General features: G+C 43.2%; 1 protein-coding gene across 1 annotated transcript; it reads left to right on the plus strand.

Moving 5' to 3' along the window:
* Positions 1-9,409: 9,409 nt before the first annotated feature.
* On the plus strand, positions 9,410-26,447 carry lrrn3b (leucine rich repeat neuronal 3b). The gene is made up of 2 exons (XM_076721873.1): positions 9,410-9,784; positions 22,690-26,447. Exon 2 carries the CDS (start codon positions 23,136-23,138, stop codon positions 25,260-25,262), a length of 2,127 nt encoding a protein of 708 aa, XP_076577988.1. The 5' UTR covers positions 9,410-9,784; positions 22,690-23,135; the 3' UTR covers positions 25,263-26,447.
* Positions 26,448-72,089: the final 45,642 nt, after the last annotated feature.

Consider the following 72,089-nt stretch of genomic DNA (forward strand, 5'->3'; position numbering starts at 1 on the left):
TGACTCGACAAATTCATGGCGCACAGAGCTGCATGCCCTTCAACTGACGGGTAAGATTCGGTTTATGTAAACAACAAGCGAATTATGCATTCAGCCATCAAGGTGGATGTGAGCAGCATCTGCCCACCGCGCCGTGCAGGCAGCTCTCTTATTCGAGGAGCGCTCACAGAAGAGCCAACCTGTGGGGAGAAGTGCGGCGGTGCCATCCCTGAGCTGTTTCTCCTCAAAAAACATCCTGCATGCCTGCCTGGGTCCCCCTGCCTTCCTTCCCCTCTCTCGCTTTCTCCCTTTCTGCAGCTCCCTCACTTCACAAAACTCCCCAATGAAGGGACTTGTCATCTGTACACCTCCTCTGTGTCATGTTTTTCCACCCCCCCCCCCCTTCTCTGTAACTTTCGCTTGCTCTGCCTCATCTTCCCTGGAGCCAGTCCATAGTGACAGTGCTGCCTCTTCCTCTGGATGCTGTTGGGTTGACAGGGAGAGAAGAGGCCCAGAAAGCACAGAGAGACCTGCTTGAACTCTCTCCAAGACAGACAAGGAGGGAAAATACAGAAAAACATATGCATAGTGATGGAGGAAGGGGTGCGGAGAGACAGAAGGGAAGGGAAGTTAAAAGAATTAGAGGTGGGGGTGGAGGAAAAGAGGAAAAGAGACAGGTTAGTCGCAGAGAGACAAAGTGGGAGAAAAAGGGGAGATATATAGTAAGATATAGAGAAAAGACGAGTGATTAAGAAAAGAGATAAAAAGAAGGAAGCAGAGTGTGCAGTCAGGGCTGTGGGGATATGAAACATCCTCAGGCGATATTCCTGAGCCTCAGCTCTCTCACGGTGAAAAGACAAAAAATTAGCTTTTATGCCGTAAACTTTGCCGCGTTGTAGACGGGGCTTAGGACTAAGTGCAGCGCGGTGAGGATGATGAGGAATACAAATGTTAACTCTCCTTTGCCTGCAAAGCACGGAGACGATGGTAGGGCATTAAGTTGTTACTTGTGAGGTGTGATCTTTCTGACAAGGGCATAGGAGCAACCACCGCAGGCTGCCAGAGAGGAGGAGCAGAATGAACTCCAGGCCGAGCTGACCTGCTGACACAGACTCCGTCATTTAATACATCATGTTTCTTTCTTTCTTTTTTTAAAATTTTTTGCTTCTTAACATTAAATACAGAGGAGAGATTTTTTTCCTGGCTTTTGCCTTTATTGGATGTTGCAGCTGAAGAGAGACAGGAGGAGAGAGAGGGGATGACATGGAGCAAAGGGCCCCCTGTTGGAATCGAAACTTGTTTCCAATCACAGCTTTGCATCTATAACCAGGCACAAAAGGCCTGTAAAGCTTTGGAGTTCTTCATTGAGAGTGCTACTATTTAAAGTTTGGAGGGTGACATCTACTTTTTTTTTTTTCAATCTCTAAAACCAAATTCAGAAGAGCGAAAGTATGTTTATCTGCTCTGACACAAGCTGTACTCATTAGCATGGCTGGCTAATTAGTAATAAGCAAGTCATTAACTAACTAACACACTTAAGGCCCTGTTGTCAGCTAGCACCTTAGGATGCCACATTATCAGATTTTGGTTCCATTGGCAGCTCCTGTATGCTATTAGATCTGCGGAAGCTCACAGTCTTGCAGTTACTCGAGATAATGTTAGCTTCACATTTGCCAAGCACATTGGCTAGTCCTCGTCCCAGAAGCCTTTTTCTTTCACTTGTGGGTTATGTCACAATATGTAGCTTTACCCTCCGCTGTTTAGCATGATATCATGTGTGATAAGATAAAGCGAAGGGTCAATTATTCAAAAACTGGACCAAATAAATGAGCATTTGAAGAAGTTAACTTCAGTTTAAAAATCCTCTGCATATTGATCACCACAAGTACTCTTTTTTAATCTAACCACGCTTGGAGATCATGCTTTAGGCTATAAAGTGTGTGTGTGTGTGTGTGTGTGTGTGTGTGTGTGTGTGCGTGTGCGTGTAGGAGGTTTAGAGAGGTGTGTGGGCGCAACTGAGGCATTTTGACTGCTTCAGAAGAACAAAGTCTGCAGAGCTAACATGACACGTCGCTCACTCTCTCCCTCATTCCTCTGCGCCCTGTCACTCTCTCTTCTTCTGTCATCATTATGAAGTAAATTGGTCTGCCGCACAACAGTCTTTTAATGTGAAGTAGGTCATCACATACTGTGGCATAATGACTCACTCATGATCCTGCATGCTGACTCCAAGCATTTGTCCATTTTATCATTAGAGATGCCTATTTGCATGTACTACAAGCATGATGCAAATTAATAGAAGAGTGAGCGATGTTTTCCTGCTTCATCGCGACGGGAGGTAACGTAAATAGGCCTGTTTTCGAGCATATAAATCTGATTACGTAATGTGTTCATTTACATAGGAGAAGATATTTTTATGATTTCAAACATGAGACAGAATATACACAACGTCATATATAGCACGCTGTTTTTAACCCATTCAGGGACGTTACGATAAGTATAATCATGAGGAAGAAAACATCCTCAGTTGTTGATACAGGGCACTACAGCAGGTTTAATTCAAACAGATGCACCATGTAAAGAAGAAAAAGAACAACAAAACAGGGCCTGGGTGTATTTCTTTTTTCCTTTTATTCTTGGCACACACGGAGCAAATATCAAGAGAGTAAAGAGAATAATTAGAATTTTGAGACCTGAGTGTTGGAGTCTGCTGACGTCCAGGTTTGTCATTTCTTCGGGGCTTTAACCAAAGCACAGACTGCCTGTTCTGTCTTAGACAGATAGATGCTGTGAGCCCAAACCTGCAGTGTGAATCTCAACTATTATTTAAAGAAGCACCCATGAGGGCTAATGGTTGACGTCACTCCTATTGTTGCGGGTGTGATTAGCTCGAAATAGATTTGGAATCAGAGCTAAGAATGGCATCTTCAAGGTAATATGATTGGTGATCCAGGCCTCCAGCGCTGGAGAACATTGATAAATTACAACTGAGTGGTGCGAGATTACTATTTAGATTTCCATTTTACCTACAGTACTTTCTGCTACTGATTGAAATAAGTCAGTGGATTTTACATTTGCACTTCTTAACAACTGTTTTTCTAAGGAAAAAAATAACTCAGGATGCTCAGGAAATGGTTTGCTCAAAACACAAAAGAAAACCGAGGTAGAGAGCATGAGCAGAAATAGTCCCAATGATTAAAAAGACAAAGGAAATAGTGTCACTGACATGAAGTCAAACCTCAAAATACAAGCTGTCACAGTGCTCCCCACACAGGTGATCTCTGTCGGGTTCAGTGCAAATATGACAAAACGCTGCCTGCTCACAGCACCGAAAATTTGAATAGCATTTGAATAGACTACTCAAGCATAATTTACTGCACATAGATTTACACAATGCTGCAAAATGTTCATTTACACTCATCTTTCTTGTTTCTCCCAGTGGTGGAAAGTTACCAAGTACAAATAAAATCTTAAATACAATCTTAATGCCACTTCACACCTCTGCTCCACCATATTTCAGGAGCTTTCTGCACTTTACTCTTTTAACTTTATCTGCTGCTGCTGCTGCAATTACTACTTACTTTTCAGACTAAGCTTTTATATTAACAAGCTTTAAAGCTCTACGAGGCTGCACAGTGGTGCTTTGACATCTGCACCCTAACACTCTCACAATTACATGCTGATGTTAACCAGGCTTAATTTTCACCATCTTAGTTAGCATGCTAACATTTGCTAATTAGCACTTAACACAAAGTACAGCTGAGGCTGATGGGAATGGCATTAGTGTTGAAGGTGTGACCAAAGCATGGATCACCAGAGTATGATTTAAGAGATAGGATTCCTGTCACTCAGAGATGCATGTGCCCCTTCAAACTGTTGATTTTCTTTGCAGAAGACTGTGACTGGTGTTATCCAGAAGAGACAAGCACTTGCGTTCGGCTAGTTTTATTATTATTATTTCCACCCACACAGCTGTTGTATGTGGATTGAAAATACAGTTGCGGTTATACTTGTATTTAGTGTGGTCATGGTACATCCCTGGCCACTTCCTGAGATTGTTTGGCCTACAGGACCACAATCTAAATGCCCCTTGAGTGCATTCACACCTGTAATTCACCTGTACAGGCGGTCAAGTACCAAAAACATTTTTTTCATACTGCTCTACTCAAGTTCAGGATCTGAGTACCTCTTGGTTCCTCCGAGAAGCAGCACGCTCCTTGAATTCTCTGCCAATCATTTGACTTTAAAGGAAAAAATGAGCGATGTGTCTCTTGAGCCTGGTCTCATTCTTAGTGCGTTAAATACCAACGCTTTGCCACACCCCTCTGCGTCTCATACAGATGCACAAGATGACCTTGAGCCTCTGTACGAGACGCACCAAGCTTTCAGCTAACTCCACTGTAAACCCATCCACAGCAATATTAGACCCTCAGAGCATGCTAATGTTGTATAAACAGCAAGAAAGTCAGCAGACGGAGGAGGGTGGGGTGGATGGAGCGGTTAAACAAGCACTTGACTGTCACCCGGAAGACCGTGGGTTTGTGTCCTGTGAGAGACCAAAAGTGAACCATCTTTTCCTTTACCTAAGGGGGTTGTTTATTTGCTGAAATAAGATTCCGAGTTTCCAGAAAACTGAAAATTCGAAGACTCCATTTTAGATGAAATTGCTTGATTTATAAACAGTTCATTTTTTGCAGCGTGCAATCCAGCGGTATTTTTCATACGGCAGCAGTCTGAGGAAAGACATTAAAGCCTTGGGGTGGTTTTGTGCGGGATATGGATTGTTTGAATAACAGTGTGCAGCATAGACAGTGGTCTCTTTGTATACGGCTTTTCTCTAGAGACGATTATTCCTCTGGAGATCTCCCCATAGACTGTCTTCAGTGCAGAATGGAAGTCTAAGGTTTTTAACAAAACATATAAAACAAAGACAGCGAACATAGCAGGAACTACATACAGACATGCAAATGTGTGACGCTCAGACGGTGCCGAAGAAGAGTCACAGACAGAATATATGGCTTTCTGTGCAAAAAAACAATTCAGGTGCTATAAATACTTTGCCTTTATCTTCGATTTTATGCACAATATTTATCAAGAGCAAAGTTACAATCGATTGAATGAAACTTCAAATTCAATACAAGTGCCATGACTGCTGGTAGTACACAGAACGAGTTTACAGATCTCCGCCGCCTCAGCGCAGACCAGATCATTTTCTTTATGTCACTTGTAAAAGACCCATTTATAACTGTGAAATTCAGTCAATAAATTCTACTGCCCTCTGCGGCCTTTTCTCCCTCTGCGGAACACATCACAAAATGTCACCATGAAACGCCTTCAGAATATTCCTCAAACTCCACAATAAACAAGAATGAGCGTGAACATAACTCACACTGTAAACACCTCGGGCTTTTTCACAGGAAGCTCCCCTCCCCAAAATAATGTTTCATTGCATTAAATTTGATGCATATTTTTCACGGAGGGGTGATATTCTTCTTCCTCTTCTTTTTTTCTTTTTGTCTAAAAAAATCCTGACTCCTCCTTGACTCTGCCAAGCTGTGCTGGAGGGGTTTTATGATGCACTGAGTGCACCCTTGACTGGTTTCATGAGGTGTGAAGTCACCGCGGTCAACTTATAAAGTAAAGGTTCAATGGTATGGAGGCCTGAAGGCAAAAATGCACAATCAGCTCTGGGTAAAGTGCCATCATTGCCCCATTCATTCAAAAAAGTTGGCTGTTCTTTATCAGAATGGAAAAGTTTTGGATTTTTGAGGCTATTCTTTGAAATAGTAATAATGATCATTGTCGAACATGAGAGTTTCCAGGAACAATAAGCAAGACTTCAAATACACACAGCCCATTTTTCAAGCATCTCAGGAGCTGCTGTATGTCAGGATTCACCGTGTAGAAGGTTAAATACGCAGACAGCCCGTGTACAGAAGTGTTTTTCCATGTCTCTGCCAGTAACTATGTTCCACACTTGAATAAAATGAAGCAATATCCACGTGTGCACAAGGTGGAGAAATACTGCATGTGCAGATTTATCAATTGACTTTGATGCGGTGAAATACGAGCAGGTTTAAAACACAACACAACCGAAAATTAATTATCCAACTACAGAACTCTCTGTTTGATGGGGGGGTCAAGTTCTCAGAGATGGCAGCCTGCTGCATACAAAGTATCTGTAGTCTGAAATCTTTGGCTGCAGAACTGTTGTTAATGGATTCTCTGTTTGTAGCCATTTCGCCCAATAATGAATCAAAGAATCAACTGATGCAACAGAGGCAAAAATCTTGAAAATCCTCTCACCTCTCACCCTGCATATGTCAATCTAAAAGCTCTAAAAACAAACCTATATTCATTGTGCTCTTTTTAAGAGGTAATTCACAAATAAGAGGCGCTTCAGTCTGCGCACTCAATAGTGTGTCACTTGGTGAAAGCTTCCCCACCGTGGAGCCTCATTGCCTCATGAGATACAACTAGTGCCTACTGTAACATTCAATTACTATGGCATACACACACACACACACACACACAAGCATGTGTTAATGCACATTATAAATAGAAATTAATACCACATTTCATAACCACAACCACGGCTGGAAAATGTTGCAACGTCTTGTTAAAAAACTCAGTTTTGTCACCAAACAGCTTGAACAGTAATCTGCTGCTTGTAGTCATCTTGCTGCCACACCACCACCTTCTCCTACTCTTCCTGATGAGAAAAACATCATCATATACGGTACCTGTATGAGTAAGCTGAATTATACAACTTTGATACACATCGTAGAAAGGTTGGGGGGTGAGGGGTACAATGCCAACATTTTCCTCTGGCGACTGGGTTGTGCTGTACCTGTGCTGAAATAAAATTTTTTCTGCTATCATTAAACAAAGCTGGGGCGTCCTGAAAGGGCATTTGTCCCATTATCACAGGTGGAGGGTGGTTTGCAAGTTCACAGACACACAAATCTTAAGTAGCATTGTGAAAAATGCAGAATAAGCAAAGGAAAGAGAAAATCTGGAAAGTGTTTGAAAAATTGCATAATTATTAAAGTTGGGGTGAGCAGCACCTGGGGCATGGCAAACTCTGTATCCAATTAAACAGTCTTAATAATCTAATGGCATGCTATTTATTCATAAAGGTCATCCATTTTTGAGTAAACTTTGAAATTATTTCTTTGCAATTTACATGAAATTTGAATAATAATATTCAAAAGGGAACAAATGGGGGATATTGACCAAACAAAGCTCCCAAAAGTCTCTGAGGGTTTACAGAAGCGTGAAAGACGCCAACGAGATAAGAGAGCACCGTCATGTATTAAGTTGGACCCCATGTAATCAGACACAGGTGGAGTTAAAACATCCTCCAGTCGTACAGTCTGGATCAGAACCCTTTGGGCTGACAGATGAGGTACGTCTCTGTCTCCGAGGCTGCGGATAACCCTGCCCGACCTCCAGGAACATCAGTTTGTAGAACATTGTGTTAGAAATCCTCCTGGGATCTGAGTCGGGAGCTCTGGAGCTAATAGGTACAGATATCCATTTTCTTCCCTGCCTGCGCCTTCCTCCTCATTCCCCTGCACTGCAAAAAATGTCCATCTCAAACGTACTTGCACACAGAAAGTGGCAGCTGCTGGCCGTGCCGCCGCAGTTTGCCATGAATTTAAGTCCAGCTACTGCAGCCAGAGACGCAGCAGCACTACACTTGTGCTGATGCTATTAGTAAATGTGCCAAGAAGTGGTGGCAAATCAAAATATAATATTCAATTACTTTATTTCCCATTTCTCATTTAACTGGTAAAATATGACAGGTCAAACTGCAATATAAGAGGAAATTCCCAGAACATCCTCACCAGAAAAACACCAGTGTCTGGCATCTGCGCAAGGAGGTTATTATGACCAAGTGGTTTTGGCGCCGAAACCTGAGCAAACTCCTGAACACAGCTTTAATGATGTGAGGACGAAGGTCTGGTACACCTATGGGTTGTACTCTGCGATGGTGATAATAAGGTTGCACTGTAGCCACCACTTTAGCATGTTTGCACGCTAGTTTGGAAGCCAATCCTGGTTCAAAATGTAATTTACATAAGCAAGAACAGATTTTGGACATCTTGTGCCAGCAGCTACACTATACACTTTGTATATTCATAGTTTCTGGATTTTTCAATGACAGAGAGGGAGTAGATGTAATTGTTTAGGATTTTTAATGAGCTTTTCTGTGGAAAAACATATCATATTATGTATTTTAAAGAGGCATATTTTGCCATGGTCATTATTATTATTATTATTATTATTATTATTATTATTATTATTATGGAGAAGATGATGTTGCTGCTCAGAAATCAACAGATTGAGCTCCTCTGGCGCTACGTTTTAATACTGCTGTTTACCGCTTTTTCATCCTTCCACCAGACAAATCATAAAGACCCAGTGGTGTCATCATCAAAATGACTTCTATCACTTTCATGCTAAACTGCATTAGCACTTGAGAAATTATTCTGAACACCACAGTTCTCTAAATACACAAAAGCCTTTATGAGGGACTGGTAATTATAGCTCAGTGAGGTGGAATGTTTGAGTATACCTACTCCAATACTGTGCTGACAGACAATATCAGGGACTTTGGGGAGCTCTCCAAGGAAATATTGTACACTACTTTCAACAAATAATAGAAATACATACTGCACAGTGCATAAAATAGTTCAAATTAGCTCCACCCTGACCAGGTACCACATTAACATGCTACTTACACTAAGAATAATCTAACATTTAAGATGCACGACACACATCAGGATATAACACTTGCTTACTTTTGATAGTACATCCTGCATGTTGCTCAATACTTGCATGACTCTTAGTGGTATGCAAACATTTGTACAGTGTGGCCTTGCTGCTGTTAAGTGAAAGATCTGAGTACTTTTCCCACAGCTGGTCCTCGACCTCCTGATTAGATCTTTGTTCCTGAATGTTTTCTTACATCATGTCGTGCTGTGTGCCTCCCAGAGCACACCAATCAATACCAAACATGCCTGACGATGATGCTGTCAGGTCTGCAGCGTGAGCAGCACCTGACACGTCTTTACAGTGCAGATAAGCTTCATCCAACTATTATCTTGAATCACCATCGTTTTGATATTAGTGGAGCGCTGGAAATTAGCAGGAAGCATATTTTTAAAGAAACGCTTCAATAGCGCCTGTCTCTCCCACTTTAATGTTTGTTTTTCTTGTTCAACACTTTTTAGGACTCATGACTTGTTAATACGGCTATTTTTTGCAGCGTGCTTCACCTCCAACAGAAGACACAGATGAGAACAGGCTTCTGGGATATGACTGACGGCGCCTCTCAGCCAACCAGAGCAGGGATGCTGCGAGCACCTCGCCTGCTTCTCTGACGCTATTGGCTGTTCTCTGGAGAGTCGGGGTTTGTTCTGATATTAATGACTGCTGAGGAGACGGCGGCGCATCTATGTGGTCCGCCTGACACTTGATCGAGGGGAGAGATGCGCCCTCAACAGCCGCTGTGAAGACGGGAAGGGAAGGGCACAGGGAACGCGTGAATCTCTCTCCACACGCTCTCCAACCTGCTTTTGGACTTCGTTTTTTTTGCTCTCCCCCACGCAGAAGCCGTGTGCTTCGCTGTGGAAGAGAGGCTAGAACTGATTTCTCATCAGCTGCGTAAAGAGAAGAAGACCACACATTGTTGGCTGGCTTTATGTTGCGCGCTGGGGCTCTCTCGTCATTGGAGCGGCGCACTTGATGGGAATATAGAAAACACATACTGCTTCGAGGGCTATCATGGTTAAATCGGGTAAGTTTACACTGTTTACTTCTGAAATATGTCTGTCATTTCATCCGTATCGCATGGTTGCGTCTGTGCAACGCATTTTCCAAGTTAATGAAAAACGGCTGAATTCATTGATCCGGGGATGTTTTTCAGAAGATGTAGTCTTAGAATTGAAATAACGCATCCTTTCGCCTCCGAGATACAATCACTCATGCGTGGTTGCAGAAATCAGGGGAAATATTGCAGAATAATTAAGCTTATGACTGGCCTCGAACCCTCACTTGACGCGGAGACGCGCTTTTGCGCAACTATGCAGGATGCGCCTCAACTAGCCCGGATTTATGATGGACTCAGTTTAGGCTGAAAAGCCAAATTAGTTCGGGAAATTCAAGGCGGACTTGCGCGCGCGCGCGTGTGTGTGCGGGGCTGTCCGTGTGCGTTAGTGCGTTTGGAGTGATGGATTGGCAGTTTCATGTCCCCGGGTCCTGCTTAGTGAGCGCACACCAGACACGTCTCGAAGAAATCCACAGAATGGTGGCCAACCCCCCCCCCCCCCCCCTCACTCTCTCCTTCAAACCTTCCTGTTGCAAACAGACAAGTCGTTGCCGACACATGCCACGAAAGTATGTTACACCGCACTCGGGCTTTCTTCTTTCTTAAACACGTAACACACTCTCTCTCTCAGACACACACACACACACACACACACACACACACACACACACACTCCAGCGGTGATCAGAAAGAATTCTTTGCCCTCAGAACCATCTCCGCACGTTGCACCCAGGGCTTTTGCGGAATGAACAAAGCCACAGAGAGTCATCTTGGAGCGCATTCGCCATCATCACTTTACCTGCTTGTGCCCGCACACCCACACGTCCAGGGATCCGGTTTGCGGGAGAGAGAGGGAATCACTAATCCCTTAACTGCATTGGGGCGTCTCTCTACCCTCTCTCTCTCTAACCCCCCCCCTTTTATCTCCCTCTCCTCTGTCCAAAATGTGTGCCATCCAGCAGATGTATTACTCATGAATATTTCAAAGGCAGATAAACAGATAATGGCGATAATGATAAATGTGATTTTCACCAAGAGGGCTGCAGAACGTGATTGCTGTAATCCTCTGTGCAGACGTGTTCTGTGGATGCATGAGTGTGTGTCCGTGTGCTTGTTCCCGGTGATGGATACAATAGATTTTGGCCTCCACAGTGCGAATGACTCACCCAAAGCAGCTGCTCACTATGAAACACACAGTCAAATGCCACATGAGAGCCATCATGCCCTCCCATCAGACACCACACCATGCTGAGAAAACCTCTGCCTACACACTATGCATTGTTCCCACTTCGAATGATTTGACTGCCTGCCGATCGAGCCAAGGCTGTTTGTAGCTTACATTATAATATTCAGCCAGCAGCTTTCCACCAGTGAGCACATATTAAATGGACAGTTTTCCTGCTAAGCATCGAACGGTGGCAGTTGTGATTGCCAAGTCAAGCAAAATGCAGTCCCAAACTGTTTTTGAGGTTCTATATTAAGTGCATGCCGTATCATAACATCGTAGCAACATTGCAGTTTCTCCCCCATGCTGATAAAACCAGTAAAGCAAAGCAATAATGGTTTGCCTTATTAATTTTGGCACATTTGTTCAAAACAAATCAATATAACATGTCCACACTAAGTCATACGCTTAAAGTGAGTGGCTTTGCGAATTGTCTATTGATCTACGTGTGAAACGGTGAAAAGCAGTGTGGAGGGGATGGTGGGCTGGAGGGGAGGCATTGTGCCTGCAGTGGCCTTGTGGAGGCTTGGAGCGCATGATCGGCAGCACTGTGTGGGTGTTCCATATTAATTTCTCTATAGGCAGAGGGCAGCAGGTTCCTGCGAGGTGAGAGGATGTGTGGGTGCTAAATGCTACTAGAGTCAAAGTAAAGTTCAGGAAGCCCGCTGCTATAATGCCATCAAAATCACATTTATTTCAAGATTTTTTTTCCCATAATGATGGTAACAAGATGCCTCAGGATCTACCAGGGCTCCTGAGTGGAATGCATGTAAACATGTTCACAAGACGGCTGCAGGGGATCAGCTTGTGCAGCCAAGCATAGGCTCTCTGATAGCATCATGTTCCCAAACAAACACAGGCACCCATTAAAATGGAATAAGCACAGCCAGAGGGCAAAGGGAACGGGGGGGATGAGAGTGATGTGCACGTTGGTCTTAGATCTAGAGGACGGACTGTCGCAGACCCAAATTATATGAAAAAAAGGGAAACAAAAGGATCAAAGTGTGGCTTGATGACAGCATCCATGACATTTTGGTGTTCTCAGTCCATATCAAAGGTCAGAATGGGATGCGACACTTCCTTTGTACCCAGTGACATTTACTTTTACATCCGCACTTTAGGTATTTAGTTAGCACACGTTTCTAGATTGTGTGGGTACAGTGTTTTAGGAGCGCTGGACCCACACAGCTTTAACAGAAGGGGTGCTAAAAAATGATCACGTAGAATAGATAAATGTCAGGTAGACTAATGCTGATATACACACGCACACGCACAAAAAAAATCAAAAGCTATTAAGCACTAATTAGTCTGCTATTGTGCAGATTCATATCAGAGCTGGACATGATAGGGACATATGCCCATATTGCAGTTTCAAACATGAGGAGAGAAGAAGGAGGACATCTAAGGACCACTGCTGTGCCGTCCATCTGTTCTGGATTCAGATTGATACGTATAGGCCCTCAGTGCACTAATGAAAAGCTCGGTTGATGTTGTATCATGAGACCAAATCAAGTGCTCATGTATGAGCGAAGCTGCAGTGAGACATGCACGCATGTTAACGGGGACGGAAGCCTATACAGACACACGTTTTGCAGAAATATGCACCTAAATACACATACGCAAAGCACTCAGTCTCCAAATCAGCCAGCCAGTGTGCTGCTAAACCTTTGAATGAACACAAAGCCATCGTGCCTTTGAAAGCGCCGTATCTTTCATCTGTTTCAGCTCGGGAAGAGTAGCAGAGAATGAAAACAGAGGGAGAAAGTCCATATCAAACCCCATGAAATCATAATAAAGAGGTCCAAGCCAGCGATAAATGCATTTCAGTGGCATATAATGATTGATTCCGCCTGCCGTAGGAACTTATTCCCTGCAGGCTTGTGGCCCCTTGACCAGCCATATATTATTCATATAAATATAGATAGCTGCGCATCTTAGAGGCAGCACACATGCCACATTTGCACCTGCAGATTCAATTTGGCTCTGACTTTGAGGGATATGCCGCTGGCTCCATCCCCCCCCACACACACACACCTCCCTCTTTCATTCTGGCTAGCAGCAATACATGGAGCATTATGCAGATTTTTTGTCAAGAGTGAGTGCGATTATGTTGGGGGAGAAATGAGTGTTGGAATGTTCGCTACGCCTTTGACCTTATCAGCGGCAACCTTAAGCTGGATACCTTGGTGTAATTTTAATAGATGCAGCACAATTCGAATTAGACAAGGGGACCTAGCTGTGCTCTTTCACTGTGTGGTGCGTTATGCATGCATTATGCGAGGGAGCTTGAGCACGTTTGTTTTTTATGTTCTCTGTGAGGACGCTGTCGGGCCGAGTGGCGTGTGCATGCTCACGTCTGCAAATGCGCGCGTCTTTTTTCTGTATATGTGCGTTCCTGTCTGCTGTGTGTGTGCATGAGTGCAGGTGGGCGTGATACAGCGGTCAATAGTGTAGCGTGTGTGTTCTCCCTCACTCGGCCCAAGGGCCAGGGTCCAGATCAGGGTTTAAAAACCAGAGCCGGGGGTCCTGTGGTTAATTTGGAGCATTGATTTTATATTAACAGCTGACTTGCTGCTGATTCGCGGCCATTCATGGTTTGCATCTGCTCCCACATGCGCATACATACGAACATACAGGACGCTTCATTATGCATACACAAGGCATAGAGGGTTCCCTTTAATGAACTCTCCCTTACCTTAGAGAAAGTATAATAGTAAATCAATGAGGTGAAGGGCAGAGGGAGGGACAGTAAAGCCTTCCAGAGGCACCCACCCTCCGAGGGGCTTACCCAGAATATCTATCAGAGGTGGATTGGTTGCGTCACGGCTGCCCTACATGTCCACTGTGGGTCCAGTGTCCACCGCAGGCATATCAAGAAGCTTTACTCAATTTCCTTCCCTTGCTTTCATGTTTCAAAAAATAATTCATCCTGGAAAGAGAAACACTTGCTACAAAGACTATTCTATTTTCATTTAGTGTCACTGTCCTATGAAAAGCAAGATTTCTTTTTATGAGCTACAAATGTCCTATTTTTAGTTTTGTGACAGTAATTTTTTTTTCAGATAAATTTTAATGGTTGTAATTTATTCATTTATTTCTCAAGTCATGAGGAAATACTTAATGCTTCAGTTTGTCTGACAAAAGCAAGAAAATTGTAGATGATTTTGTTTGGACAGCGGCGATAGGTCACACCTATGATTTAATAATTATAAAGTGACCGCCTGCAATATGAATAAAATAGAATAAGCTAGTGTATGACTGATTGGTGATTCTACAGGAGCTATCTTAATACATGGAATGTTTGCATTTACTTCAACTGTGAATGAAAATCGATTTATAGCTATTTCCATTCACAAACGATGCCAGAGATGCAAACTGGTCCAGCAGGGAATAGAGCAGACAGGTGAAGATGGCGGAGTGAAGAGAAGAACTGCACCTAAACTGCAAGTGAGGACCACTGCACGTGTCAGGTGGACATTGACTCACCGGGTGGAATGCAATCGGCTCTGTCAGCAGCGATGCAACAGGAACGGGGCCAAACTGCATCCTGAAGGGGTTACCAAAAAGCCAAGCTGCATGGGCCAAAAGAAAGCTATACAGGCAGGGACATGGGTAATTAGAAAATAGCAGCCACTGAGAGAGACAGTCAGACGGTATGCAGATAGACTAGATTTGGCACAGCAGGGGTGACAAGTATTGAGAAGGCAATTAGGCTGACAGCAAACGAGCAATGAGACAGTACCCAGAAAGAAAGACGGGTGCCTGAACATGCAGGGAGACTAAATTAAATGCCTGCTTTCTCTGTAGTCCATTGCATGGGCGGATCGTGATGCAAAGGGGCAAGATGAGGACAAATGTTGGCGATACGGTAAAGTTGGGCAATGAATCAAATTTTACTTTCAATTGTGCTTCCAATGATGATGGAAACCAGATAATCCGGATAAAGCGATTATTGTGCAGCATTCTGTTTTGTAATAATGCTCTCATTTTGTCTTGTGTTATGAATCCAGTGCACCCCTTTAGCCAAAGCCTGTGGCATGTTTAGTTCAGCTCACTGTGGACAAGTGAGCCAGACAAGCCAGCCGCTGCTTGGATTTTATATAAAATAGGTATTTATATTATTATTATCATAAGTTTAAATCCACTGTGAAAAGAGATTTTTTTGAAAGAGCAACACAACAACGTTAAATAATTGTGATCTCCATATTGACCAAAAATAATTATGATTAGGATTTTTCGCCAGACTCGAGCAGCACCACTGTAATGTTTTGAAGAGCGGAGACAAACGCGAGATGAAAAGCCCAAGGTTTATAAAGAGATGTCGGGTTTTCAATATCTGGACAAGAAATGATTGAGAGTAGAAAGGGTGTGAGGGGGCGACTTGAAGAAGAAAGCCTTGTGAGGCTTATTACCAGTGGATCAAAATTCCCAGTGAACCATTTCTACAACACACGGGCTATTCTCCTGAAAGACGAGGCAAATCGACTGCGCCCTACTTTCCACTTACGTCTGACCTTTATGTCTTCCACCCAGTTTTACCACAGCGAGCGTAATGTCTACCTCTCAGCAGATGCAATACTACCTTGTTACTACTCAAACCGTGCAGGCCTCATAATCATCTCCCCGAGGGCCAATATGCTCCCCACAAAAACTTACATTTAGACTTAATCTACGGTTCAGGTCTCACAAGTGCTCTCCTTTATGCTTGTCATACTCCTCACAGAACTTGTGTTTTGTGTAATAAATGATATTATATTTTGCACAAACTGGAGGTCAACCTTTCGCCACACAGGGCATCGATGAGCACCCAACCTGCGACACAGCAATCATCTTTACGCCCCCGCTCCGCTCAACCCCGTCCAAGCCCTGTGGAGCGAGGGGGAGGATTTATAACTCATTTCAATAAACAGCACAAAACAAACAGTTCTGCCCGGCTGTTTGGCTGCCCGGCCGACTTGAGTCAGGCTTGCCTGAATTAGCACCGCAGAGCCACTAGGACCAATGCTTTCTGCCCCTACTATGCACACTCATTAATTTAAAGTGGTCATATCTCACTGGTCTCTAATCAAGCTGTATTTGTGCCATTACTGTCCGGACCAGCCACAGTGTTAGTATAATAGAGGTTGCCCGGTGGGAAAGTAAGTATGAGGTGTTGCCAAGATCTGAATGGAAAAGCTTTTCACCTTGACAGTGGATGAACCTCTTAAAATGTATCCCCGTCCCGCTTCGGGTGTATCACAATTTGCCTGCTGCCGTTTGCACATGGCAGCAAATGATGTCCAAATAGTACATTTTGGACACATAAGTCATGAAATCCTCTCAGCACATGAGTGCCTGTGGAAAATTAATATTACTTCTTCTTCTTAAGAAAAAGAAGTAGAGAATGCTAGTTTGTACCTGATAACAAGATCAAGCCAACCTAAATGTGAGGCATTTTAATGAGGAGAGATTCCAAGTTTTTCAGTAATGTCAAATGTCATGCTAATTAAGAATGAAATCTGAGACTAACGAGGACTAGGTATGGTGTTTGTGACAGTGATACAATGACACTGTCATCTCTCAACAGCTTCTCAGTTGGAATGTTTTGATGGATAAAGTCGCTCCGAACCTTTAATGATGATGCGGCAACGCTTCCTTAAAAATGATTATAAAAAATTTCCAATTGAACCAACATGAAAATTTGCATGACCCAACTTACAGATATATTTTTAAAGTGGCTATGATCATTATTTTTAACATAACAGTTGATCAATAATGTGAAATTTGAAGATAACTATTAGACCAAAGCTGGCATATCGGCATAAAAATCTAGTAACGATCTGGTTATCATTATAATTATGATGATAATGACCTGAGTAGGTGCCTTTAACTTGTCTTTCAGCTCATAGCGTTGTGACAGGTGGCTGTTTTCAGTGAAAAAGCTCTGAAAACCCACTGTACACTACATACTCAGCAGAAAACAGCAGACGGAAAGCTTGTGACTAGGTGGTGAACAAAGTGAAGGGTAAAGCAGCTAAAGAGTTAAAGATTTTTCCCACAGGAGTTAATGGAGACCAAACCAGAGCTGACCGAAAGTGAATATAGGACTCAGTGGCCAGAAACACGACTCCAAATACGTGATACTGTTTCTCCATATCTGCTGGATGTGTAAAAAGGTGGATGCTGTATGCTAGCAAGTTCTTCATATCAACTTAAAAGGTGTCGGAGTTGTGATCACACTCTGTTCCTGTGCCCCCCAAGTCACCAAAAAAATCAGTTACTGATGATTTAACCATTAAAGTTTTGAGAAACTGATGGTGGTAAACAAAGGTTGCTGTATTTCACGGTGTTAAGGCAGTCCTGAAACAAACCAGATACCAGCAGCTTGTTTGCTGTAATGTTCACAGTCAGGATTAACACTGGTGAAAGTGAAAAGCCCACAGGCTAGACTGTCAGCCTGCCACTGTAATGGAGGGGCTTTGGAGACCATGGCTTGAATGATTGCCCCCCTCCCCGCCACCCCCAACCTTCCTCTGACACCCGGGAACTCGTGTTAGCTCCGTGAGTGAACACCTTAGCCTGACCTACAAAAGACTTCCCTTGGCTCCTCAAGCAAATGCGAAAGCTTAGGCTTAATGCGTTAGTGTAGTTAGACATTAGGTTACAGGAGATCCCATTTCAAGCCCTCTAGGTTAAATTACCCGCTGTTGATTATGTATCTCTCTACTCAATATTTCCAAAGGCCTTTCCAGGCACAGATTACAAGCATCTGTCTTTGAATTCTATTAGCCACAGCCATATTAACCACATTTCTCTTCGTCCAACAGTTGCAAGTTATTACCACTTAATGCCAAACACACCATACCATTCGTTTTGCTTGGAAGTCCTTGTTTTCTCCCAGTCTTTAGCTGGATTTTAGGCCAATTCCTCTGCTTCATGGTCTCGCTAACGTAATATTTCTTGCAATGACAGCATTCCTGGGGTCACCAGAGGTTAATGCACCACTTCTAATACTACGACAAGTTCCTCCCCTGGCAAGTCATTTTGTCCTCCAGATCTCGTCTCTCCTCTTTCCCTTCCCTCTCGCTTCCACCTCAATTACTGGCAACTGAGCAGCGGATTGTGGGAAATTAGCTCTACATCGTAGCAGTAGGTGTGTGGGGGGCTGCGGCTGGGTAGCTTGAGTAGACCTCTTGCTAATAGGTTAGTACAAGCAGTGTGGACTCCATAGTCTCAGCAGTCACGGTGCAAGGCTCCAACAATATAGACTTCAATGGGCTTCACATAATGCAGTCACACAATACCAATTTACCTGTTCAACTGCCTGTGAATGATTGGGAGAGTTCACTTCAGATGATGCACTGGAGTACAGTGTTTCAACTTTCGAACAAAGTGTAATGAAATGCAGGATCTGTAGCCCAATTTTCTCTCACCAAACAAGTGTTCTTAATGGAGTCTGTGTTGTTGAAAGCTTTTCAGTTTTGCTGATGTGTTAACACATCTTGATTAAGCACAAAGAGCGCTGAGGATGCTCCATCATCTTGTCATTTACATTCAGCTAATCTGAAAGCGGGCACTGTCAAAACATTTCCTTAGTTTCATTACAGCCATCTTGCCTCAATTGTCTTTATACCAAACTGTTTTATGATGTAACTAAGTCACTGACTCAACACTGCTCTGCTCAGGCGGCGAGCACGCCTGGAGACTCCTGTACGTTCGCCGCATCAGACACATTGCTACACAAGTTGTCACCTCCTGTCCAGTCAGCTTCTTCTTACAAATGCTTGCCTTCAGCAGCCCTTCACTGGGACATCAGCTGACATCCAGGAGACAATGTAAATCAAACCTGATTTGTCTGCTTTTAAAACTTGGTTTATGTGATAATGAAAGGCATGCAATATTTAATCTGGTGTTGCTCCCAGAGTCAAATAAATACAGCGACAAGGGCCATGAATTAGGAAGCAGAATTAATCATAATTATGATTTAAAAATTTCAAATGTATTGGATGAGTTTAACTCATTGTCACTGCTTACAGCTTTATGGTCAAGTGTAATGGTCAATGTGCCCTTGACTGGAGAAACAGAAGAAAAGGGAGTCATTTTTGATAATTATTCAATGTATTATTATTCAAGACATCACATTCTGAACACATTATAAATGACCTAATTGGTTTGCTTAAGCAAAGTTTTAACTCTGTATGCGATGTGATATTGTTTTCCAGTGGTATTAAAAAAGTAGAGAGTGTTAGCATCTGCTAACATAGCCTTAAGCTGTTTGCCTCAAGCAGAGATGAGGCGTGGGCCACAGAGGTCTGTTAGGTTGGGGTCCGGAATAAATTTGATGGCGATCATGATGTTGATTTTATAAACAAATGATTTATCAATAATTATGATGATGTAAATAATCTGTGCCAATACTAACATCCCAAACACTGGCAGCAACTGTAATTTTGCTGGGACAGTGAAGTGACAGCATTTTCAATATAATGCACACACTACTGGCCACAACCAGGCCTAAAATCAAGATTTTCATGAACCAAGTGTTGGATTACCATTAACATAATTTTATCCTCATTAATTAGCAGGGAAATATGTTGCATTGCTGGCCACACCATCTTGCAAATTGTCCGGTAAAGCCCTCTTAATCCCATCCTAGATTTTCACCAGTGGGACAACAGACGTTAACATTAAACTAAAGACAATAATGAATTCTCTGTCTCAGTCTGTTTCTTTCTACTTTTCCCACCAACAGCAATGTCCTCCTTGATGAAGTAATGCCTGATTTAATTTGTTGTGAAAATAGGGCAGCACTATTTCTTCCTCCATGCCAACACGTCCCATTCATAGACCTTATTGTTGAGCGTTAAGAGAAAATATCGATCACAGGATGGGAGCAGTAGCCCAAAAATGTCCCTGCTGACACAATTAACATCATTGGTAAAACAAATAATAACAATAAAGCCATGCAATAACAGTTAACCTGTGATCGCATTACACTGCTGGCAATTGTGATCACTAAAGAGAAAAGCCAGAGCAAGCAGAGGTGAGACCCAAGCGCTTTAGGCTGAATCACAGAGTCTGGCCTGTGCTTCCAGGGCGCGGATCAACTGCATAGCCCACAATGAAGAGCCAGTGCTGAGGGAGAGACTAAACCCTGTTTATCAGAATGCTCTGGATGTTGCAGCTTATTAAAGTGCCAGGTGCTTTTGAAAAATAATACCCCCCCCCCCCCCCCCCCCTCACTTTCTTTCCAATAGCTCCATGTCTACCTCCCTCCCCCCCTCCGAACCAGACTCCAGCCAGTGCTGGAGCAGAGGTTGAGGAATGAACCCTTGGCTTGGCTTCGCCAGCGGGGCAAACTGCAGCATTTCTGCTGCCTTCAGAAGTTTTTATTTATTTATTATTTATATCTCCCCCCTCCGTACACACACACACACACACACACACACACCCCTCCCCTGTGGCCACTGAGGTTGAAACAGTGAGGGTGATGAAATGAAACAATTTCTCTCTTTCCTTGTTCTCACTTTCCAGATGCCGTCACACTTCTTCTCTTGATTCTTTCCATTTCATCCCCTGTCTCTCTTGACTTTTCCCATGATGTGGTGCGTGCTCTTATATGTCTAAACTATCACAAGAACTATCAAACCCATCTGTCCAGTAAGAGGAAGTGACACACGACAAATTACATGGTACCGCACACTTCAGCTGTAGAGTTTCAGCCATTGCAGCAGACGATGGAGGGCACAGATAACACGGTGGTAATAGAGGATGCGCCATAGTTCTGTTTGTAACCTGCGGTGTGTGATTTTCATTTTTTCATGCTTGTGGGAAGATATTTACGGATGATTCAATCAATACTTGTTACTGTAAATACTGAAAGAAGCATATCGCCGCTGCTGCACTACGGGTGGCAGATAATCAAAGGTCACTGTCGATTGTGTAATGTTTATTTGAGCTTTTAGGGTTAAATGTGCCCCATTTCACAACTGGACTAATAGATGAACAATAAAATGTGACTAATTTTCCCAGAAAATCACGCTCAGCACTATTGTCTTCACTGATCGACACTGAAACAAACCTAGAAACTTGTGATGTCCCAGAAATATGACTTATGTGCTAACAAACACTAGTTGCATCTTAAATCTATAGTTTTGTTCTATATATATATATTAAAACCTTGACCTTTACTCCATTTAGACAAGGATCATATGCAGAATCACCCTATATTTACTTTTTTTGAGCACTGTATTTACCCTCCATGTGGGAAACGTATACATTAATACCATAGCTTCAGAAAGCATTGCAATAGAATGAAAAAGTCAATGGCACGTACACGGCTGTCTGATGAAAATCCTGCAATTACAGATGTGATAATTACCGCGGCACACCTGTGAGCGATGATTCAAGTGTCTACTCTCTGCTCAATAAGCAGCAGTTGTACAAAACATTAAGATCAGACTGTGTATCTGTTACAGTCAACTCTGCACAGCCCTGCTGATGCACTGGATATATTTTTTACATAATGTGTGACTTTAATATGAATGAGCAAAATGTGAATATTTCACTATGAAGCATGTCGGAAATGTACTTAACCTCTTAGATTTAAAGTTTGTTGTAATGATGTCTTTTCATTAATAAAGTCATTTATTTCCAAAATTATAAATGAGAGCATGAGAGAGAGAGAGAGAGAGAGAGAGAGAGAGAGAGAGAGAGAGAGAGAGAGGAGGGCTGGAGTGAATGTGCTGTGCTCAGCTGTACAATGAAATAAGGTTTTACCTATTTTAAATAGTTAAAAATACAAAATCAATATGTGGCGGTCAGTGTTGATATTGTGGCAGGCCACCACAAATAAATCAATGTATGGGAAGCAGTGCATTTCAGAAAACCATAGATAAGACCTGTCGTACTCTCTTGTTGAGCTTTCATTATTATTATTTGTAAGCATGTGTATCTGCGACCATAGAATCCTAATTATGTACTTTGTCCCTTTAGGCCCCTGAGTGTTTGTACTGTACACCTCAACACAGCTGTTTACAGTGTGTGGCCGATGATGAACTGCATGACCTGTATTTTCCAGTAATGTTAAGTCCTATTAGTGTGCAGATTTAGATTTGTTGATTGCAAAGATTAATTATGCCAATGCATTAATGCAATTTAATTTCGATGGCTGTCAGTTGCTGCATATTTGAACAAACTGGTGCAAACCGGATCTGTGTAAATGCTTAGTTTGCATGTACGACCGAACTGTCTCGCCATGGTGCGTGTTGTTGGCTGCCCGTTTACTTGTTGCTATAGTGACTGACATATTCCAGTGTCTTGAAGGAGCTTGCCCTAAAGGCCAGTGCTTAAGCCCTAGGATGTCTGTCATTTCAGGATATTAATAAAGCCTTCTCTTTAACCAATAATAGACTCACATTGCTAACATCAGGATTGAATGCCATATAGTGGGGGCACATTGGTAAGTCCCCAGAATGAAATCTAGAAGGTCAAGCAGATGTAAATCCATGGTTCTCAGTCTTGAAGGGAGCATGTATAAATGTCAACATGCATCAGCATGCCTATAACAAATGTCAATATGATCAAATCCTTTTCTTATGATTTTCCTTGACCACCTCCATTATCATGTAATACTCACACTGCTCCTCTCTGTCTTGTTTGTCTTTCACAGGTAGGAATGGACTGGGCTGTGGACTCTGGAAGCTAGTCACGAACATCAATGAGGACATGCATTTTTAAACAGCAGACTTTCCATGGATACCTATAAATGCGCTCACCATAAGTCCTTTGAGGTATAATATCAGTCCATCATTTTTTTTTCTCTCCCCCCTCCCCCCACTCCCACCTTCTCTGGTCTGCCTGACTCCAGCCTCGGCCCCGAACTCTGACACCAGCAGGCAACACTGAGTGATTGGTTGTTACATCCAAGGGCGCCTATCACAGCAAGACAAAAAAAAAAACCCCAGGGAGCCCTGCTGCAGTTGGTGGTGGTGGTGGCAGGGGCGGTGAGTCAATCGCCTCAGCAGCTGCAGCAAATGATTCATTATTTGTGAAGTTAACAGCTCAGACCACTTAATCTACAAGGACCAATTTCTTACTGGAGGGAATCGGTCCAATATGAAGGACGTGTCATTTGTGGATCTTTTTGTTGGCTTGGCCATGGCCTCTTTTGTTGTGGCTACAGAGGAGAGGCCTGATTGCCCAAAGCTGTGTGTATGTGAGATTAGACCCTGGTTTTCTCCCAGTTCGGTGTACATGGAGGCGCAGACAGTTGACTGTAATGACTTGGGACTCTTTAGCCTGCCAGAGAAATTACCAGTGGGCACACAAGTACTATTACTGCAAACAAACAATGTTGCAAAGATTGACCAACCCTTGGATTACCTGGCCAACATCACAGAGATTGATTTATCGCAAAACAACTTATCCTCCATCAGTGACGTCCATCTGGGTAATCTTCCTCAGCTGCTGTCCCTTCATTTGGAGGAAAACTGGATACGAGACTTGCCTGAACGATGTCTTGCTGATATGGCTAACCTTCAGGAGCTCTACATGAATCACAACCTCATCTCCTCCATATCCCCAATGGCTTTCCAGGGTCTCATCAACCTTTTGCGGCTCCACCTCAATTCTAACAAGCTGAAGGTCATTAAAAGAGAGTGGTTCGAACCCATGCCAAATCTGGAGATTCTGATGATTGGTGAGAACCCCATTCTTTCTATTGATGATATGAACTTTAAACCTCTCAGTAACCTCCGCAGTCTTGTTCTCACCAGAATGAACTTGTCTCAGCTTCCTGATGATGCATTGGCCGGTCTTGATAACTTAGAGAGCATCTCTTTCTATGATAATATTTTCCCTGAGGTGCCTCATTCCGCCCTGAAAAGTGCAAAAAATCTTAAGTTTTTGGATCTAAATAAAAACCCAATCGCAAGGATACAGAGAGGGGACTTTGTGGATATGCTCCATCTGAAAGAACTGGGGATTAACAGCATGCCAGAGCTAGTTTCCATCGACAGCTTTGCCCTCAATAACCTCCCTGAGCTGACCAAAATAGAAGCCACCAACAATCCTAAACTCTCCTATATCCATCCTAATGCTTTCTACAAACTACCACGTCTAGAAACCCTAATGCTAAATGGCAATGCGCTCAGTGCCCTCCACAGGATTACTGTCGAGTCCCTCCCAAATCTCAGAGAGGTTAGCATGCACAGCAATCCCATCCGCTGTGACTGCGTAGTCCGCTGGATGAACATGAACAAGACCAACATTCGCTTCATGGAGCCTGATTCATTGTACTGTGTGGAGCCTCCTGAGTATGAGGGCCAGCATGTCCGACAGGTGCACTTCAGGGAGATGATGGAGATTTGTCTGCCACTCATCTCCCCCGAAAGCATGCCTGGGCATATTAAAGTGCAGAATGGGAGCTCCGTGTCACTCCATTGTCGGGCCTTTGCTGAACCGGAGCCAGACATTTACTGGATCACCCCATCTGGTACCAGGGTCCTGCCTAACACCGTGTCCGACAAGTTCTACATGCACCCAGAGGGAACTTTTGATATCTATGACATAACAGAGAATGAAGCTGGTCTTTACACTTGTGTTGCCCATAATCTGGTTGGAGCTGATCTTAAATCTGTTTCAGTAGAGGTGAATGGATATTTTCCCCAATCTGTAAATGGGTCTCTGAATGTCAGAATCAAATCCGTGGAGACAAACTCCATCATGGTTTCATGGAAGGCTGGCCCTGGTGCCCTGGCACCCAATATTAAATGGTACACGGTGTCAGGTGCCAACCATCCCACCACTGCGTTTACCACCAGGGTTCCCTCTGACATCCAGGTCTACAACCTCACCCATCTCAGCCCCGCCACTCACTACAAAGTATGCGTGGATGTGCGCAGCATCCACTACAACCACGACACCAAATGTGTCAATGTCACCACAAAGGGATTAGAGCTGGCAGCCAAGGACACAGAAAAATGGGACGCAGCAGTAATCACCGTCTTTGGTGTGCTCTTGGCTGTGATTTCAGTGGCATGCCTGCTTATTTATGTGTCTCTGAGGAACCACCACCTTTATGGGGATATAAGGAAATGCGACTCCAAAGCTTCGCTGACACCAGTGGAAGCTACCGGTATGCACTCTCCTTTCTTTACAAAGCTGTGGGTTTCGGGTAAGGGGCTGCCAAGTGGAGTGGAAGTCAAAGCCACAGTCATAAATGTATCTGACAATGCCTTTTAAGAAGCGCAGCTTTGTAGAGCACCACACACCAACTACACTGAATGGACAAGGCCATGGGCAGGGGTGGACGAATCTGTAGTACTGTTTCAAAGGCATACCCATTGCTGGTCCCCCGGTTCAGCTACACTGACAAAATTATTATTGGACTGGGATGGAACACTTTATAATAGACTACATGCTCTCCCAGTTTCAACCCTAGCTGAAGTGGTGGCTTTGTAACCGTCCCATCAAACCAAGCTAACATCAACAGGAAGGGGCATTTACTGCTAAAAGATATATTTCAGTACCATTCATACAAAAATGCAGGCAAAGAAAAGGAAGTGAAGATGATGATGGTCAACTCTCTTGTAATTGACTGTTAAATGTGTTCAGAGTCGTGGAACTGTCCGTGTGGTCCCAAGCAATACCGTCTGTGCTTTGTAAAACCTCCATAGACGAGTTAGAGATACAGTAATAACACCTGTCTATATTGGGAAGGGAGATTTAGTAGAGTAGACAAATAACAGTGACTATGGTGTAAGCCTTTTGATGAAATATACCCCCCCTTTTTCTATTTAAAAATGGATTCTTGATTTTTCATGGAAATATTGTTATATATTCTGTTATGTTGATGTAATGACAAATCCTCTGTATCTGACCAGTTTGAATGGGTTTTAAATTAAGGCAAGGAGCAGAAAACGTTTGATTACAACGTCACATTAAGCTTAATGAAATTCAGCTTCAAAACGAATATCTAGAGAGGACATTTGCCAAATGGCTGTTTATGCTGTGTAGTTCTCATTGCAATGGTGACTAGGAAACAAATGCGTTGGACTAAAACAAACAGAGCAGGTTGATTAAAACTGAGGCGATCGATGCGTTGTCTCCTCATGAAGCGGTCTGTTATGCCCTGGTAAGTGCCTACAACAAGAACTACATGAGGTGAACAGAGAAGAAACTGAAGAAACACGGCCATGTCATCATTGCAGAATCACAAGCTATTCTCCAGTACTTTTAGTGGAAATACTTTCTCAGTATTTTTAGCATACATATTTTAAGAAAACATTTTGTTGTTGCTTTGGGTGTAAAGTTAAAAAGCCATTTTTATATTAACTGTACTATATGTGATCAATGGGCACAACAGACTAATTAAGAAAAGTGCTAAGAAAAAAATAAATGTCATTGTTTCTTTTACAAACAACCGCCTGCTTTTCTCCTCTGCTTTCGTCTCATATTTGTCACCACACAGCTGCTTTAGTTCAAACCAAAACTCATTTATAATTACTTTTTTTTTTTTCAATCCAGCCGTGGGGTCCGTGTGAAATGTGCAATGGCTTTTTATCTGTGACATTTCAACCGCAGGCATGTAAAACAAAATATTGATAACGGCAAAGTGCTACAAGAACAGAAAACTGTCTTTTGAGGCAGACCACGGGGGAAAAAGTCTGGAGACTTCAGCCGAATGGTTGAATGGTCGTCCTGACCCTGGGAAGAAGAAAAAAAAACAGCAACAAAAGAGCAGAACTCATTAGCTGCCTCATTAAGAACATGTTCGTCCTTCAGCTGGTCTGAATATGGTCACTGTGCTACAGCTACAGCTGCTTCTTAGACAGGGACACAGTGTCCCTCCGACAGAGAGATAAAGTACAGTGCTGGAAAGTTGACGCAGGGTGGGACAGAGCCGAGTCTGAGCTTTAAGACTCGCATTTTATTTGTCTCACTGAATTATCCAGTACACAGAACATTTCACATGAGAAAGCAAAGCATGATGAATGGCTGTCAGAGGCAGAGTGACATGGTGGATTTATCAAAAAGGGCCTCACGCTCATACATCAGGCCAGCCTTCAGCACCATGGACAGAGGCTTTTAGAGCCAAGCTATCTGTCAAAGACAAAGGGAGTTAAAATACGACGCGGTGTGCTCCTCAGGTAACGCTCAGGTCAGACCGAGTCTGTCACTTCGCAAATACAGAAGCCAGGAAGCCTGGCGGAGCTGAAAACCCACATATGCTCGTACAGGATTACATACATAGCTACAAGCACATAGAAATTCAAGGTCACTCACTGACACAAAGAGACTAATTTATAGAAAAAGACAAAGACATTTGAACACAGATATATATACAAAGACACACCCACACACACACACACACACACACACACACACACACACACACACACACACACACACGCTCAAGCACTCGATCAAGCAGCCTGTCATACCGAGAGGTGCCGCAGCTCGGAGAAATGCAACATGACAGCCAAAGAAGAAGCCACTAAACGAGTTCACAGACCGAACGTGTTCTTTGAGATTAAAGCAGATCTTGGATATTAGCCATATTGTTCCTCATATTTTTTTCACAACTCGTGATTTGATTACATACTTGAGTGAATAAGCTGAATGTTATCTGGAAACTCATCTCTCCTGCTGTCTGTCCCAATCTCATGCATTTCCACGATCTCTTTCTTTCCTCTCTCTCCTGCCTCGCCGTTAGCACTCTCCCTCCACCGGCAGGCATTTGAGTCCGGGAAATAGTCTTTTTTCTTTGTCTGAGTCTGTACATTCAAAGCAACCTATATTAGAAAAAAAAAAAACCCTCTGTATTTAGCTTAAATCCCACATGAAAAGAGCCAGTGAGCTGTCACCATTTAATCTGCAGCGAGGAAGGAGAAATTATGTTTCTCGCTGAATCTTCACATATTTCAAATATTAAAAGCACCTTGTTCTATTCAAAAAAGCCATCTGCTCTGAGGCAGATATTAAAGCGTGTTCTGTGAAGGCTTACAGATGGGTGTTCCTACCAGTTACATATTCATTTTAATTTCGCGAGGATCATTGTCAGCCACCCTGAGATTCGATGCCGCCATCCGCCAGTGGGAGGTGCAAGTTCAAGAGTGTATTTATTTATTTCATTTTGAGCAAAAAGGCAATCATTAAGTCAGTGGTTGGCAGGTTATTTTCCTTTTACGTTATTAGGTGAAAATAAATGAAAAAAGTATTTGAGGAAATGTGAATGTGTGAGCCTTTTTAATGTTGTACTATTACTCAGTTGATGTAGACCTGCTGTTATAACAGTGTGCAAATGGGCACGCTCAACAATGACTAATTCGCCTGAGCATGTAGGAAGGTGCCATTTAAACACTTTGTATTTCATAGTGCTCCAACAATGATGAGTCTTATTCAGACAACAGCCCGATTTTATAATAAATGTTCTTTCTCCTTTTTCGAAGCTGCAATTAAATATTTCATTTTGGCTCTGTCTGATTTAAAAAAAAAAAAAAAAAAAAAAAAAGTCTCATACAGCACTGCAAGGGCTGCAGAAAGCAAACAATGTTCAAGCTGCCACAGGCACTTTTATGTGTTTGAATTATCAGCTTATTAAAGTTACAAACTTCCACGTAGGTCAGCCGGAGTAGCTACAGGCAGCCGCATTCCAGTGAAAAGTGAAATGTCAACATGCATTTTACAATCCTGCTGCTAGCGCTGTGTTTAATGCCATTGCTTCTAGCTTTTAAGAAGCCTTTGTAGCCAGCTATCAGAGGATCAACCGTATGACCTATGGATTGCAATTACACAGCACTGACTGTTTTCATGACAGAACAAAAATGGATTTGCTTCCTGGAGTCACATGAAGTACTTCAGAATAAATGTTACATATCATCATGATGGTGAACCTTCAGTAATTAAACTCTTTGGCTGCAGCAGTGCGGGTTGTTTTTGTGTCTCATCACCTTTTGATGTGTTTACACCGGAGCTGATGTTACTCCAGATGACGGGGTGAATTTTTCATACGCAACACGTATCATCAGTGAGCCAGAATTCGCCCGGTGCATCGCTATTCTGAACATGCATTGCTGTGTATTTCCTGAAAAGTAGAGACAGAGTGCCACAGCAGATTTGATACGGCTCGTCAAAGAGCGACCAGTCAAAAGCCATTTGTGTGTGTGCATATCTGCTCTGTCTGGCCTCTTCCTGTCACCATTTCCATAACTATCACTCCCTAGGCGTCTCCAACATGCAGCTACAGAAAATGTTTTTTTCCCCCAGTCTCTGCAGTGCACAGTCATAATCACATGCACAGGCATGCGCATACAGGCAGATCCATTAACATACTCGGAAAGTACCAAAAACACAGCTGCTATTAGTCACTTCCATTTTGAATTAACCCTGTGTGCAGCCAATTGAGTGTTGGAGGTGAGAGTTGCTTTCACATTTAAATACTTGCACTGATTCACAACCTGCATGACATCACTGAATATTTCACATATAAAACGGAGAGCAAGCGAGCAAAACTTTGCTTGTATAGCACATTCCATTCCAGATGGATGCGCAATGTGCTGCACAGAGCGTGAGCTACCATGGAAGCTGCAACTATGTGAATAGTAAAGCTTTCAGTAAACACTATTAAAAGAAACACATTAATAATTAAAACCATGAAGAGAGCATGTCAGAGAGATATTGGTAAGCCAGACCACGCAGGCCCTTAAAGGAAGTCTATTGATTCAGACGGCCCCGCAAATTAGAGGGTTCTCATAGTAAGTAACCCTGCGTATAGATAAATACGGGGTCTTGTGTAGGGCACAGTGAAAACCACATCACAGAGAGCTTTTCCACTAATTGGAAGACCCATTCTCAAATAGATGATTGGTTTCCTGTGCTGCTGATTGATTGCTGCCTCCCTTTGTCTCACTGCTGTTTCCTCTATGAAGTGCAGCCTGCGCCTGGGTCAGATCGATGTGTGGACTAATGAGTTACTCACATGCATATGCTCACATTAATGACGGATCGGTACTGGGGGGAAAAAACAGGGGGAGTGGGAGCATGCGCCTAACGAGGACACATGGAAGGAACACCCTTTTCTTAGTAGGCTTTATAGCGCTGTCGACCTCATGACGCTGATGCACCATCAGAATCATTAGCGGTCAATATTCACAGCAGTCCGCGTTAATCATCACTGAATGTTTAAAGTCTTGTTGTGAAGCGGTGAAGGAGCCACCCACGGTTGTAGTCCCTGCCTAAGCACCACCTTTTTACCGCAGGCCTGCTCCCTCAGATCCATCTGGAAAAAAAGACCTGCAGCAGACTGCATCAGCCAGATGGAGGGTTTGAAGAAGAGTTAGGTGGTTACAGCTGAGCTTTGAGCGAAAGCAGACCAGTCTTCAGCACTTCTCTGATGGAGATAATGCATGCCTGTACGTGTGCATAAAGGCTTAATTTACTCACTGGTAATTAGGCACTGGCCAAATTGATAGAGCATCTGTGCCAACTGTCACAATTTTCCATGTGGCCAGGGGAGCGATTGAGAGGAGGAGATGGAAGATGGCGAGGAATTATACAACCTTAAATTCAATTAGTTTAAGTTTTGTGTGAAAGAGTGTAGAAACATGCGGAAAAAAAGCTTTCAGACATTAAAAACAAACTTTTTTTTTTTTTTTTGATGTCAATTCAGTCGCATTTTCCTTTGACTTGTTTTTATGTTTGCTTCTTACCAAAACTTTACTCTTTGCAACAATTACAGTGCCATAAAACGGCAGATTTTCACAGAGCCGAAAACAAAATGGAGCAATTTGGTTGCAATAACAATAACAGGCAAAAGCAGCATGATGGGGAAAAACATCAATGATGCTCGAATGCAGTAAAAAAAACATAAAAACACATTTTTGTTTTTAGATTGCTGGCACATCAGAATGAGTTTCTGTTGACTAGTAAGCTAGATGACAATGAACTCAAAAGTAAGGGGAGAAATTAAGATATAATGGGGGGAAAAAATGTTCTTGTGTGCACTTTTATTGTTTGTGTGTGATAAAATCTTTTGTTTGGGCCCCAGACTGCAAACATGGCTTCACTCATCCAAAGTGACACTATGTTAGTCAGCGAAAAGGATCCAGCTCATTCTCATCCATCTAAGATCGTTCTTCTTAAAAGGTATCATGGATTAATGCTGGATGAATGTGTACAGTGTGCTTTTATTTTGAAATGAATGTGACATCATTCACAACACCCAGACTATCATTTGTGCCGTGGGTTACAAACAGCAGGTTTTCACAGCCACTGAACAATAGCTCATTCAAAGCTGAGGAACCCCCTTAAATATATTCTAATTATGAAATGAAACCGGACAAAACTTCTCATAAAGCATATTTAATGCCCTTTAAAGCCAGAGATGAAACTATATGACCAGTTTCCAGCAAAGTGGAATCAATCTGTTCTGTTCAATTTAAATAATTTGCCTATAATCTATAAATTGACCTCAGTGGCTGACTGGAGATGATGTTTCAGTATACTGTAAATGTGTATAGTCCATACTTTTATGGTACGTTTCAGTGTTTAAATGACAAATTCCCACGATAATGTCCTAATTCAACGTTGTGTTCTCTGGTTTCATTTGTCTGATCAGACTCAGAAACTTGTAGTTGAATTTACCTTTTTGCTCCTTTATTGTTCTCCTTAATAAATTTGGATTGGTTCTTTCTAAGATTGGGTCATATTTTATTTTGTTATATATATATATATATATATATATATTTCTATATTGTCATGTTTATCTGTCTCTTGGGTCTTACACTCCACACATGATGACAAAATCAATAATAAATTTAACCAGAAGGACGCTTCTTTGAAGCATTTACTTATCGCTTTTCACTCCTCCTCAATGTATAACTCTACTTCTTCTTTATCTCAGAAAACCTTGTCAGTCATCTGAAGTGCGTTCGAGCGCCGCAGTCCTTTGCTGAGCTCCAGAGAATTTGTGTACTGTAAGAATGCGTCAGCACAGAGGCCTGTGGCCTAAATAAAACGGCTCCGTGTGTGTCTTTCATCACACCGAGCAGCCTTATTCTTTGATGTAATGATGGCAGCGTTGGGCGGAGAGACGGATGGAGTTTATTAGATGGGGGTCGAGGCTCACAAGGGCCATTCAGGGGAAGAACACATCAGCGCAGATAAAGCGCCGTCCCTCTCTCCCTCGTACGTTTACAATTACTGTTCATAACGGACTGCAATGCGAGCACATCCACACACACGCGACACTCATCACTTCTGTCCCTCGCTCAGGCCTACTCAAGCTAAATTGAGGCAAACATGTCTTTGTATGCGTCTCCCTGCCGCCTGTCAAGGTTGTTTACGCCTGTATTTTAAACTTGCTCCCAAAATGAACAGGCAAATGGCCGCGGTCGACCATCAATCATCCTCCAGGCTCTCTCCCCCCCGGAACGCGTGGATGGCGGCTCCACATGCCGTGGAGCAGCATGGGGCTCGCAGTAAGGTGACACAAAACAACCATATTCCTTCAGTTCATTACACGCTTCCCTGGAAAGTAGAATAACAATCACCAGAGCCCCGCGTTTGATCTTCATTATCTCTTTTAAAGATTCTTCCTTCTCTTCTTCTGTCTGTCTGGATATTTGTGCTCCTCTCCCGTTTCATCTCCAGATAAGACGAATCCAGCAGTTCAGATAAGATCAGGGTGAAGCTGAATGACCGTTTCATATTGATGATAATTGTGTTTTACATAAATTATCTATCTAGATTATTTGCAACTGAAATGACGGGAGAGGGGTAGTTAAGAGCCTGGCAATCTGCTCTCGTCCATAATGTACGCATCCAGAATGATGTTTCCGCTGACTGAAAGCTGTTCATCTATGAAATAAAAGAAACTGAGAGACCTATTAAATTGTATTATGTTAATGCTGGAATTAGCGCCAGACTGTGGAATACCATCACATTCATTATTGTCCCAATAACAAATTATTCTCTCTTGAGGCCATGTTCGAGCATTTTTCTCTCACTGGGGAATGAAAGGAGAGCGAATAGTTTGGTGTGGGCTCACTGGTGAATATGCTGAGGTCACTGAAGAAAGAGCGTGTCAAGAAAAAGGCTGAAAACTCAGTGAATATGACTAAAAAGCCCTCTATTTATGTTCTCTGTGTGGGACTAGCTGCAGAGATTTGTGGCATTTGTCAGCGCTCTCTCAATTCTGTCAAAAGAGAGAGCTTTCCTCAGTCCTCTGAAGTATGTCCAAAAGAACATGGGTGATAACGAGGGCCTGGCTCCTCTCTCTTGCTCCTGTGAGCCATTAGCGGAGCCGGATCTCGACTCTAAGAAATGACTATTTCTGCCTTTCTCTTGGCTTTTCCTTTGGAGCCGGGGGGCACCGGTCGCCGTGTCCTGCCCGCTGGCCTCGAGCGGAGGGCGTAAAGACTGAGCAAGTGCCAGCCGGCCTTCATGACTCTGGCGAAGGATTAGGAAGGTGAGAAAATGTGAGGGAGGTTGCTGAGCCTGATCAGAATCAAAAGGGAACTGAGGTAATGAGGGGGATTCAATCAAAGGAATGACACAGCTCTGAGAACAAAGAGGTCTTAAGCCCACAGCAGCCAGGAGGCAGATAGAGATGCTGTGACGTAACTCGGCCATATTAGAGTGATTCAGGGAGGACAGCTTTTTCTGATTCTACCTAGATGTCTATTTTCTTTAGATTAAACCATCATGTTGTTGTTTTTTTTCTCACTTAAGAGGAAAAAAAAGAGATCCTATACAAACATAAATGTGTATTGTTTTACTCCAAACCAGTTACTCATTACTCATCCAGCTGGCTGACTCCTTGTCATCTCCCTCCCACACTCCCGCAGTGTATTTTCATAGTTCAGCAGTCCAAATTGGATATTGTTTATGATGCATGATATTGAAAACAGACAGACTCCTGAGGGACCAGCGTCACTTTCGTCAACCGACTGAACAAGCTAACAAACAGATCCAAGTGATTTTTGTTGATGCTCGGAGACGCGCAGCTCCCCGAGCACAACAAAGGGACATTCATTCTATATTTATGCCACCACTGAAGTGTCAGAAATATTGATGACCCTGGGCAGAAATTAGACTGCTTGTCAAAATAGAATGGTGCAAATGCAGGCTTTTTCTTTTCATCACGGGCGCAGTCTTTGCAACGCTCATCAAGTCACCAGAAATTGCGAGTGAACAAGCACAAAGCCGGAGCGCGCTAGATCATTGTCAGTCTAAATTTAAACTGAGCACATCTGTCACTTTGTGTCGCTGACGCGCAAAAAAATGCTCCAAGGTTATGGAAGTTACTTGCTTAATTGAAGTGAGACAACTTGTTCTCTGTTGTTGCCATTAGCGAGATCTCAGCATCAGCGTGGATCTGTCACGAAGCGGAAACAAGTGAGACTAAACTGAGGCAACCCCCGCCGCGCCCTCTCCGCTCCTGTTCGCTAACCGAGTTAGAGAACTCTCATCCAAAAAAAATCACTTTTAACAGGCCCACACTTGTAAGTCACAGATGAAAGCATTGATTCCCGTCTCGGATCGATTCCTTTATTTCCTCGACTCAAAGTTCACCATCAAACTCTTAACCGCAACACAGCCAGGCCAGGCGGAGAAAACAATCAAAAAACATAACAGCGAGAAACATCAGCGCCCGGGAAAGACAATGGCAATTGATCAGGCATTCGGCGAGAGAGGTGGCATCTCTCCTATCAGATTCATTAGTTTTCCGGCCGCTCTGACATTTCCATTTGCACACTCCAATTGACAAAATAAAATACCCGTTCGGCTCTCATCCTTCAGCTCCACGCCGGGTAATCACTCCTCCACTGCGCCATCCCCTCGCACCCTCCCTCCCCTGCTGGTCCTCCATCCCCGAGAGTGCAGCCTCATCATGACGGGGCAGGAAACATAAACAGCGCGTCCGCCTTCTTCTGCAGAGGAGTACGCATGAGCATCCCTTCAATCTGGGGTCACTTGTACAAATCACCTCAGGGAAGGGCACACTTCAACTTTTTCTTCCCATCACCGACTTCCTTCTCTCTCTGTCTGTCTCCCCCCCCCCCCCCCCCGCTCCTCCTGCATACCTAAACAACTCCTCCGAAGTGCAGCCATCTCCTGGAATCATCATCAGCATCTCCCCGCCAGGCTATTGACCGGCCACACACTCGCAGGGAGTCTCTCCGCCATCCATTTCATTTAGACGCAACTTTTTGACTCCTCCACATTAGGGGTCAAACGGGCTCTTTTCAAAAGAGACTCAGAATGGAGGTAAATTATACAAATTGAGTGGCAGGAGGGAAGGGAGCGTGGCTGAGCCTCGGCGGCTCCGTGAACCCAGACGACCTCTGGTTTCCTTAATGATGTCTTTGCCAAGCCAGACGGAGACACATCGGATGATTATGCTGCAGATTGGGCAGAAATCTCTCACAGGCTCGCTTTTTCTTCCCACACCCCTCCACCCCCCCACCATCCATCACCCCGCTGCTACTCTCCTTCCCGTCCATTCTCCTCTGCCTCCTCCTTTCCATCTTTCTCCACTCCACTATACATCCATCCTCCTCTACCTCTCTGTGCATTTATCTTCCCAGTCCCAGACTTTCTCTGAACTCCACCCATTTGGAGCAGTGGCAACACGCTGAGAGACTTTGGTCAAATCTGATGATGCTCCCTTCCAACAGTGGCATTTAATCAATGGAAATCTTATTTTGGGGATGAGCAGAGAGGAAGTTGTTTTTTTCATGAGCGGCTCTATAATAGAATAACACAGCCAGAAGGCCAGGTCCCTCATCACCGGGGACGCCATAGATTGAGGTGATCGAGTTGTTTGAAGATGAGTTTTGAATACTGCCTTCGCCAGCTGGCAGGCTGCGCTCTCAAGTAACTCACTTGAAATTTAGCAATAACGTAGAAAAATGTCAATTTAAAATGGAAATTAGAAGGGCAAAAAAAGTTAATAAAGCTTCGAAGCAGGGTGGATTTGCATTAATGGTGTTTTTTAAGTGTGAGTAACGGTAAAATATTAGTTCCTACACCTTTTCTTGGCATATCTTTTTGTTCTTTTTCAGCAAAATCAATTTTTCAAATTTAGCACAGATAAATTGAATGTACATCAAATTAAGTGACAATTATTTTACCGGCTCTCACTGAGATTAAAATCTCTTGTTTAGAGGTCAAGACAGCAGAGTATCAGCTGTCGAGGCACTTGGCCAAGATCGGGAAAGATCATGTTTTGTGTTAAAAGAGCTCTTGGATAAGGGAAATATTGAGGTGTAGGTGAAGTTAGTGGATGTCAGTCATAGTGATTTAAGTAATAGAGAATAATTGTACATGTTAAAAAACAAAACAGACCGTCAGTAGGAAACAGGAAGTGAACAGCGGTCTCCCATGCCTGACATTTTGTTCACCCATCACTCAACTTATTGATTCTGTAATGTCTCACTATTTCCTCCTTTACTCCAGACAGACAAGAGTCTCCTATCGCTGTCACTTAAATGTAAAGCGCTGTATTTTTTGGCATTGTGCTGAAAAAAAGCGGATTCTGTTGGGGTTTTTCTGAACCGTCTTAATGAAACTCTGAGTCGGCAACTTCATCACTTCACATCAGTGGCATTTTCATATACAGAAAGATCTGTCTGCAGCACTAATTTGGCCATTGATATTACACGATATTGATTCAACCCACAAACAGTTCATCAAAGCTTGACATTTGCTGTCTTAAACCAGCAGAGTCGGACCGGAGCGCCTCCGGCCTACAAGATGTACAAACAATGTAAAACTAAATTCTATGTGATTTTCATTAAACATTGTGATATGATCACTTCAGGCATTTCTTAGAAAATAATGTAGTTCATTTTATTTCAAATATACAGCTGATAAGCTTTCACAGAACAGACATGCCCCTCAGCATTATGTACCGTTTGCTTCCTTCCATAGTGTAATGTAATCGTGCATTCACTGAGTGGGTATTGAAGAGAATCCCAAGTGTCCAGTATTTTTCACTCAGAGGTAAGAGAACAGAACATGCGGGAGCTGGAAGACTGCAGGATATGAGCTCTGCATCAGATCCACCATCTGACAGAAGACGCAGCCCGAGTCTGTTACAGAGCCTCCACAACAGATGGACAGATGAATGGTGGTCAGGTGTCTCTCTCACACACACACACACACACACACACACACTCGTGCGCTCCCCCCAACCCCCAAAACACACACACACACTGCAGATCAGTGTTGTAAGAAGTATTCAGATCCTGAAATCAAAGCAATACAGCAGAGTAAAAATGTTCTAAGTACTGCGTTCAAAATGTCTCTTCAGTAATAGTACAGAGGTATTAAAAGTACAGCAAGTATGAAAAGTAAAAGTGCTCATGCAGAAAAATTGCCCCAGTGAGTTATTATATAATTATACAGTGCTGTATATTATATTACTGGATTATTATTCTTATTACTGATGCTTTAAAAATATGTGTAAGAGCATTAATAGTTGTAGTTGGTACACGTGGATCCAGTTGTAACTTTTTTGATGTTTTCGGGCAATTTAATTTACAAAAATGCACCATATTTCACAATTTTAGTAGTTTTGTCCGTAAAATATTGTTCTGCAGAGTAACCAGTAACTATAGCTGCAAATGAATGCACTGAGTCAAATGTACACACAACTACTACTGCTTCAAAATTGTACCAAAGTACAGTATCGTACTTGAATGAATGGACTCGTCCCACCACTGCTGGACTGTATATACGCACAGAACTGTGGAAACGTGCAAGCATGCTGGCCATGAACACCAAACCTGTGAGGTAAAGATGATGGTTATATAAAAGTAAGTACATTTACAATTACTAATACTAAAGATGAGCCATTATGCATCGACTTTCTCAGTATTATACCAAAATCACAGTGTGTGTTTTAATAGCCGAACTCTCACCACAACTGGGACACAGAACAAAAACTTCAGTCTCCAGCACGGTAGGTTTAAGGTAACACTCCTGCCTTTGCCCTTGACCGAAGCACTGGCCTCAGAAAAAGAGCTGCTCCCCAGGCACTGCCAGTGCTCCTAAATAATGAGGATGGGTCAAAAAGCGGAGGACGGATTTCCTCGTGGGGAATTAATAAAGAATAACTTGACAAAAGAAGTGCAACCATGCATATAAACCTCGCACACAAAAGCTACGCCCCATCATCAGGCCCAAACAAATTCACACAGAGACGGATGCAGCTTTGACTGATGGTGATGATGATGACATGGCAGTTGGCAGGTCACGCACACAGATGGTGGACACCTAGCGATTTCACTGGCTCGCTGCAGCGTGTTAGATTTGGAGCCTGACATTCGTGCTGCGTCCTCAGGAATCGCAAGTTCAGAGGGAAAGGGAGAAAAACAGAGAAGCTCTGGCCCCGCAGATTAACGGAACAGATGTTCTCACCTCCTCCATCACCGACACGTGACGGACGGAAAAAACGACTGCAGAGAAAAGTTAGTTGAAGTTTGGACTTGACTGACAGCCATACAGTGACTACAGCTGGTCTGTTATTGCGTGAATCAGACGGAGCCTTGATCTAGATAGAGCTCCTTTGAATTCCGGGTCTCAACTTAGCAGCGCTCCCTCTCAGCAGGGATCTTTCAGACTGGCAGAAACACCGAACCATTATACCGTTCTCGCACTCGCTCTATCATTTAATGCATCAAAATAAGATAAATAAAGATGTGCATGACAATAGCCCCAAGAGAACTGTGCCCTCGTTTTATTGATATAATGCCACAGAGGGAGTGTCTATCATTTTCGCAAGACACAGGACAGTAAACAGAGAGAATAGGCCGCGCTATGATTGGAATAGCAATGACCTTTGCAGTATTGATTTTGGCTGGGGTTGCTCTAGGACAGGCTCAGGCACAGGCTCGGTGTGTGGTCTACGTGTGGCACTGAAAGTTGTAGCTTGGCCTTTTCTTGAAATACAAACATTCTTTCAACAGAAATAGCCATAATGACCCAATTAGGGGGTGCACAAAGACAACAAGAGCTGCTCAGGAGATGTTCTCTCCCCATGTTTCCATCAACTGTAAACAGTGACAGAGGGAGACGCAGCGTGCCTATATGTACATCATATATACAGTATCAGTAGTATCATTGCAGCAGAGACTTTACTGGCCACTCGCCTAAGCCACTGAGAGTTTGATACCATCTTTATCTACATAGCGAATGCTGAACTTAATACGTGCAGCTTTCCCTCTCATTGCCCGTCATTTAAATGTCCATCCAGCTAGCCAGCCCTCCAAGTATCCATCCCTCCATCCAAATATCCATCCATTTATCCAAGCATCCAAGAATCAATTTGTCCAGGAATCCATCCATTCATACAAATACCAATCTACATATATCCATCCATTCAATAACCAATTTAAACATGCATTCATCCATTCATTATCCGTGCATCCATCCATCCATTAAATACCAATCCATCTATCCATCCATTCACACATACATACATCCCAGTATCTATCCATTCATCAAAGTATTCATCTATCCAACTATCCATCCATCTGTCCATCCATTCATCATCCAAGTATCCATCCATCCATCCAAGAATCCATTTAAGCATGTGTTCATCCATCTATGATCCATCCATTCACCCGTCCAAGCATCCATCCATGTATTCAATATGTATCCACCCATCTATACATGCACCCATCTCTCAGATCTATTCATCTCCCCATCCACCCGTCTTTCTATCCATCTATCTTACACACCGAAGAAAACTCCATGCAATAAGATACACAAGCCATTATGACAATTTAAAGAAAATGAAAGAGCCCCATGAGACAACCAAGAAACATTTGACTGCAAATAAAGAGTCAATAAAGCCCATTACACCGCTACTTGTCTGTTCTGTGATTATGCTGTTAGCTTTCACGGTCAGCGACGGTGCTAAAGAGGACATTACCATTAAACGGTGAGACATACTGTACAAGTGTGATTCAACATCCCAACGACCCACATAGAGGGTCTTTGAAATCAGGGAGGCCCAGAAATTAGCTTAAATGTGTGAGAATATAATGTTCAAAGCGGTGTCCTCTGAAATATTGTGGGAGCAAGAAAGCAGGAGAGTAATGGGAAAGGAGGTGAGGGGGGCCTTTAATGGGCTTCTCAGATGACTAACTAAAGGTCCCAGGCGCTCTGCTGCTAATTAGTTTGATTCACCAGCCATGCTTAAAGCATTGGGGTTTGTTGTTTTGCTATTATTATTTCCTATCTTGTGTCGGCGTCCACTCTTTGAGGCTGCGCTTAGTGTGCCATCTGAGGCCCCATGGAGAGGAAAATCGGGGAGGGGCCCACCCTCAAGTCACAGGAAAACATTGTTTTCTTTTCTCCTTGGTGTAAAAAGATTTCAGAAAGCAGAGCCGCTTGAAATTAACTTTACTGTAAGAAGTTAACTGAGATAAAGAGAGCAAACACAGCACAGGAATTGCCAGCGGAGACTTTCCGAGGAGCAGGATGTTGTAGAACAATCTCCTCTTAAAGGACACTTTCAAAGCAGAGACACGGTGTCCTCAAGGCGCGGTGTGACAGCAGCGGTCATACAGCAACACATAGGCATGGGGGATATGAGGGAGGTGGTGGAGAGAGAAGCAAAAGATTAAAACTATCATTTACTTAAAAGCTGGAAACTCTGAAGTTCAGCCATGGGACTGAGTTCAATAGAATTCATCACCTTTGTCTAAAAGCAGCCTGGAAAATCAATGAAGTTTGGGCTTTAGGAGACTGGTAGTGGTTAAATAATCTGCTGATCAATAATGTAATAACACTCACAGGGGTATGTAACCACAATGAATCCTGAGCTCTTCCTTTACATTCCTTTGGCATGGAATATTGTGTCAGAAATAGATCTGGAAGGTACTCAGAAAACAATAATCTTAACTTTAATTATGGCAATATTTTCCTCAAGTTTTTTACATGCAAGAAAATGAAAACATAGTACAAATATAAAGTTAAACCTGCATCATTGACATCATTGATTCATAAGTTGTTGCAGCAAATGCGTTCACTAACCGATTTACACATCCAGGAGATACTGAGCAACATTTCCATTCATTAGAGTCGTGTTCCTGGCCACCTGGCGAAATAATCCAAAATTTACATTCCTTTTAGCTCCGTTTTGGATGATTCCCGAGGGAAATATCTGGCTCTTTTGCTGCTAAATGGTTTATCTGTCTGATCGAGGTAGTGTTCAGCGGGCACCTTCCAGCTGCAGCTGACGACGAGGTTGATGAGAGCGGTGAGTGAACCAAAACAATGAGCTGAAAGATGCTACAATGCTCCATAAAGCTGGGTGATAATTCTTCACCACTTTGAAATATATAATATTGATGACAGCAGCTTTGATTAACGTAATTAGATGCTGTTACAATCGCGATGTGTGCGTCTTTTTTGAGTGTTTTCACAGTAAACAACAGCATTCATGCACCTTTGAGTGGATAAGTGGAGGGTAGCTTTTAGAAATCTACTTGTTTTGTTTATATTTATTGATCTGACGATGAGTCACTTGATTGATGACTTGAAGAGTGTGTGTGTGTGAAAGTTTCATTTCCTTAAATGTAGTTTCTTTTGAATCACAGTGGACCTGCGCTTTAAACTGTGCTGTTACAGCTGTTCAGTAAACAGACCATTTTCTAAACATTTTTTACTCTTCTGCTGACTTTGGAGTTTAACTTCCATTAGCAACTTGCCGAGAGAGAGAGAGAGAAAAATGCTGGGTTAGCTTCCCAGCACAATGACAACACCCTAACTGATGTCAGCGCCCGTGTTAGCCCCAAGCCCGTCTTTACCAACAAGAAAAATATTAGAAATGGAATTCTGACGATTTGACAATCAGATAAAGAAAATGCTGCGCGCGTCTCTGCCAATGATGAGTTCTTGCAAAATATGCAGCGCGTAGAGCCTCACAGGTGATGCACTGACGGCTGTGGTGCATTAAGCAACACATTGAGGAAATAGCTGCTGCCTCTGCATATGTTTTCAGTATTCTGCAGGAACTGGAGTTGGGTTAAAAACAGATATGCCACCTGCCTGTGAAAAAGCAGTTCCAGTCAGTCAAAGTGGTGAGGGAGAGAGCGTGTGTGTGTGTGTTCTGTGTGCACAATCGTCTCATTGAACGCTGAACTCCAAGAGTCTGGAGGAAAAAAAGCAGAATAATTCAAAGCCTGCAGTTTGGCGCTGTTGCTGCAGAACAGCTTGTATGTATTCATTATATGCGGAATTAAAGATTGGCACCTTTCCCGCCTTCATCAGTTGCGATGAGAAGACTATTACTGAGTGACAAGATGAGGAGTTATAGATGAAGTGAGTTTCATTGGCTGCTGTTTGTTTTCCTGAGTATTATTGACACAAAATCAGTCATCATAATGAAACGCGCGGCGCCGTCACGTCAGATATTGCACAGATCAGCAGCGACGGCGGTGGCCGGACAGCTTCTGATGGTGTAAATGAGGAAGGATAGGATGCAAAGCAGTGCGGCATCGCCATGAGCGGTTTGAATGATTAGGACTGCCTCAGAGTTAGAACTGGAGTCACTGTAATTAGCGTTGCAAATATTTTTACAAGTTCTAATTTGTAGCATCGGAGAAAGCTATGCTCAAGCTAACAAACAAATTAGCAGCTGGCTAATGAAACCACCTCTGTGAATTTCCTTTCAAGTCTCCCCACTCGCCTACCTTTCCTCGCTTCCCAGACATCCATTAATGAATGAGATTTCACCACTGCCTCCTTTTCTCCTTGCTGCCCCCTTTTACCCTCTCCCCTCCTCAAGACCCGCTGCTCGTCAGCCGGCTGGTAGAGGGGAAGCTCGTCTGTCTCTCGCTTATCTTCCCTAACCACTCTGCAGTCATACAACCCTGACTTGACCATCCATCTTCCGCCATCTCCCTCCATCACCATGAGTGTGTTTGTTTGTGTGTGTGTGTTGGACCTTGAGCAGCCTGCACTTTCCAGCCTGAAAGCGTCCATGTTTCCCCTCCAACAGGCCCTGAAAACTCCTCTGCTAGCTGTCTGCCATGGCTGAGATCTCTTGCTGGAAAATGTCTGTTTGGTCTTGTGCAAAAGAGAAACAGAGCAAGCGAGAGAGCGGCGAGAGGTCTGCCTCGCACTCAGCTCAGAGTTTATTGCGGGTGATGTATCTGAAGACAACCGCTGACAGCTTTGCAACCCTTTGAACCGCACATCAAAGGATGACAAAATGGTGGGCACTGCGCGGCAGTTTGATCGCTTGAAATGAGCTGCCGCCATCAGACGTGGACTATCATTGATCTGAAATTCAAAAAAAAAAAAGTTTGTGGGAAGCCTGTTTACCCATTGCTATTGAACATTAAACTATTTCCAAATAAACCATTCTGTGACTCAGCACTCAAAAGCTGAATCTTCCCATCCTATGGCCAGTGACCTGTCCTGATTTCAAGTAGAAGTTTTCTCAACTGGCACAAACTCGACTCCACATTTGCATGATGCTAAGCTGTCCCACTTATCAGCTGCTGCACAAACTGCTGGATCTTAACTTTAATAGTTTTAAGCCTACCGCACACATGCGATAAAATCCTTTTGGATCCCAGTATGAAATTGTGTGCCTAAATACTGCAGGGTAAATAAACAGGTGCCAGAGATATGTCTTTCTGGCATTTGTCAGTTGCACAGCAATCTATTTCAAACATTTACAGAGCACAGTAGAGGTGCTCTCAAGCTGCAGCTATAAATCATTTGCTTCAACACACTCCGAAGGAAAGAAACAATTAAGATGAAATCACATTGGAGGAAATACTGTATCTTTTTTGTTCTTTTGCAATAAATCATGTATCAGTATAGCCTGTTGTGGGGATAGGCTGTAATCAATTTTCAATTTTCTATGATAAAACAATTAGTCCAATCCATTAGATGATCAACAGAACATTTTGATAATCAACTAATTGTGTAATTGTCATTTAATAAGGAAAAATGACAAGCACTTTCAGGCTCTGGCTTCTCAAATTTCATGATTTTTGCATTGCATGTCACCATGTTATTTTTCTAGAGCAGTCCTGCTGACATAGTTGGAGCCTTGTGTTAGTATTGTGCAGTATGTACGGAACATATTGTGTTAGTAACATTTCTGCAAAGATTTTTTTATTTGGTTTAAGTGTGAAAAGGGCACTCACATTACCATTAAAGGCCAGAATACAAAGATCTTAAGTTTGATTTTTGCTTATGTGATGAAAACTAACTATGCAAGAGCAGGAAGTGAAGCTAAAAGTGATGTATTTTGGCTCTGAAGAATGACCTTTGCAAGCTACAGAAGCTGCACTGCTTTCGAAAATGGCTTGGAATTTGTTCAGAACTGAAATTAATCAAGTGCTTTCGCTTCTGCAGATAAGATAATTATGGATTCACATCGGCATCACTGGCTCTGGATCTTACAGTGTTGCGTTATGGGTTATTTGTCGCACTAATGTTGCTCTTTAAGTTTGTTTAAGTGTGTTTATCCTGTGTCTTTTGGAGTTAGTCAGTCATTCAGGCAAATATTCTATACATAGCATCCTGCAGGGTCTATAATAGTCTTGTGTGCCACATGCCATCTGTAACCTGGTACTGTACCCGTAATGATCCTGCCAAAGACAGCGTGGAAGCTTTCTGTAACAGACACCTATTGTATGTGTGGAGGCCAACAAGCTCTCACTTTAACAGATGACTTGTCTCTTTTTGTCTTCCTGTCTGTGAACAACATCTCATTAATTGCATACGTTACTGCGAAGACAGCCCAGAAAGTGGTTTGAGATTCAATTAATGCAAATTGCGATCGAAAATTCTGCTCCACATCGCGGCTGCTGAGCATGCTAGCATACTTAAACGCCGGCATGCCACATCATATATCACTTCTTTGATGATGAATTTTAAGATAAGCGTACAAACCAAGTGGTAACGCCTGCAATGGGATGGCCTGTCAGCTATATCAATTTGTGTTTTCCTACAGCACATAGGATGCATCTGAAGAGAGGGTAATTAAGAGGATACGCTATCTGCATGTTCATAGACTCCTCTCTTTGTTATTTTGTTTGTGGGCTGTATGTGTGAGCGCGTCTATCCCAAGGGATGTGTGCTGTCTCTTTCTTGTGGGTAATTATGGGTAATGTAGGATGACAGAGGAGCACAATCGCACACACAGTAAAGGGACTACACTGACTTACAACACCCTGATAAATATGGATTTGCAAATATGGTCTCGAGGTAGGCACATACTCTCACAAAAGCAAGCATACACACACACACGCACAGTATAAATAAATACTAGGACAGACACACAGGACTCACATGAATGCAAACACTCAGCAGGTAATTGAGGTGTGTATTCCAGCAGCTCATTGTGGCCCCTCAGTAAACACACATTCTGCTAGTCAAGCATGTCCTATAGCATAACATTATCAGCTGTGATCTGTGTGAGGTCATTAGATTGTGTTAGTCAAAAGAAATTAGCAGGGAAGTGTGAAATTAGATACTGCACAGCATGTATGTTTACCCCTGTATGTTTGTATGTATATCTGCATGTACACGTGCGTTGCCTCTCTGCATGGAGTACCAGTGCCACCTCAGTGTGACCATGTGTTTGTATTTCTATCCAGCCAAGCGAGGCAATTTAGCCAGCTTGATGCATTTATGCAACGGCAAATGCACAGAGGAAAAAAAAAAACAATGGAACAGCAATGGTTATCATCTTTACTTTGCCAAATGGATCACCAGGGATATTCCTCATTCTAACAAGGAAAACAGACCTCTATCCATCCACGGCAGGAGGCATCGCAACAACAAAAATATGCTGCTGCCTTCAAGAGTACAGTCCAAACGGCTTCCTATGTCATAACCATGTGCTCACAGGTTCCGTTTGAAGGCATGTCTTTCTCATATCTGTCCGTTAAATATGAACCACCAGCCAGAAGCTAGTTAGCTTAGCTTAGCAGCTAGTCTGGCCCTGTGGGGAGGTAACTAATGAGATATAGCACGTTAGATCGTAAGCTTCAGAGGTGCTGGAAGGCAGATTTTTCACCGGACAGAGGCTATTAGCTTAGATAGCATAAAGACTGGAACAAGGGGATACAGCTAACCTGGCTGTGGTCTGTGTCCATATTAAACAAGGGAGATACATCATGATAATTACTAAGCTTTAGAGCTGCTGGTAGGTTAGTTTTTGAACTTTGACAAAAGCCGTGCTAGCTGTTTTCCCATGTTTCCAGTCTTTATGCTAATCTAAGCTAACCAGCTGCTGGCTGTAGCTTCATCAGTACCGCACAGATGTGGGAGTGGTATCAATCTTCTCATTAAACCCCCAGAAAATAGAACAAATTAGCATATCGCCCAAAATGTTGACCTATTTCTTTCAGTAAATTCGGAATGTTCAGTGAAAGAGAAAATCTAATAATAGTTAATTGTCAGTGAGCTACAAAATAAAAGCCATTAAGAGGTAAAGATGGGTCAATAAAGTTAACTTTATAGGGATAAATAAAAGGAAATTAAGTAGAGACCATGTTATTTCCCAGATGGACGTCATTTATACTTCATAATATTTTACAGAAACAGCAGTGGGTTCAGCACCAACATGAGGTGTGTTTGATGTGGCCACATTATGGCTACAGCAGCACTGTTGTGGGGTTTGTGGGCACCTTACAACGCAATAATACCCTTCTTGGTAGACGTTTTTAAATTCTAAGATTTTCTGTCTGACAATCTTCAAATCTATCATTGTTTGCTGCACCAAAATCACATCAGTTATCTTTTATTTGCAAACAAATGTCAAACATGGATTTACACTGAAAAGGGAAGAAACTATTTCACTCCTCTGGCACATTTTCACTTGTTTTATCTGGATTTCAACACTTTTTCCCCCCAGTCTCTAAGTCTCATACAGCCTGTACAGGATGATGATAATCCGTTCCTTCCCCCCCTCTGCCTCTCAGGTTAGGGAATCAGCAGGCAGCCTCACCGGGAGACACAGAGCTCCCCAGGCATAAATCACACACCCACACTATTTTCCATCCTGTCTCCCCCTTCTTTGTCCTTTTCTCTACATACCCTGTTTTCCTCCCACTGTCCACCCCTTCCCCCACATCTGCTCTTCTGGCTTTGCTTCTCTATTCTGGTCTTCACCGTGTTGCCACAACTCTCGTTATTGCTCATCCTGCCTCTTTCTCCTACTTAACATTTCTCTATTTTCCTCTGTTTCCATCTCCCACTTTGTTTCCACCGTCTCTCCTCCTCCTCCCTTTGTCTCCCTCTCTCTCTCTCAGTCTCCCGCCTCCTCCTCCAAATTTACATCACACCATCCTTTGTCTCAAACTGCGCGAGGACGAGTAGCCACCTGCTGAGTACAGCATGGGTGTTAAAATTATACTCAAATTATTATTCACTGTTAATAAGACTTCGAGGCAGAGAGGTCAAGAGGTGAGACAGAAGGAGAGAGACGAGTGTGGAAAGGATGAATAACTGGTAGGCACTTTTTATTGCAGCTTTTCATCATAGTCTGAGATACTGGAGTTATTTAGGAGAAATGACCACAAATTGTGTATGTGTGCATGCCTTTATACATTTATCTATCGGGCTGTGTGTATTTGCGCGCCATGTGTGGGTGTTAGTGTGCATGAGTGTACTTTTGTGTGCACACGTGGGGCCTTAATTCCAGCTTCACTATCTAATTACTTAAATTGTGCTTACAGGTCTTATTGTACTGCACACTTTCCCTTGGAGAGCTATACCCTGTCTTCCTGCTTGCCTGCTGCATTAGCAGCAGAAATAAGCACATTAGGCAATTTTGTGCTCCATAATAAGTACTGCACCTGAGGGATGTTTTTGAGTAAAAAACTCTGGACAGAAAGAAAAACCGCTTTCTAGCCCCACCGCGCTCTGTCCTTCTTTTCCTCTCCCTCGGTTTGTTGGCCCCTCTCCGCCTTCTCCTCACCGCTCGCACCAGGAGAGATGAGTTTCTCGATAGAGAGGGGCCTTGTTTTTGTGCCAGGCCACCCCTCGACCGCTGATGGCTCCGTGATTTTACAATTATTAGTAGATAGCACGGTTCGCCTCTCCAGGAAATCGTTTCTCTCAGCTTTCTCGCCAATCAACAGGTCAGATTGCTTCATGTCACCTAAAAGAACAGCACTTAAAAGAATACTATGGAATTTGGGAAGCTCATCTCTGTTTTGTGCTCACCACTCATACAGTTGAGTAAAGACAGGCTTTTGTTTCAACCATCCAGACTTTTCTTCGCAGTGGCCCTGCAGCTCCAGCTTTCCATCCACACACAATCAGTTAAAGGATGACAAATGCCCAACAGGCATTTCAGCCACAGCTACCATGATGCTGCAGCAGGGCCTTAGAGATAACACAGTCAGATGCTTACTGTTCTTAACCTTTAGGAATTACTCAAGTTTGCTTCATCATATCAATAAAAGTTTCAAACAATTTTAAAACAATTTCAAAAATAACCACCATTACTTGAACAGAAACATGTCTTTTGGGGGCTTTTACTTACGAGGACAGTCTCGCTGAAAGTAATGCGATTTGCCTGAATTTAGATTTTCTCTTGAAATTTGATTTGATTTGCACCCGGCCAGATCGTTTCTCTCGAGAAGAGTCACCAATCTGTTGTTAAAATCACACGGTCCATTCAGTCACACTGCGCCGCTACAGATTGATGTCCCTGTCATTCACATAAAATCTTTGGCCGAGTGCAGACTCTGGGTTGCGGAGAGCACATTAACCAGCCAACAGCCAAAAGTTTAATTATGGCCGTCAGAGAATTAACCTTAATTAGTTACAACTGGGATAATCTACTGCCACTGACGTGTGTCATTTGCAAAAGTGAAGGTCAGCGCCCGCAAAGCACGAGTTGCTGGAATGTTTTCTACATTGATTTTTGCATCTATGACAAAACAGCAAGGAGAGATGACTAAATATTTGGTAGCAGGTAACAGGAAACCAGATCCAAAATGGCACCAGCTATCGAAATCCACCCCTAGATTGGACCGACAAGTTTCAACTGGGTGGAAAGAAAATGACGCTGCTGAAAAGAACTCCAAGTTTTCTTTGATTCACACGCACACAAAAAACAATGCACACGCATGCTTCCAAGCTTTCATTTTCCTGCATAATCATTGCATTGATAAGCTAAGTTACACATGCAGAAAGGAAGGAAATAAAGAAAACAGCTGATGAAAGCAGCGTGCAGGGACTGTCGCTGTATTGCTGACAGGCAGTATCTCAAGTCATTTAGAGGAGAAATTCCTTCAGTGATTACTTATAAATTAGAGGTTGCTGGCAGTTTTCCTTTTCTTCTTCTTCTGTGCTGTTTTTCATTGCATTGCCATGAAGTACAATGAATATTGCCCTGGTAGCCAGAGCCACAGCAGAGCCAGCACAGCCAGAGCATTATGACGGGAAATACCACATTCACACGTCATGTAATTACCAGGAGCACCGCAAACGATACAAAATGCCGGAACAAACGCACCCAGAGCGCAAGATGCATACAATATGCAGAAACATGTTCAAGGGCCGTGCATTACAGGGGGACTTCCACTTCATTAGCTTTGGTAAGGGCCTCTGTTTTGGTGGGCTGTTGGAGGACGAGGTGCTCCAACACGTGCACGTATTTAATGAGGCGAGACAGCAGGATGGAGAAAGTGTGAAGAGTGCGTGTTTTTGTATGCAGCATAATCACCGGTCCCCGGTTAATGACAAAAAAGATGAGAGAGAGAGAGAGAAAGAGAGAGAGAGAGAGAGAGAGAGAGAGAGAGAGAGAGAGAGAGAGAAGCTAGAGACTGGTGGAGATATACTTGCCGTGTGTGTGTGAGCTTTGTTTTTGCATGTGTGTTCAGACTGCCACACATGTCTTTACTGATATTTCTCTCAATATAAGTGTGGTTTAGCTTCAGTGAATCGCCGTAGCAGCGAGATAGGGAATGAAAGTGTGATTTTGTCAAGTGTTTTATCTATCTTCAAAGCTACTTAAGGGGAAATTTAAGGGAAGCATTACGACTCAAGTGGTAAAACTAACCTTCAGCTTTCATTTTCAAAGTTACACTCTTTTAGAGTAATATCATCCTCCTCAATATGAGCATGTGTGCGGCACCGGCAAGGCTGAAATATAGGACAGAGATGCCTCTTTCATAAAAACTGCATTTTGTATGTGCGCGTCCGGGTGTGAGCGGCGTACAAAATTTGGCGTCGCTTGAATAAAATATCTCCCAGGGGCCTCTCCGCTTGGCGCTTCGCTGGGGGAAAGCCCGGAGCATCATTTCAATATCACCCCGAGAGAGAAGAAGAGCATTCATGGAGGGATTAAATGAATTGTCACCCTCCTTCTCCTCTCCGTCTTTGCCACCAATAAGACGGGGCTCATGGGGGCTTTCTGGGTGCAATGCGGTGGAGAGGCTGGGGCGAAGGTTTGGAAGGGATCATGTGATCAGATGTGCATGTGCTGGTTTCTTCAAGCTGCCAGTTTTTGATTAGTACAAACTGCTTTATTAGCTCAGCAAAAAAAAAGGTGATGGATAAAGTCAATAGGTTGCCTTCAGACTTGTTTCTTCCAATCTGAAATCTGCACATAAATGAAGGAAAAACTATTTTATAATTGTGCTTTAAAGGATTTTTTCCCTACTCCTCATTGAATCATCATCTCCCAGCTGATCACATCCGAAACATCAAAGGTACGAGTTGGTAGAAGAATGTCAAAAAATCTAAAAGGGAGAAGTGCACCATTTCCTGCAGGCATGTTAAAGTTTATTTCGCCTCTGATCTTCTAACTTGTTTTGTGCTAAAATAGCATAATATCAACATGAAGAAAGGATGTGCAGAAAAGGTGCTGCACTTCCAGTGCAGCGTGCATGACATCACTTTATTTTCTCTCTGCTAATAAATCAAGAAAACAAAAGTTGTATGCAAGTTGTATTCCTTACAGTATAAAGCAAGACTTAGAGTACCAAGGAACAGCAGTGCTTTGAGCTAATTGCTAATGCTAGCATGGCAACAAGCTCAAAAAGACACAATTTCATGGCAATCCTGTATCCTATATGTCACTAGTATTGCTAAAAAGCTTATTTTACAGCAATAGTCCTAATTTAACTGGAGCCTCCAGTTCAGGGAGATTTAATTTTCTTCCAAGATCAAATAAATTACACAAAACAGGCGAAATATGCAATGCTCATCCATTGTTAGCTCAGCTGGTAAGTGTCAAACTGAAGAGCATCTGGAGCTGTTACGACAAAGTGAGAGTTAACGTTATGTTTCACATGAGGTGTAGTTCCTCCTAAATGTTAAAAAAAAAAAAAAATACAAGAAGAGGAGCAGATGGTTTTGGCTCGAAGCTGGAGGCCCGCTCTTTCGAATTCAGAGCTGAAAGTTGGATGCTGAGCTACTCCCTGTTGCGTGGTTAATTACACCATGATACAAAAGACTGAGACCTGCTGATGACATGAGGAGGAGGAGGAGGAGGAGGAGGAAGAGGGGGAGGAGGCAGAAGGCTGTAATAACATAGGCTGTAAAGCCATCAAAGCTCCAGTAAATGTTGACTGAGTGTCCTTGAGATCACGGTGGAAGGAAGGGGAGTGTTTGCATCTATAAGTCAGCCTGGGCCTATGTGCATTTAAAGTGCATGCGAGGATCATTCAGTGGATGGATGTGTGAATGCCGGTGAGCGTGCATATTAATTCAAGTGTGAAAATGATAGGTCAATGAGGGGATAAAGGGCCTCAACACAGAAGGCTTGATGATTTTGGTAATGAGGCTTTATAGCTTTACAGATGACACATTTTTGTTTTCTGCTGTCATCAGAAAACAAAGGATCGTGTCCACACAAGTGGCCTAGTGATCAGCGTGAGGCCTTCCTCACATTTCTTCAAATGTGTCCGTAAGTTAATTAATCAAGCTGCGTGCGCATACAAAACACTGTCTTTTTCTATTGAACGCATTCTCCCTTTCACGTCAAGATCACACAATTAATTAATGATGAGTGGAAACACACACACACACAGACACTTTACCTCACTGAAAGCAGAGTGGAAGTAAATAATTAGTGTTTGTATAGAAAACAATGAAGTTCAAATGTGAATAAAACAGCAAATACTTAAATGCCTGCTCACACACACACCATAACAAGCCTGCAGGGTGTGAATCCTGTAAGCAACTAACTAATCAGGCAGTCAGCACATGTGTAAATACAGATAAAGGAGCACCAGTGTATGTGCGCAACTTCCACAGCTCCCTCTCAGCTGATCACCACCTTGCATCTGTCCTATAGTACCCGGCAGGAGTACCTTCAATGTGTGTGTGTGTTTGTGTATGTGTGTGTGAATTAATGTGTGTGTCTGCATGTGGTGACAGGAGCCCGCCACTCTGTTTATCCCATAATCCGTCCTCTAAGGGCGAGTGTGCTAAACACAGATTGCGCTCCCCATGTAATCTACAAGGGCATCGTCGCCAGCATACGTGCAGGCACATATGCAAACACACACACGCACGCACACACATTAACTTGGGTGGCCTTCAGCTACATCTCACAACAAACAAATCTACTGTATGTTCGTGTAGACAAACACGTTCATAAATTTGGTGTAAAAAGAAAAAAAAAAAGTAAATTAAAAAAAACAAAAATAAAGAGAAACACCTGTGTCTTTGTGGAGAGAGTGCTGGGTGGCCCTCAGCAACATCTGATAATTCCATTCAGCTGATCAATGCTCATCAGCCCTCCGGCTGGGTGTATGTGGTGAATGCTCTTAGAGAACATGTGCTCCTGACAAGAAGCACACATACACACACACACACACACACACACACACACACACACACACACACACATCACATCAAAACACTTATGTACTCACTAATTGCATTTCGCAGTTGCACCCATGCATGCACGCACACACCTCACCTCAAAGAACAGGAGTAATGAGGGATTTATATGCAACTTCCTCTATATGCAAAATTTTGCTCAGAGTGATGCAGAGACAAACAAAAACACAAGGACACTCGGGGAGCTCGTCTATAAGCCTCCTTTCGCCTCGTTTTCAGCTCAATTTCAGCTGCTAAGATGTTTTGTTTTTTTTTCTCTTACTCGTGTTTCTTTCAGCGCTGGGAAATCTGTCACGTGCCAGAACTTAAAATAACTATTGTTCTTGGCGCAGCACGCCACAGCGATAACAGATCAGTGTAAACGGTGAAGAGCACAAGTGCGGCACAATAAAAGCTCGGGACGTTCTCGCTGAGGCGAAACTGCGTCACAGGAGTGCTGCTGCGCAGTACATGCATGTGGCACATCTGACATCCTGTGAGATTAATGAAAGAACTTAACATCCAGGCTGCTCGCAGTGTGAGCTGGGTTCACACATACACACACACACACTCTTGCTCATTAGAGCGTCGCTATCCTCAGGTTCTGCGGCCACAGGACAAATGAGCTGAGGGTGAAAGGAAGTCTCTTTGCCATCTCCCTTCATCTTTTTGACTTCATCTTTGCTCTCTCAGGGCCTTAAAAGCTTAGTCTCTGTCCATCTTTCCCACACTGCCTTTCCCCCCTCCACGTCTCCAACTCTTTCTCCTTTGTTTGTTTCTCTTTCTGCCTCATCATCCTTCCTTCTGCCTTGATACATTAACCCTGTGTTGTACAATGTAGCACTAAAGCTGCTTTCTTTTCTTTGTTGGAAGCCTTTCTTACCCATCCTCACCTGCGGGCCTTCCCACAATGACTCAAGCATTTACAGACCCCAGTGGTCCTAATTAGGCTAAATAGAATATTGAGAGAACACAAAAGGGAATGCTTTTGCATCCACCGTCCAGGAACATGTTTTATGAGACACTTGGAATGTCACAGGCAATTTACCAGAGGGCTGGTCTCTTCCACAAAAAGCCCTTTTCAGCAGAGCAGGTCTACAGCGCTCGTGGTGAGCCATGCATCATCCCACGCCGCGGAGGACTGCAGAGCTGCAGAGTGCTTCTGATGCCAGGGGGCTAATGTTGTCTATCGTATCACGTCTTTGAGTTTGTATTATTTAAGTCAGTGCTTCATATTCAGACCTTGAACGGCCGAGCCCTTGCAGTAACGAACATGTTTGCTAATGAGAGCTGCCAAACATCAGCGCTGTCCTTTTCACCTGTGAACTTGTGGAGGGATTCCGAATCTGCTGGTGCTATAGTTACTGTCGGCTGTGCTTGATACATAGTTAAGGGAATGATTTGATATTTTTGGAAGTAAGCTTATTTTCTCTCTTGCCAAGAGTGAGATGAGAAGATCGATACCACTCTTGTGTCTGTCCATTAAATATGAAACATCAGCAAGCGGCTGGTTAGCGTAGCTTAGCAGCTAGCCTGGCCCTTTGGGGAGGTACTAGTTTTTGTAAACAAATGAGAAATAACAGGTTAGATAGCGAGTTTTAGAGGTGCTGGAAGGCAGATTTTTCTTCACCTTCTGACAGAGGCTATTAGCTTAGCTTAGCATAAATACTGGAGCAAGGGGAAAGCACTAGCCTGGCTGTGGTTTTGTACATATTAAATAAAGCAGATGTAACATGCTTAGCTTAGCAAATAGCCTGGAAACAGCCAGCCTGGCTCATCCAGAGGTAAAAAAAACAACAACCTACCAGCACCTCCAGCCATCACCAATTCACACATAATATCCAATTTCGTTAGCTTTCCTCACTTGACTAAGCTAATTCACTGCGCTAGCTTACACATAAAATTCCTCATAAAACCACAATTTTGATTTTACACTTTGGTTTTAATTAGCAAGTTTTCAAACTGTTGAGGAGGATTTGTGTTTATCCCAGTTTGATGTTCCTTGCTTGCTAAGCTGCTCTAACCATCTCCTGGCTGTAGCTTCATATTTAATGTGCAATTATGCAAATGGAATCGATCTTTTCAGGTAGCTTTCCACAATAAAGTGAATGACCAACTTTTGAACATTTATCAGTAATTCTTAGTTCACCTTGAACCATTTTTTTTTTATCAGTGTTAATGATAAAAAGAAGGAGAACTAGACAAAGGAATCTCCAAACACTGCAGCTCTTCCACTGCAACAACCACCTCAGCAATGCCAATAGCAACTCCATATATTTTCTATATTTCACAGGATATCAAGAAAGGTAATCTTGCTCTGAAACTCTCAGCTGAATACTTCCTCAGTGCCCATGTTGTAGTTTCCACTGATTCTATTATCCAACCCTTGCTCTCAGCGGGAAAGAGAGCGCCCTGCGTATTCCTTCAGAGGACAAGACAAGCTTTGAAGAGGGCCCCTCTCTCTCCGCAATAGCTGTCCCAAGGATAAAAATATTAAATATGAGAAAGTGAAATGGCCCGATGAAGCAACCCCGGCCCGACACTGTTACATCCTGTTCCACAGAACATAAAAGTCAACGTGTCCCTGTGTATAAAAACCTGAGGCCTTCAGCGATATACTGTATGGTATGAGGGACAGGAAGGTTAGTAAATTACTAGACTGCAAAAGTAGATATGTTTCTAGGATCTGACAGACTTGGATGGTAAATCCAAGGACAGCATAATAAAGCGCTTTAACATAATGCATTGTTTCAAGCACATGCCTCTGCATGCTACAGATGATAATGAGTCTAACTTCGTCTGATGCCTCCATGACAAAGTCAGTTATTTGGTATGTGTAATTACCTCCTGACAACAAGCACTGCTTCAGTGATCAAATTAGGCTGATACACCTGCATGGCTGCAACCGCACCTGTTTCTTTCCCAAACTGAATCCACTACTTGTGCCTCTGTTCTAGGTACTGAAATAAAGAATGAAAACCACCCGAATAAAAAGATAAGGACGTTTGAGAATTTCGATAGCACAGTTTAACCCGCTTGCCCGTGCAGTAGGTGCACGTGCTTGTGTACAGTGTGTTCAGATGTGTATGATTTATTTAGACCAAATCATATAGCGCAGACCAGTGCCAAAGTCAGAATCTAAAGGGGGGAAAGTGAACTCAGTTACACCTCTACGTGGGAGGTTATACAAGAACCTTATCGTACTTCCATTTCTATTATCCGGTGGAGAACGCGAGCAAGCTGGCAGCAGCTCCCACTCTTGTTTATTTGCCTTTATAGATTTTTTTTTTCCTCTCTCTCCCCTTCTTTTTTTTTTTTAATGGAACCCGGCAGTGTGCCACCTGCCAAATTGTGGCATTGGAGAGAGAAGAGCAAAATAAACACAGCCTGTGTGTGTACGTTTATGTGTGTGCGTGCAGGTGTGTTGAAGCTTGTGGGACCAAAAGAAAATGTGTGTGTATGTGTGTGTGTGTGTGTGTGAATGAGGGAGAATGTTGTGGACTTTCACCGCCTGTTATTTGTGTGCTGCTGTCAAATGAGCTCACTGTACGAAAAAAAGGAGCAATCAGCAGGCCGTGGCATAGGAGGCCGTCTGGCGAATGAAAACACAAACCAGAATCTTATTGAATTGTCTTGTCGTGTCACATCGCCCCAGCCCAGTGTTTTAAAAAGCGACCCGGTGTGGCTGAAACGAGGCCAAATGGGCCATCACAATCAATTAAGTGCTTTCGGGTCCGTCTGCTTGTTTGCTAAGCCAAACGGGGACGGCCATTCGCCGCGGTCAATACAGAGAAAACAAAGATGATATTTGCTCGGAAAAAAAAGGAAAGGGAATACAAATGGAGAGAGATGTGCAGATTACTGTTTCAGAGCGCTGAGAGGCTCAAGGCCCGACATGCAGAAAATCACAAGCCTGCAAAACAAATCTCTCCAGTGTGCCGCTCCAGCTTGCTCTCATGGTCTGCCATTATAATGAGTGCTTCTAGAGCCATCACCTTTCAAAAGTGACTCACATCCTGATGACCACTGCAAACTGGATTGCCACTTTACTGAAGTAGGATAAATAGAGGGATGAGTTATTTTATTTATTTATTCTTTCTAGCACCCGCAGCCGCTGAGTAAAGCCCATCATTGTGATCGTGTGATCCGAATTTAAATACATCATCTGTTTATTAGCTGGCAAAATACTGTCACCCGTAGTTCTGTTTTCATGCCGCATTTTCATTTCCGGGGCTCTGACAGGGATTTGTTTTTATGATGATGCATTCAGTTGCACATGTGAGCATTATTAAGCCCAAAGTTACCGAAGAGATGGTGAGTTTCCTGTCAGAAATCTCTCAATGGCAAAATTTGTTCAGTTTTTAACTGGAATGAATTGTGGAATCAAATTACCGCGCGGCTCCTCATTTTACTTATTGTCACTTAATATCAGCATGGAAAGTGAGCAGTCGATTCAGGGGCGTTTACAAGGGATAACAGTGATTGTGTTGACTGTTGAATGCTTGTTGTGTGTTGTCACATTCAAAGCAGAGACATAACACAGGCTCATTACAGCACAACTGGGGTGAAGGAGACATGAATACATAGTCATTTGCTGTGTCTATATGTGTGTGTTTTACTCTTAGTGTGGTTTGTGTGTGTTTGCAAAAGAGAGTTTGAAGTGATGTGCGTGGGATGATGCATTAGCAGCAGCATCCCTTTGCTTTATATTTCCCTGCAAACATCTGTGTGAACTGAAATACAAGGTTACATTTTGAACTATAAGTCAGGTTCCTGCACACAAAATCCAGCACACGGCAGCAAACGAAAACTGTGATCAGACAGTTTTTTTTTTGTTTTTTTTTTTTTAAATTTGTGGTTATTAGTGCATTCAACATAAGGATACTTTTCGGCAACTGACATAATGCAGTCCCTTACTCATTTTTCTGCGCTATTTTTTGTGGCTTGATGTATTGATTTAATGTCTTACAGCTTTTTATCGGTTGTGAGGTTATGCTTTATGTTTTTCACAACTCCGCTCTCCCATCGGGTACAATTTACAGCAAGTATCTGCTTTGAAAGGCTGAAATAACTGCATAGCCTTGGGTATATCTAATTGCTTTATTTTATGATGATGTATGAACAAGAAAACATCTACGAACAAGTACAGACTTCGTCATACTAACAGAGCAAACCGAGTGTGAAGTAATAGCTCCCAACCAAGAATAGCCTGGCACACAGCCCCCCCATCCCACCCCCAAACCACAAACTGACTACTCCTTAAGCCCCTTCCATTCTTACATGACACATATACACTTTACAGAATAACAGCGGCAGACTGAACACTGGAAACAAAGCGCTCTTTATTTCAGACTGTTCATTTTGCCAGTGCCACTGTTTCTACTAGACTTTATCAGCTGCAGCTAATTAGCTAATAAAGCTAACATGGTTAAATGCAGTCCGCAGCTCTCTTATTTCAAAGCACACTGAAGAAGAGGTCTTAAATATGCTCTTGCTAGCTACATTGAGGATATTGTGCTAAAAGACTAAGGGTAGAGTTGCATGTCCCAGTCAAAAAGTTAGCTTGCTTATCAGCTGCTGATCCATGTGGAAGAGTAAAATTGTTCTTGTATTGCAATGCAGAGCTAGTTAGTCCTGTGTGATGAACCAGTCTGATTGCACATTTCTTCTTGTTTACTCGTGCATAACCCTGTTCGCCTGATTAGTTTTGGCTGTATACTTGGACAAGCAAGACAGAGGCGAAGGTGTATGCTTTGCTGCTTGCTACAAACAGTAGGTTTCACTTTAAACATTACAGGAAATAAAGCTTTTTGTGCACGGCGAACTTAACGCTGTTTCGGACAATGAGTTCAGCTGGGGTTACTGGAGTATAAGCTTCTCCAAATCCAATAGAGAGCAGGACAAAGCCCGCTAGCATTTTCCTACGCTCTGCTATGGCAGGGATTGGCCTCCTATACAGCAGGGCAATGCTACACAGTGATTTTTTTTTCCTAACGTAGCCTGTAAGCCCACAAAATCAATCCTCTGATCCAACTGTCTGCTAGAAAGAAAATCAACTTATTACCCAAAATCTTGTGCATGAATCTTCATCATGCACACAGACCTGCAAACACACATCCCCACAAATGACACATCCAGATATGCAAACTAGCACATACTAAAACACAAAGAGATGGAAGACGCAGGTGGAGCACTAAGTTTCCCTTAAGCCACCACAGGTGTTGATGGAGGGGAGAAAGAAAAGGAGGTGGAGGGAGGGGAGTGGCATCTCCTTTACTAGCCAGACAGATCGTATCGGAGTGTTTGCTTGCTTCAGGCCCTGTGGTGGCATCAGATAGCATTTGATAAGAGTGTGACAAGCTAAGCTAGCGAAGGTCAGGACATGATGGCAATGAGGGCAACAACAGCCCCAGTCACTGTGCTGTGGAGGGAGACTGTTGGAGTTCGGGGTCAAAGATGGAGTGATCGACCAAGGCAAACGATGTAGCTGCTTCAGGAGATTTGCAACTTCTGAGGCAAACTGTACAAATGTGCGGGGGCTGGAAAAGTAAATGTGCCTTTTAGAGACAGGTTTCCTAATGCAAATGGACAGTTTTTATCATTTAAGAATTGCGGAAGCCATTTAAATACTGGTTCAGGATTTATGGAGGATTTGGGCTCCTGTGGTGACATTTAAGGACAAGCCCTTACAATTAAAGGCTGTGTTTGATTTGTCTACAGCTGCCCTTTTCACGTAATCTTGATGTCACACATTGCTGCAAGGTCACGGGAGTTGCACTTTTAAGCCAATCCAAACAGAGCCCGTGTCTCTGCCAAGCCGATTCTAGCAATCCCCATTACGCACACATTGTCATGCGTCGGCGCTCAGCTCAAATGAGTTACAAAGGAAGCAGGGTGAGGAAACATTAGCAGCAGTTGGATGGAGTGGATGCATAAAAATATTAGAGAGTGATTTATGGCCCGTGTCGATTGCCAGTTCCAGGCAAACAGCGCTGTGTAAGCAAAGGCCCTTCCGGCATCTCTATCCACCATTCTGATACAGAGGGTGACAGGGAAAGACTGTGAAGCCATAATCCTTCAGCATCAATCAAAGAGAAGGTCTACCTGTGAGATACTGCCACTCGTGCACCTACTTCTAAACTGTCCTAAATCTAGCTCTGTCTAGATCCTTACCCCGAAGTAGCAAAGCAGCTCAAACAGCCTAGATTAGGTTAGAGAGTAAAATAAGAGAGTACATCATCATATCCCTAAATGCACTGTTTTGGGCTGCTACGCCCCAACGTTTGGGTCAGGGTTAATGGTAATGTTTGAATGGAAAATTACTGACAGCCAAGCAGCTGTTTAGAGGACAATGTATAACATGTTCAACATTTCTCTCCGTGTTAATTAGTGTAATTGCAATGTTTGGTCCATTGATGACAAATAACCACCACAGACAAAAGGTTTACGTTCCAGCCAGCAGCTGCTGTGGCTGACTACTGACGGTTCGGTAGAATTCAGAGGCATTCTTCTGCTGAACTGAATTTAAAACAGTGACTCATACATTAGGTTGTTCAGAATTTCAGTAAGTGATTGTGGGCATGGCCATCCCACACCGCACAGCTATAGAAGAAGGCTTGTAATTATGACGTCAAACTGCTTTTTTGACCTACAGAACAATAAATGAATAGTTATGAAGCGATGAACTGTTACTAGGTGTGAACTGCGCTCTGGGCGTGCATTCATATGTAATGCATAGTTCAATGTAGTGAGGAGAACTACATGGTGTTCTTTTCCCCTGGATTAGAGAAAACTTAACTGGAAACTGGAAACTGGAGGTTTGCGTACCGCACATCCACACCTTAGGGTGAAGCTGACTGATTTTCTGCAGAGACACATGAATTATATATTTGGATGAGCGACATTCACCGTGCTACCAGAGCACTTTGGTGGCAACAGGTGGACTTTTTAAAGTCAGCATAGCTTCATTCGGATGGATCTCCATGACCTTAAACTGTCAACTGAGCATCTAGACAGCGCACAGTAAGACTGAAGGTGTGAACTTTGAAAGATGTCGGCATTTAGGTGGCAGAGGAGGTCTAAGGAAAGATGCCATTGAGCTGCATTTGTGGGAAGTGTAGGATCCAGTGTTTTTGGAGTTTCACCAGTACTAGAGAGCAAAAGTCTAGATATCGCAGCTAGTGCTTCATCAGTTTTGAACATTATTTTTAAAGCTGTTTCTTGGGAGTGTGATATTAAATTACCCCTTCGATAAAATGCTTAAACTTTGCAGCAACACCATCTGTAGGACCAGAACAGGACAAAAGTGATTATGCGTAAGGAAACTGAGTGCTACCATTCTATCAACAGTTCTACACGAGCTCTTCCGTCCATGCAAAATAAAGCCAATTCAGAGCACAAGTGTTCCAGGTTAGTTTGTACAGTAAGTAGAGGTGCCGTGCGTCAGCACCATCCTTGGTAGCTGTGAGTGGGGCTATTCACACAACAGGTATTGTACAGTCTGATGGCTGTTAGCACAACAGAGTGCCTAAAGCACTTCATGCTGTACCTTAGGGGTAAAAGCCAGAGGCTGGAGGTGCTCTTTCAATGACATCAGTTCAGCAGAGTGGAGGTGGATGGTTTTGTGTAGGACAGATTTCAGTTTGGTCTGTGCTCTCCGCCCTGCTACTGCCTTCAGGCTGTAGCAGCCAGCCTTTTTTAAAAACCAGTTTGTTTATTCTTGCTTGCCTCCCCCATCCCTCTACCGGCTCTTTGGCACACCACAGCAAAGAACAGCACACTGGCCACCGCCAGTGAGATTTTAGACCTGTTTGGATTGTTGCCGACACATCTTCCCCTTCACCTCGATGCTGAGAGGTGTCTGCAGCTTCGCCTTTGTGAAGTCATCCATGAGTTCACGCACCTCGCTGACACTGAGCAGCAGACAGCGGCATCAAAAGACAAAGTGCATCGAGTGCTATGTGAGACCTCGAAGTCAGACATAGATCTTCACCAAACTCAAATACAGCATTGTCTTATGGAAAAACCTGAAACTTTTGTAATTGTTTACAGCTTCAGTACCACTAATATGAATAAATATGACATGAGCATATGTTACATGCATTCATGGCTCACTGTCATCAGCTGTAACGTTACTTGAAATCCACTGTGAACACAAACTGTATGTTGCTTATCACATCTTGTCATCGCCTCTGCGTTACTACGGCAACAATCTGTAGTCATCCCTCACATACAGCACTGCATCTCCTGGCAGATCCGGCCATGTAATTGTCCATCCCCGGCAGCTCAGGATGAATCTTTCACAGGATTTGCTGCAGGATCACCAACCACTCACAGCAATTGCCATTCATTTTATTCCACAGCCTTGGGCCTTGGGTATTTGTGCAAGTGTTCATGCACGCCTACATCATGCTATTGAACATGCAAACAAACACACACTTACTCATTGGTGGATATCGAGTCAAGATTAGAACTTGGATGTTCCAGGAAAGCAGCGAGTGAAGAGGAGACACTTCAAGCTCAGTCTCAGCACAAGGTCACTGCCTGCAGGCAGCAGCAGCAGCAATAACGGCTCTCCATCTCCCAGCCCCATTTAACTGACTGATGCTTTTTGACATGTCGGCGCAATCGAGCCAGTTAGCCTCTGGGAGGCCTCAATTAGGACCGAGACTTAATGCAGCAGAGAACTTTGCAAGGCCCTGATACGATGTTACAGCCAAACTCAAATCAATAAGGAGAACATGGTTAAAGGCAACTGTACTGAACCCTGTGCTCACAGAGCTGCTATAGGAACTCAGAGATGGCTGAATGTTGATGCGAGATGAGAGGGAATGCAGCAGAGTTTTCTGTTGGTAGATGGCAGATGTGTATTCCTGTTAAGCTGCATATTCCCTGGGTTGTCTTCCGAGAAAGAGTTTGAACCCTCCCAGGCAATTAGATAATTCTCAGTGAAGTGGCTGTCAGAGGCAAGCAGGTGCATGTGAATGGCGGAACATGTGTTTGAATCTTAAAATCTCACAAATTGGATATTGTTTGGGCTGCACCTGTTGCCTACATGGTGCATTACACACATACAAACATACACACATCCAGTATGATAATGAAATGAAGAAGCAGAGCTGTGAGTGACGCGGCTGACGCACTATTTCACAGCCCTGCCGACAGGTCCATTTCCTTGCAGAAGGCATGTGATTCAGCTGAGGCTCCTATATAACTGCCACTGCCACCTTGCATCGGCGCTACATACCTGATTTATGGATAAGATGCGTGCAGTTATACACTCCCTCAGGGACCAAGCCGATTTGATTTTGTCAAGGGCAATTAAACAGTCCACGATGGGACTTGCAAACTGTAATATGATGAACTAAGAGGATATAGCGATGATGATTTTTATTTTTTTAGGCCATGTGATTCTTGATCTGGCAACAAAAAGAAAAAACTCCAACCGGGAATTATGTTTTGTAGGGAATGTAAGTATTGCACTTCTTCCTCATATTTGCATCAGCTTCTGAGAATAGCAAATATCAAATGCTGAAGTTTTGTCTGACTTCTCAGTTCTCGAGTACATATTGCATCGCTAAAAACTCTTTTTTCTTTTTTTTTTTTTTCTTGTTTGTTTTCATCACAGCATTGAGTGGTATTCTGTGCCAGCAAAAGCCGGTTTGATGGAACAGTGGAAAAACAACTTTGAGCCAGGCGGACCTTGAGGTTGGCTGTATATCATTTTCCCCCCACAGTGCGAGTGCATCATTGTCTGGGCTGTACCAGTCAGAAATGACAACAGAGGGTGACACTGAAAGGTCCCGGAGTTCAGCTGCCTGAAAATGTCACTGGGCTGGCTCAGACAGAATGCCACACAGGGAGAGGGGAGGGGATATGACAAAACAACAACCTTAAAGTGCTACAGATCTCTCTCACACACATCCATAAATGTGCATATTCTTCTCTCCCTCCCTCCATCCATCTCACACACACACACACACACACACACACACACACACACACACACACACACACACACACACACAGAGTCAGCATCCAGACAGGAGGGTTCTGTAGAGTGCATTAATGTTTCATTGATTGAGATCATTATTGATGAATATGTAGGGGTTTGGACTGAACAACAAAAATGAAAAAAGGCAGCCAATTTTCAGATGTCACGTTGGGTTTGAATGAGCATTTTTCATTATGCATCTTAAATAATAAACAATTACATGATTGATCAGCGAAGTAGTCGCCAAATGACTCAACAATGAAACAATTCATTAGCTGATGTTCACTGATCGTTTCAAGTTGAAGTTATAAGATTTCCATGAAAGCAAACACTGTTCTTTATAATTTATTTTAGTTTTAGTAGAACACAAACGCACAGGAGAACTGAGCTGGCAGGGCAGCAGGAAGGAAGGAAAGGAAAAATGTTCAAACAGTACGAACAACCAAAAATACTGACTATGAAGTTTGCACTTTCAGATTTGCATATAATGGAAGAGTGGATTATTAGCCTTGGGGGAGGTCTGCACTCTCCAGGTGCCCTTTTAGTTCTAAATGTGATAATACTGCTTATGTTAAAAGAAAAGTCAGTTTTCATTGTTCGTGGCGGAGTCCGCCATTCCCGCTGGATTTAAATTGTCTCCTGACACAAAGGGGATTTACAGGAAACGATGTATATATATCACTGTTTTCATATTGCTGTGCTGGAGGTTTATAATATTACTGCTAATGCATAGAGAACAATGCCTCCTGCGGCAGCTTTGCATTACCAATGAAACCCGGGGGTGACTTTTATTGTGAAGCAGTGACAGGAAATGCACACACTGCAACTACTGACTGAAGCTGTCAACAACACAATGGTAATTTTGGCTTTAATTTTTGTCAGCGGATTAGTTTAAAATATTGCAGGGTAGCTGATCAGCTGTCGTATTAAACCGCACATGCTGTTGCCATGGTAACCACAAATCAACCCGGCCCGAAATGTGAAGCATTAGGACTTTAATCCAGTTGATTTGCAGTCACCCAGTCATCCAACACACTGTAGAACCAAAGTGAGGATGCTAAATATGGACTCGAAAAGCAGACGCCACGTTTCTCAGAGTGTGTAACCTGAGGTGTCGTCGTGTGTGTACCGGAAGTATGTGAGGTGTGGATTTATCACAGCTTTCAGCCCTTTGATATGTGACTGAGGGGAGGACAGGGTAAAGCAGAAACGTCTCTCCTCATTAGAACCGACTCCCCCTCCTCTCCTCTGCCGCTGACAGAGAGACTCATATCCTACCTCCACCAGTCAGCTCCCTCAGTATGGCATCAGTCCATCCGCATGAGTAACTGTAGCTCTTCCCTCAAGTCAAAATCAGTGCATCCGCTTGATCCGATTGGCCACGCACGTCAGCATCACCTTGTGTGAACAGAGAAGATAAAGGAAAAGGGTTTGCCGTCAGAAGTCGGGCCAAGCGCTGCAGCTTCAGCGTCACAAAATGAATGCAAAGTACATTTCCTCTGGGTGTCAACTTATTGTTTCAGCTCCTGATCTTTCCATGCTGTCAACCTGGTTTGTCTCCCCTTGTAGTTCCTTCGAATTCGCTATACCAATATCACTGTAAGGGCACGGCGGATAAGATATACCTGTTGAAATCATGGAAATGTGCTACAAAATCTCCCTGGGAGGTACTGGATATTTACAGACTACACAAGACAAACCTAATTTATTACATCTCGGCTCTTATTTTCAGCATTTTGACAGTTGTTAAATGCGTTTCAGAGATTTTTCTAGCAATGTCATCAAGTATGATTCATGCTAATAATTTTTCCAAATACATTTCCAAAGTAAGATGACAGAGAAGCTGCCAAATGTGTGATCAAATTTGTCTTTATCACTTGCACTCTGGACTGTTTTTATTTGGATTGTCAGTAACAGAGGATGGTAATCACAATACAGACATAATGGCATGGGAGGCAGGTTAGGAGATACTCTTGGCTGGTGTTGCTCGAGGCAAATTCTTTCTAAAAGCAACAAATGCGGTTGCCATATCTTGTAGAATTCGTGAGCGGAGCCACATGTGGTAAACTTTTCCAGCTTGAGGTGAGAGTTGGCATCCATGACCCTCTGTGTGTGATGGGGGTGCTGCTGATTTCCATTCGAGGAGAGATGAGAGGGCTAAAGCTTCTGGTTGGGAGTTAGGAAATGATACACTTTCCGTGGCAGTAATAAGTTCTAGAGTCATATCTTTTCCACTCATGTGGGAGAATGTCCTTCCAAAATGACCGCAGTGCCGGACATGACCGAGGCATATGGAAAGGGAATGCACCGAATTCTTAGCCAAAGCTCTTATTCTGAAGGAAAGCTGAAGAGGCTCCTCGATAATAATGAGGAGCAGTGCGTCGCAGAGGGATTCATTTTTTTTTGTTCGAATGCAGTGAGATTTCTAGTTGAAACAGCACAGCAGAGGAGTAAAAAGAGAGCGCAATGTGTGACCAGCAAAAGATGTCTGGCCTGTGCCCCTGTCACAGCAGACATTTTGACTTCTTATAGCAGGAAAATCGCAGATGCTGCTTAAAACATGATGTGCTCAATTACACAATACCAAAGCAGATTTCAGCCATTCAGTTTATTGTTTCCACCTGTGCTTTTCCTACTCTGATGTGTCAAAATGTCCTCTATGGAAAAGGCTTATTGTATACTTAATCCTGATACTTAAAAACACATTTAGTCCTGTTATGACTGAGCATTTTTCTATTTGTGTTTACACAGACATGGGATCATAGATGGTTTCCGTCTACTACACCCCCCTTCTATTCACCCCCACCCCAACCCTCACTCTACTTTAACAAAACTGGGTAGCAGGTGCATGAATACAGCAGTCACAGCCATACATCCAAGGCTGCATTAGAAAAAAACCCCATCACACAGATGCTGCCCACTGCATGTGTGTAATTACACAAGTACAAACACACAAATGCATTCAAACACAACCCATGCACGCACACACACACACACACACACACACACACACACACACACACAGATACACAGCTGAGCGGTTTCCCTGGTAACCAGAGGCCAGGAAAGGACTTGTATTGAGCGACAGTGTTTTAGTGCATATGACCATTTGACCACATATTGAATCATCCTGCTCTCTGTGGAATTGATCCATGCACCCAAAACACTGTCATTTAACTAAAACGCAAAGCAGATATGATAAAGATTTGTGAGAGGATAAAAAAAAAAGTGGACCATTCCAGAAAATATATTTCTTAAAATACCGAGTTCAGTCCCAACAGCCTGAGTAGTTTCTTTTATGGATGACTGAGTCTATGATAAGAGCGCTCTCACAGATGTTATCTTGGCGCTGCACGGCTATGCAGATGACTGTTACAGCATGTGCAGAGTTTTCAGGTATCCATTTCCATAAAGACACATTATGGCGAAGTGATGAACAATCATTTGCACACAAAAGCGCTGCCATGTTAAACGGAAGAGCTGCCGTTATCTTCCCGTCATAACTTCTGCAGCAAAAGCGAAAATGGGTCAATAGCATTTCAGAAACTGCATACGATCATGTGATAAATTATTAGCCGCGAGGCAGAGCGGGCGCCGAAGCGAGCGAGTGTGTGATTGCGAGAGAGAGTGAGGTTACAGTTAATGAAAATAAGTGTGGCTTGAATCTGGCACAGGTTAATTTAAGACTATCAAGTTTGCTAATTGCTTTTAAATGAAGCCCTCTCTATGCATGCATGTCCAATTAGCGGAGCATTAACTTAGAGCATCTCTTCCTCTCATCGTCTGCAAAATGCAGCAGCCGAGAACTAGTCATGAGCTGTCAATTCAATCAGAAACCCAGTCTGTCTCGCTCTAGCAGTGAGGCAAGAGAAATGGCCTCCCGGGGGATCTTATACCTTACGGTGGTTGGTAGTTTTAGGCTTCTTGGCAAGAAAGAAGGCTTAGGAAATGCAGAATGGTGGTATATAGTGTAACTTCAGATCGAGTTCAGATCCAGTCAGTATGAACATGTACAGACAGCTTATCCCCAGAGGGCTGCATCCTTTTCAAAAAAGAAAAATACATGAGCAACAAACAGCCGTAAGAATTGAAATCAGAAAAACGTCATGCCCGTCTCATGTAAAAGCTGCTCGCGCACCATGAATTCAGTATTTTCTGAGTGCCTTCTCGCACTGCAGCTCATAAGAGATGCTCTTTCATGCGGCTACCCTTCACAAACAAATGGGGCATTCTATCACTTCTGCATTTCGGCATCAAGCGCCCTGGTTGCATGTTCGCTTTAACATGCCTTCATCAAAGGGCACAAACAAAGCAAAAATGTTGAAAATGTGATTGCATCATCTCTTCTGAAGATTTTTTTGGATGGCAGGAAAAAAAAAAAAAAGCCAGGAGACCCTTTGAGAGAATTATGGCCGGATTTTTTTTTTTCCATAACTGTGGAAGTGGTGAGCATGAAAATCAAAGCATACATTCTTGATAAAGCTTATCATGTCTGCAGACGTGAGGCACGCTTAGGGGTTGAACTGATAGCGTCATCATATAAGGGTGTTGGAAAAGTAAGCACACATACTGTATCAGAAGATTAGATGTCCATATGAGGGGAAAACCGGCACTTTTTCATCGGGGAAAGAAACAGCAAGGGGGGCTTTTGACAGTGCAGTGTAGCGCTGGGGGTTGCAGTCACTCCAATAAGTGAGCCTCTCTTTGGGATGAATGTCTTGATCAGTGAGAGGGGAGGAACAGGAGGCTGGGAAAAACAGCTTGTACAGCCGGTATAATCAGCCCCAGCTTTGGCAGAGAGTGGCAGCGCTTTATTACTTGTCTAAGTAAATGTATAATTGAGCGAGTCACTTCATCCACTGGTGCACTAGACTGTACTGACAACACCGGCGAGGCATAGATGAATTTATTTGAACTGAAATCTTGAAAACTGTTAGGGAGCTGACTGACGTGCATCAGGAAGAACACCGGGTTTCTTACAACCTGAAGTCATGCAGGCTTTAAGCAGTTCCTGTTAAATTTAAACTGTGTTTCCAAAAAAACCTGGAAATGGGGGAGAATATTCCACCCGGCCTCCCTGGGGATAGTATTAAATGAAAACACTGAGATCAAACATTCCCTGCACTTTCATTAGATGCCATTCCACTTGAGCCCACTTGATCTCTTATGTAAAAAGCCATGTGTTGCAATTAGTTTTGATTTAGTTTGTTTTATTAAAACATAGCCTGGAGGTTGTTAGGAAAGTCCGCACATTGATGTTCATTCTATCTGGAAGTCAAATGTTAAACTCATTAATCTGAACCCTTGAGCTACAATTTGATATAAAGGAAGATACCTCCAGCTCATTACAACTCCAAAGTAGGGAAGTGGCGGCTAACTTGTGGCTAATACTTATAGAGAACTGACATCAGCGTGCACAGCTTCCTGCTGATAAATGAAGAAGAAGAACCAGTACAACAAGACATCTCAATCTGCAGTGCTACAGTCTTCATCACAGCAGCTCGAACCACAGAGCACCTCAACGTTATAGAAAGGGGAACAGAAGGGGTTTAATTTCCACAGCGCTTTCTGCATCATTAACGATGGCTTTGATTAATGGTTTACATCCACCCAAAGGCCCACCTGTGAGAATAGCAATAAAGATGATCATTTGTCGGGACGCAGCCGCCTTCAATTCCCGCGCGCAGACATAAAGAAAAACCGTGAAGGTAAAGGCACGGGGGGTTCATTTCCACTTGCACCTGTACTAAAGTCGCCATTGTTGTAAATATTGTGACTTTATAATAAGCGATTTTGGCACCAGTGCAGAAGGGGCACACAGTAGGCGTGTTCGATTGGGAAAATAGCCTTGCATCAATTGTCCCATTTTCTGCAGAGCGCTTCCCTGTTTGCAACCCACCCATGTAATCCATCATGGAGACATTAATTATGTACTAGGCTCTTCCAGGACAAAGACTCTAATGAAGGGCCTGTCAACACAGGCCTTTCCTGAGAAACAGTGCAGCCATGGAGGTGGGAGGTTTGCTCCTGGTGAGCCCCCCCCCCCCATGGATCTGATTTTTGAAGAGGAAAGCGAAAACAGTTCAACTGCATTTCCAACACCTGTACTGTAATAATGCTTGCTCAGTGCACACCTGGAAATGCAAACTCTAATAGATACACATGGGCCGGTGGGCGGTAGAGCTAACTCGCTAGCAATGCTACCAGACTTGATTCATGATCAATACTAAGAGGGAGGGGAAGCTACTTTCCGCAGTAGTGGATGCTAGAAGCAGTTCACATTTTTCACATCGAACTGCATTCTGACTGAAAATAAGAAAATCAATCAATCAACTCAATAACAATTCTTTCCTGTTGTGACATCACACCAAGAGGCGGTTCAACACGGCTCGTTCAAACGGTGCAATTCTCTTGCATCAAAAGTCGATGAAGCAGTACCAGCTTTGTGCTTTAACAGCACTTCAGTATCACCCTCAACTCCAGAATACTCCTCAAGACCAGACAGTTGTTGTTTACCATAATATCCTCCTTTAAATGTAATTACCTCTCACTATTTTGCTGTCTGCTGCCTGCAGTCAAAGCACAAAAATCCCTGAAGTACTTAGTCAATCTCAAACACACTATATCTTCAGAATACAACAAGAAATACAGATTTTCACCTCACTAGTTCACTCTCCACATCCTTGTGTGTATGACAGCCTACAACATGAAATCATTGAGGTAGCTCAAAGCCAGGTACCACGACCTCCATCTGCTCACCTTCCATAAACTGTATGTACATCCTCAGAATTGTCCCATTCTGAGGGGTCATGAACTGCGGTTTGCATCCATTTGGATCCTACGACTGTGAGCAGCTCTTTTCAAAACCAGCTCTTGCAAGGACTTATTTCTGCTCTCAACTGACTGACCTGGAAAAGCAGCCGCAAGTGGCATCATCATGACTACCGTCTGACATCAGATGCCTCGCCAAAGAGAAGCAGAGTCAGCCATCAAGGCCAGCCATCGTGTATTTGGGTTAATAGGCCCTGCGACAATAACTGCGGTGTCCATATTTCTGCTAGCTGACTCCACGGAATGTGAAGCAACTGCAGAAGATACATTTCAAATGTTATGAGTACCTTTACGGAAAACTCAAGCCAAAATACAAGATGGTCTTGTCACAAGACTTTTCTTTGTTTGAGCGGATATCCATCTGCTGGCCCTCCGTAAGTTTGTTTTCAATAATTTGGGTTGAATAATTTAGCACAGCCCTCCAAGGATGTTATAAAAAATGAAATGGCCCTTGATAGTAAAAAGGTTCCCCACCCCTACTCTAGTGGGATCCATAATCATGTGCCCCAGACAGACACGAGCCAGACAGAGCTCCTCCCTGCCAGCCGGCTAGAATGAGACAGAAAGTGTGGAGGCGGCGTGATGGATTGAAGACAGAGCCAGGACAGGGCTGCTGCAGGTCTGCTCTGCGTTTCAGCTGGACGCCTCGCAGCAGCCTCAGAGGCACAGATATGGCTCAAGGTGTGAAACTCGAGCCATAACTGAGCCGAGTGGGCTTTTGTTTCATGGCTAATTACCGCTGACTCCTGGTTCTCATCCTCTCTCCCCCCGCATCCCCCTCGCCTTCTCTTCCCTCCATCACCCCTCTGCCTGCACCGTCTTGCTGTTCACCGGTGGAAAAGGTATTAGTAATGACAGAAGAAGGTTAACCAATTCATCTTCGGGCGAAACCTTCCAGAGCTAGCTTTCCGAAAAAAGAGAAACACACACACATAAACAAACAACAACAGCTGCAATCAGGGACTCAGATGATCCTGATCTGACTTCAGTTTGAATTACTAAAATCTTTTTAGCTTTATGTTTAATATGCTTTCTTTGCTTCCACGGCTACAACCTTTAGACCATCGGGGACCATCTGTATGTTATTTTTAATCTCTATGGTTGGGATTTTAAATGCTACGGGCAAAAAAATTTCCATTTTCTGGAAAACCCTAAATAATTCTTCTTCAAGGTGGCTCCCAGATCCAGGTGGTGTGCTTTTGATGCAGATGGTGTGATTTATCACAGAGGATGCGTAGAAAGACTTGGGGGTGGGGGAATGGCAGCTTGAGGAGAGCTTTGGTGGTTTTGACCCTGTGAAGCAGTTTGATTTGAGAAAGTCCTTTCGGCATTGTGAGTAATCTGCAGTTGGATTCCATAGAAAAAAAAAAAAATCTTGCTTGCAGCTTTGGATGACACCTGACTGTATTGGAGTC

Source organism: Chaetodon auriga, chromosome 22, assembly GCF_051107435.1.
Source record: "Chaetodon auriga isolate fChaAug3 chromosome 22, fChaAug3.hap1, whole genome shotgun sequence".
NCBI lineage: Eukaryota > Metazoa > Chordata > Actinopteri > Chaetodontiformes > Chaetodontidae > Chaetodon > Chaetodon auriga.

What these genes read in the sequence shown, in the direction of transcription:
- lrrn3b (XM_076721873.1), top strand. Translation starts at nt 23,136, where the DNA reads ATGAAGGACGTGTCATTTGTGGATCTTTTTGTTGGCTTGGCCATGGCC.